Source organism: Hyperolius riggenbachi, chromosome 3 (assembly GCF_040937935.1).
Source record: "Hyperolius riggenbachi isolate aHypRig1 chromosome 3, aHypRig1.pri, whole genome shotgun sequence".
Lineage (NCBI taxonomy): Eukaryota > Metazoa > Chordata > Amphibia > Anura > Hyperoliidae > Hyperolius > Hyperolius riggenbachi.
This window is the reverse complement of record NC_090648.1, coordinates 383,395,774-383,467,862: the sequence shown is the minus strand read 5'-3', so window position 1 is coordinate 383,467,862 and position 72,089 is coordinate 383,395,774. Positions and strand designations below refer to the sequence as shown.

The 72,089-nt window shown below is 44.6% G+C and overlaps 1 protein-coding gene across 1 annotated transcript; it reads left to right on the top strand.

Annotated features, from left to right (window-relative positions):
• The first annotated feature begins 28,192 nt into the window (after positions 1 to 28,192).
• On the top strand, positions 28,193 to 52,629 carry RERGL (RERG like). The gene is made up of 5 exons (XM_068277372.1): positions 28,193 to 28,306; positions 47,324 to 47,380; positions 49,789 to 49,862; positions 49,988 to 50,124; positions 52,198 to 52,629. Exons 1-5 carry the CDS (start codon positions 28,255 to 28,257, stop codon positions 52,478 to 52,480), a joined length of 603 nt encoding a protein of 200 aa, XP_068133473.1. The 5' UTR covers positions 28,193 to 28,254; the 3' UTR covers positions 52,481 to 52,629.
• Positions 52,630 to 72,089: the final 19,460 nt, after the last annotated feature.

Sequence of the window (72,089 nt, the reverse complement as noted above, 5' to 3'; positions counted from 1 at the left end):
TGAATTGACTAATATGAAAAAGAGGTTCATTGAAAGAGGTTATCCTGAAACTGTCCTGTCTGAGGCAATTACTAGAGAAAGAGTAATACACTCAGGCACAAGGGTACGTGAGAATAAGACTAGCATTCCTTTTGTGCAAGATTTTAATCCAATGTCGGGATTGATCAAGAACTCTGTTGTGAAGAACTTGTCAATATTGCACTCCGACACAACTCTGAACCCACTTTTGAAGGAAAAAACCATTATTCTCCTCCTGGATGTCCGATAGGTTCCTGAAACTAAATCTAGACAAAACGGAATTTATGATCTTCCCACCCCGGCCATCCACGAACCTCCCAGATGTGCATGTCACTGTTAACCACACTACCATTCGCCCTACCTCTCAAGCCCGCTGTCTGGGTGTCACCCTGGACTCCGCACTCTCCTTCACTTCCCACATCCAAAACCTCACTAAGTCCTGCAACTTCCACCTTCGTAACATCTGTAAGATTCGCCCTTTCCTGACCTCTGCCACCACCAAACTCCTCATCCATGCCCTCATAATTTCCCGCCTTGACTACTGCAATGCCCTGCTGTCTGGTCTCCCTATGACCCGAACAGCCCCACTGCAGTCCATCATGAATGCGGCAGCCAGAATTATCCACTGCTCCCATCGCTCCACCACGGCGGATCCCCTCCTAGAATCCCTCCACTGGCTTCCTATCCAGTCCAGAATCAGATTCAAGATACTGTGTCTGACCTACAAATCTGTCCACAAAACCTGTCCAACCTACATTTCCGATCTTACTCAGAGGTACACACTTAGCCGCTCACTCCGCTCTTCCAATGAACTTCGCCTAACCGCCCCCCGAATCATCCAGTCCCATGCACGCCTCCAGGACTTCTTAAGAGCTGCTCCAACACCATGGAACTCCCTACCTCCACCCATTAGGGCAGCCCCCCTCCTTCAACATCTTCAAGAAAGCCCTCAAAACTCACCTTTTCACTCTGGCCTACCACCCCTCACAAGTGCTCTAAACCTACAGCTGAACTCTGGTCCCCTACCATTCGTGTCCTTACCTCTCCCTCTAGATTGTAAGCCTTTGGGCAGGGTCCTCCTTTTGTGTCCTACCTGATCTTGCACCTCCATTACTGTGCACCCATGCTATGCATCTGAGTGAACCTAACTTGCCTAATCTCCATGCTCCATCCAGTGACTGACTAAGCATTACCTGGTACTCATGCTATGGTGTGTGATCTGGTTTTCTTGTATTCCTGTATTGTCATATTGCTGTATGTCACCCCTAAATATTGTCTGTAACCTAAATTAATGTTCAGCGCTGCGTAATATGTTGGCGCTTTATAAATACAATAAATAATAATAATAATTATTCTCTAACAGATCTAACAGGTGTTTGAGAGACATTCTGGTTCAAGCCGTCTCACACGATATATATGGCAGCAAACCGTTTAAATTTTCTGACAATAAGTGCTGCTACCGATGCCATAATTGCAATGTGTGCAATTCTATAATTGTTGGTGAATATTTTGTGCATCCCAGAAGTGCCAAGAAATTTTTCATGCATGACTACTACAATTGTAACACTGACTATTGCACTTATATACTGAAGTGTCCATGTGGTCTGGGGTATGTCGGCAAGACTATAAGTTTATAAATTCAAGTTAGATTTCAACACCATAGGAGTGACATCAGAATAGCAATTGAAGCAAAATTAAAAATATTGGTGAGCTCAGAGGGTTGGTCATTGACCAAGGTTAAAAAACCAAGGATAGGTGGTGACCGCGATAAGCTGCTTTTGCAGAAGGAGGCGTACTGGATCTTTACACTTGGGATGCTACAACCAATGGGATTTAATCAAATAAACCCCCTTACTTGCTTTCTTGAAGATAGATAATGTCATTTACTAATTGTTACCAATTATTTATATCCCTCCATGCAGGTTAGGATTGACTAGTTATGATGATTAAGCTTGAGATGATGATGTTGCGCCATCAGTTGTGCTTTTTACAATTATGCCATTCTGCACTGTTGTTCTTTTATTTTAGGTTCACATAGCATTCTCCCATTTTCCCCCCCTTACCTCCAGTTTCCGGTCCCCCCCCCCCCCCCCTCCCCTCATCTCCCTTCCCCCTTCTTCTTCCCTGTTCTCCCTCCCTCTCCTTTTCATGCATTGAGGTGTTTGCTGATAACTGACGCTGTAACGTAGTACTTATGTTCATGTATTTTTATGCTTATGTATTCCACATTATGGCACCTTACTCATCCTTAGGTCTCAGCGTGTTTGCACATCTCCTACATGGAACTGCATGTATTAGCATGCAGCGTCATGTATAAATTATGAGGCATGGGAGGGTAACCATGGTTACCCCCGCTGTATCTGGCTGGCTGGATGAGGTCGAGTTCTCCACGCCCCCAGCCTATGGAGAGCCAATGCACCAATACAGGCGTGACTGCCAGTTACAGCCATGCCTCCCCGTTCAGCCTTTCCACGTAGGGCTGTCCTGTAATGCGGATACATAATGCGGAAGGAGGATGGCGTCATTGGAACCTCCTATCCTCGTTTCCAATTGGCAACACAACGTCGCGTGGTTGTTGCCATAGCAACACATCGCCGGGAACACGGAGCTTCCAGCCTAATGGCAGCGAAGCTCAGCAGGTGGCGGCTGGCACAAATTTTTAAGTGCAGACAGCTATTATGCAGTCTGTCACATCTATGTGCAACATAGCTGGACTTGTGGATGCGCTGAGGGACAAAGGACTGGATGTCATATCCAGCAGTAATGTAAAGGTCAGTTATAATGCAATTTTGAAGTACCATTTATGCAGATTGGTTGCATTTGATGAATCATGCATATTGATGAAAGGGACGTTTCTTCTATTGCCAGGTGGTTGATTACTATATACTGTATATGTCTATGCACTGCATTGTATCACTTGTATGTCTGCACTTTATCTGATGAAGGGGACCCTCCGTGGCCCCGAAACAATTGTCATTTTGTGTTGACACATTCAATAAGGAATAAACATCCTTGAATATAAATGATGTTGTGCTAGCCGACCTTGGACTTTTTATGCTGCACTAATGTGGCTTTGCGTCCAGGCTATGCACCCAACCTCAAACAGCAAAGTGTGCCTCTCCCAAACCTGTTACTGTACACTGAAGATGTGAGATGTACTAACATTGAAGGACTACTCTCTTGCTATGCATTGTGGCAAGCGGGGACATGCACTACCGCTGTAGGTGTTTTCAGTCTGTGACCCCCGGCCTTTGCATTGAGAACATGGCGATATTGGGTTTCTAAAAAATTAGGCAGTCTCTTTGTTAATTAAGAAATGGAAGCATTGAAACTGTAAAATTGGGTTCCCAGATTCTACTATAATTTTATTATAATATTCTACTATAACTATGGATATTCTGAATCAATCACGTAGGGCTGATAACAATATCTGTCTGCGCTAACAGTAATAATTTAATAGATTACACAAGTTGCATTCAAAACAGATGCAACAAATGGAGGACGTTAGCTTCCAATAAACAGTTTGTGCGCAGATTGTTCAGTACTAGACTCTTCCACCACATCTATACAGCTGATTAGGTCTCTTCTGTGGGGATCTCTCAATGTGGTGGAAGAGCCTAGTACTGAATAAAATGCAAGTTGTGTAGGCTCTTCACATCTATGCAGTTGGTCAATTCAGGTACAGCCTGCATTTGGAAGCGCTGCCATCTCATCCTGTTGTATAAAAACGTAAGTCTACTTATGGCTAGCTTCGCTCATGTGTATCAGTTTGCATTCAAATGTATCTAGTTTTAGGGTTTAGTACATAGTTTACATCTGTTTTGATTTCAAAGTGTGTATTTAAAGGGAACCAGAGAGGAACGAGGGGTGAAAAAAGGCAAAGATTTTATACATACCTGGGGCTTCTCCCAGCCCCATAAGCCTGAATCGATCCCACGCCGCCATCCTCAGCTTCCTGGATCCGCCGGTACCGGGCCCGTCACTTCCGGCGGACGCGGCCAATTGTCCGCATTACAGGGGCTCCCTCCATACATGTACGCATGCGGCTGCAAAGTAAGCAGCCACATGCGTATCTCTATGGGGAGAGCACCCTGTGATGCGGAGAATTGGCCGCGTCCGCCGGCCGACTTGCCGACTCGCGGCAATGACGGGACCCGGTGGTGGTGGATCCAGGCAGCGGAGGACGGCGGCGTGGGAGCAATCCGTGCGTATGGGGCTGGAGGAAGCCCCAGGTATGTATAGTTCATCCTCTCTGGTTCCCTTTAAGTCTGTGGGAGGCATTGCACACCACTGTTGGTAATCATTTCAGTTGCAGCCTGGATAGGAGTGCTGCCAATTCTTTTGCCATTCTTTAGAAAATGTGTAAACCATTTTATGGCTAGCTGCCCCAGGTTTAAACTATGTTTAATTGTTAGTTAGAGGTTAGGTCTTTTCCATGAGGACTCCTCAATGTGGTGGAAAAGTCTCCTACTGAACAATCGGATTGGAAGCTAACATCCTCCATTTGTTGTATCTGTTTTGAATGTAAGTTATCTAATCTGCCCGTGTGTGGGCTCTGCACATCTATGCAACTGGTCAATTCGGGTACAGACTGCATTTGGAAACGCTGCCATCCCCTCCTGTTGTTCAAAAATGTAAGTCTAGCTGCCATCTCCTCCTGGTGGTCTAGTTGTGCCCTCCCTTCCTCAAACAGCTTCCCTGGGGGTCTAGTGGTGCCGACTCCTTCCCAAGACAGATTCCCCAGTGGAAATGTGCCTACCTTCTCAAGTGTACCTGGTGGTCTAGTGGTGCCCACCCCTTCCCAAAACATATACCCTAGTGGTCTAGTGGTGCCCATCCATTCCCAAAACATATTCCCTGATAGTCTAGTGGTGCCCACCTCTTCCCAAAACATATTCCTTTGTGGTCTAGTGTTGCCCACCTCTTCCCTAAACATATTTTCTGGTAGTCTAATGGTGCCCACCCCTCCCTAAAATAGATTCCTTTGTGCTGGCATTTTATTCCTGGTGGTCTATTTGTGGAAAAAGGCACAGCAGTGGGTCAGAGTCTGCTGCTCCAACGTCTTCATCTATCCTCATCACCAGGCTTTCTGCCCGCTCGCAGTGGTGCTCGGATAATTTCCATGATCACGGAATAGCCGTGAATCACTAGCATTTTTCCACTATTCGACTGCCGAGTCCCAATTCGTGATTGATTCTGGATCACGGAAACCGGCCACGGAAATTCTGTGATTGCAAGTATTCAGAATTCAGTTAGGCCGTGATTGCGGTGGAAATCCGAGATTAGGTTGTGATTGGCGGAAATGGGCAGAATTGACATTCCTAGGCCAATCAGAGGCCCCCCAGCCAGGCCCTAGAAACCAATCATAGGAGGGGAGGCTCTGCCCTCCCCTCCTGTATATAAAGTGGGAGCCATTTCCAGAGCTCTGTCCTTGCTAGACTCTGTGGCACTGAGAGGATCATCTCCAGGCCATATTGTACATCAGCAAGAGCGTTTTCAGTCCTTACATTGCCCTTATACTGTATCTGATACTTGTATTCAGCTAGCTAGCCAGTGAGTGATTGCTTAAGTCAGCCCCACACTTGCTGTGACATCCACCCACGGACATCCACCTGCCAGGTGCTATGGGACTCACCTTCGCCTATGTGATTGCTTAAAGTGTATTTCCCTGTTTAAAACCACTTATTACCAATTAATAGCCACATTTAAAGTGTTGATTTAACTTTAAAATTAATTTTCTCAAAAACTAAAAGTTCTTTTTGGAATCTTGTTTAAATTGTAGCCCCTTATCACCTTTACAATCCATGCAATTTGGGAGATTGTAGCATTTATGGGGGCTTTAATAATAGCTTAAACGCTGTCAAATTCGTAACTCTGTTTCAAATCTGGAAATGCATGAATACATCGGAGCAGGCAAAACTCTGACCCACTGCTCCACCTTTCTCTGCAAATAGGACACAGGAGCGGGCATAGGAGAGAGAGGGAGAAAGCCAGGCTCCCTCCCCAACCTCCAATAATCAGGAGCCAATCTGCGGCACCCCAGGAAAGTACTTGTGGCGCACCAGCCCACTTTGAGAACCTCCGAGTAAAGGTGGGTACACACATCAGATAAAAGTCTTTGGAAAATGAAAGATCACAGACCAATTTTACCCCCTTTCATGTAGTATGAGAGCCATACCTACACAGTCTATTCTATTGAGCTGAACTCCCCATCAGATAAAAATCTTTGCAAGATGCTACACAAAGATGCTGTACACATTCAAAAGATCAGTATCTGCAAAAGATCAGTTCCTGCATACGATCAGTTCCTGCAAAATGCATTCATAATCTGTGATACAGTATCTGCAGATCTCATACACACATTGTTTAACAGACATTCATCTGCAAATCAGAAAATCATCCGCAAATCCAAAGATCCATCCTGGTGGATCTGATCTGCAGATGATTGTCCGTTAAACAAGGTGTGTATGAGATCTGCAGATATCATAGACTATGAATGCATTTTGCAGGAATGGATCTTTTGCAGATACTGATCTTTTGAATGTGTACAGCATCGTTGTGTGCAGCATCTTGCAAAGATGTTTATCTGATGGGGAGTTCAGCTCAATAGAATAGACTGTGTAGGTATGGCTCTCATACTACATGAAAGGGGGTAAATTTGGTCTGTGATCTTTCATTTTACAAAGACTTTTATCTAATGTGTGTACCCACCTTTAGACTACCGTGCATTCTTCAGCAGTAATGGTGAGATATGGAGACACAGGAGAAGAGACATCATGAAGAACCATTAGAACACCTTCCGTACTTTCTCTAGAAATGATCAGATATAGAGAGAAGGGAAGTAAAAGATGACTAGTAGCAGTGGAGGGAGAAAATGTTATGTTCAGTATTAGAAGTGTTACCACAAAGTGCTGAGGAGATGACTGACTATGACAAGCAAGACCTCCCAGATTCTCATGAAATCTCTTTATTACCATACAAATGTACACTCAACAGAGGAGAAAGTATGGAATATTTCATTGAGGAATATTTATAGAATATTCTGCAGTGTATCTGGACAAAATCATTGTCCCATCACTAGTCTCTCTTCAAATCACAGAATATTCCTTTTTGTGTATATCTTACTTTCTACTGTAATCCTGAAGGTCAGATTTCAAATGTTATCATAGTGTGACTAAAAATATTTCTGAACAGAACGTCACACACATTTTAGCGAAACAGGGGCCACTGAAGGGGTGGATTAATTCCCTTACCTACTGCAGTTGATTTCCTCTTAAACTAAATGTTTTCACATTGGAAATTCTGCCATCCGCGTTCTGTGTTTTTATGATTCTCAGAACAGGGCAATCTCACGCAGCCGTCAGACATGTCAGCTGACAGTGTATGTACAACATGGCGGCCACTGTGCCACAATGTCATAACACTGACTGACAATGGATTACAGAATAGAGTTTTAAAACTGAAACCTTTTTAAAGTTTTGCAGACCTTAGAGGAGTGATTACAAACGTTGCTTGGCTTTTACTTCTGCCTGTATTCTATTTCCTGTCTTCAGTCATATAAGACGTGAGGGAAATTTCTCTAGTGAGGACACAAATAGCAGTAAAGGTCAAGCAGAGGTTCTCAGACTTTTTCATAACTTTGCAAATGAAAAAAAAAATTGCCCAGAGCTGACATTTGATGAAGAGTTGTTTAATAATTTAACTAGATGATCTTAATGAGAAACTCCGACCAAGGGGGCGCTGTATGACTGATATTGTGGTGAAACCCCTCCCACAAGAAACTCTGAGGACTGTGGTACTCTTGGCAGTTTCCTGTCTGTTAACCTTGTTGCATTGTGGGAAATAGCTATTTAGAGCTGTTTCCAACTGCCAAAAAAGCATGCAGCAGCTACATCACCATGTAAATGTCAGAATGTAAATCAGGGATCTAAAAGATTTTACAATGGGCAAACACTGACTAAATCATTTATACATAATTATTGTAAAAATGAAGCACTTTTTTTATTTAACGCAATTGATTGCACATTCACCATTGAGGGCAGTAGTACCTTTCAGAGTTTCTCTATCAGCCAGATATTTTTTCATGGACATCTTCAACCAGAGTGAGGAAGTGCAGCAGATAATAAAAACAAAAAGACCTTGGTATTTAATTAAAGGGAACCTAAAGTTGAATAAAATAAAATAGTGGGCAGTTTAGCTCACCAGGGGCTTCTTCCTGTGTTGTTGGGGAAAGATGGAGGAGGGAAAAGCTTATTTTAGAAGGTAAGGCAGTGAAACAGTTATCATGGCTTGCAGTACCACCTGCCATCATAAGCAGAGACACCTGTGCTACTGCTGCTAGCAAACAAATCTGCCCCTGTCTGTTGTAGATACAACACTTCCATACAGTGACATCAATATGCATACAATCAAGTTGTCTGCCTTGTTCTTTGTCAGCAGCAAGCAGCCAATCACCATGTGGCACACGATAGTATGCATCAAGAGCTGCATGGTGATTGGCTGCATGGCGTGGCGATGAGTAAAACTAAAGAGGAGAGAAGAGGACCTGTCCTGCAGCCATGAGTAGGTAATGTATAATGCACCGCTGCTACTCTGTTTAAATGGGTAGGGAAGTATGGGGCCTACTTTAACTGTTTTTTTTCGGGAGGGGATTGGAAGCTACTGCCACATGGGTAGAGGTTGGTGGATTTTTGCTGGGGGTCCTGAAGGACTGTAGACAAGCCCCTGGAGGGTGAACAGGGGAGGAGTGAAAGATGGGGGGGGGGTAAAGATGTAAGGGAGTTATAGGAAAACAGAGGTGGGGATAGAGCACAAGATAGAAGGGGGGACAAGATGGAAGAGGGGGATATGAAAACAGAGGGGGGATAAAGGGCACAAGATGGTGGTGTAGTAAGGCAGTGGTGGCGTAGTAAGACAGCACGGTGGTGTAGTAAGGTAGCACGGTGGCGTAGTGGTTAGCGCTCTTACCTTGCAGCACTGGATTCCCGGTTTCCCCTTTTTCTGGTTGAACTCGATGGACGTATGTCTTTTTTCAACCCATATAACTATGTAACTATGTTTGAATCCCAGCCAGGGAAACGTCTGCAAGGAGTTTGTATGTTCTCCCTGTGTCTGCGTGGGTTTCCTGTGGGCCCTCTAGTTTCCTCCCACATCCCAAAAACATACAGCTAAGTTACAGCTTCCCTCTAAATTGGCCCTTGACTATGATATATTCACTACAGGATACATACATAGACATATGACTATGGCAGGATTAGATTGTGAGCCCCTCCAGTGGACAGTTAAAGGAACACTATTGATTAACATGTTTTTTTCAATTGTGATAGGAAATGTTTGGGAAGTGCTGCTAAGTACTGGTGTATACATTTGAATCTTTATCTCTTTGTTTACTGTTAACTAATTCCTTTCACACTGACTGGCAGTCTGCTGTAATCTAACACCAGAGTGATCCATGAGGGGAGGGGGGAATTCCCTCACAGTGCATTGTTAAGTTAACCCTGTAAGCAGAGAGCTCAGTCAGAGACAGGCAGAACTTTCTCTCACAGAATGTATCTTATGTGCAACATAAACATTTGTAATTGTGTGTGTGAAATCTGATACCCAGAGGCGTAGCAATAGGGAGTGCAGAGGTAGCAACCACATAGGGCCCTTGGGCTAGAGGGTCCCCGAGGGGCCCACCCCTCAAACACAGTATTACCTCTTTATTCGTCCTGTGCTGATAATAATCATGGCTATAGTTGATTTAAATAGTAGTGATCATTAACACATAGGTTCCCATCCCCTTCTTGCACCTCTGACACTGTGGTTGTCCTTGATTGTTTTTCGTGCGCCGTATCAATTGTTATGTATAGAGTGCTTAGGGGTCCCCAGTGCTAAACTTGCACCAGGGCCCACAGCTTCTTAGCTACACCACTACTGATACCAGAATCATTTCATATAACTCTGCTTTAATATTACACTGTTCTTAGCATGTGTGACTGCAGAGATTCATACCTCTGCAAATGAGACATTCCAAACGTAGCTAAAATCTACACACAATGAATGAAAGCTTTTGCCTCTGATATTTAACATGAAAAGTAGGAAAATGTTTACACAGCTACTTAGACATTATTTATATATTGTCAGTAGTGTTTCTTTAAGTAACAACACAATATACTTTGTACAGCACTGTGTAAGATGTTGGCACTATATAAATATGAAATAATAATAAAAGAGGGCAGAGGACAAACAAGGGATGACAGCTTTCCTACCAGCCTTCAAACACACACACAGGATTCACACAGAATCAGAACTGCTGTGTATTCACAACAGTCTGCCTGTGCATACTGCCTATCCCCCACGTTCATGCTTTTCTCCCTCTTTGCTGACCTTCCAGGGCCCTGTCTTTCTCTTGCTGCACTTCTCATGCACTCTCTCCCCTGCCAGGTGTCCAATATCACAGCAGGGGGAGAGAGAGCAGGACAGCGGTGATCAGACACACCAGCAGCAACAGCTGTCATGCGTGTCACATGGCAGGAGAAGCGCCCCTCCTTCATTGGCTGTCCGACCCCATGTGATGCAGTCCAAGCTGGAATGCATCCTCCCCCTGCATAATGCAGCCATAGAAACGACAGGAATGCGCCCCCCCCCCCCCCCCGCCAACATTCAGAGCACCAGGGGGCACTCCGGGCCTCCATATCCCAGGTACTCCCAACAAGATACGGGGTCAGTGCCCCGTATCTAAGCCCCTAGCGACACGCCTGTTTATAGGGGAACTGTTTCACCTTGCTTTTTCTTTCAGTAGAATCCTAAGTTTGTTCTGAGCATTACTCCAAGAGGCCTTATTCTGTTCAAATAACTGGTCAGTATACAGTGGTGTGAAAAACTATTTGCCCCCTTCCTGATTTCTTATTCTTTTGCATGTTTGTCACACTCAAATGTTTCTGCTCATCAAAAACCGTTAACTATAATTAATTGAACACAAAATGCAGTTTTAAATGATGTTTTTTATTATTTAGTGAGAAAAATACCTCAAAACCTACATGGCCCTGTGTGAAAAAGAAATTGCCCCCTGAACCTAATAACTGGTTGGGCCACCCTTAGCAGCAATAACTGCAATCAAGCATTTGCGATAACTTGCAATGTGTCTTTTACAGCGCTCTGGAGGAATTTTGGCCCACTCATCTTTGCAGAATTGTTGTAATTCAGCTTTATTTGAGGGGTTTCTAGCATGAACAGCCTTTTTAAGGTCATGCCACAACATCTCAATAGGATTCAGGTCAGGACTTTGACTAGGCCACTCCAAAGTCTTCATTTTGTTTTTCTTCAGCCATTCAGAGGTGAATTTGCTGGTGTGTTTTGGGTCATTGTCCTGCTGCAGCACCCAAGATCGCTTCAGCTTGAGTTGACGAACAGATGGCCGGACATTCTCCTTCAGGATTTTTTGGCAGACAGTAGAATTCATGGTTCCATCTATCACAGCATGCCTTCCAGGTCCTGAAGCAGCAAAACAACCCCAGACCTTCACACTACCACCACCATATTTTACTGTTGGTATGATGTTCTTTTGCTGAAATGCTGTGTTACTTCTACGCCAGATGTAACAGGACACGCACCTTCCAACAAGTTCAACTTTTGTCTCGTCGGTCCACAAGGTATTTTCCCAAAAGTCTTGGCAATCATTGAGATGTTTTTTTAGCAAAATTGAGATGAGCCTTAATGTTCTTTTTGCTTAAAAGTGGTTTGCGCCTTGGATATCTTCCATGCAGGCCGTTTTTGCCCAGTCTCTTACTTATGGTGGAGTCATGAACACTGACCTTAATTGAGGCAAGTGAGGCCTGCAGTTCTTTAGATGTTGTCCTGGGGTCTTTTGTGGCCTCTCGGATGAGATTTCTCTGCGCTCTTGGAGTAATTTTGGTCGGCCGGCCACTCCTGGGAAGGTTCATCACTGTTCCATGTGTTTGCCATTTGTGGATAATGGCTCTCACTGTGGTTTGCTGGAGTCCCAAAGCTTTAGAAATGGCTTTATAACCTTTACCAGACTGATAGATTTCAATTACAGTACTTTTGTTCTCATTTGTTCCTGAATTTCTTTGGATCTTGGCATGATGTCTAGCTTTTGAGGTGCTTTTGGTCTACTTCTCTGTGTCAGATAGCTCCTATTTAAGTGATTTCTTGATTGAAACAGGTGTGGCAGTAATCAGGCCTGGGGGTGACTACAGAAATTGAACTCAAGTGTAATAAACCACCTTTAAGTTATTTTTTAACAAGGGGGGGCAATCACTTTTTCACACAGGGCCATATAGATTTGGAGTTTTTTTTCTCACTAAATAATAAAAACCATCATTTAAAACTGCATTTTGTGTTCAATTAGGTTATCTTTGACTAATAGTTAACGATTTTTGATGTGCAGAAACATTTAAGTGTGACAAACATGCAAAAGAATAAGAAATTTAGGAAGGGGGCAAATAGTTTTTCACACCACTGTATGTTTACTCCAGAACTGGGATCTGAGTTTGAAGGTCTAGAATTTGGTTGTTTGCCTCCTTCTTTTAATGTGCAACAGCACAGGGGCATAACTTGAAACCAATGGGCCCCCCTGCAAAAAGTCTGGATGGGGCCCCCTCCCATCCAAACCTTCCCCCCCCCCGATGTCTAACACTAACCTCCCCACTCCCTGCACAAATTTCCTACCTGATACCTAACCCCCCTAAACACCCCTACCCCATTCTACCCTAACACCACCCCCCAAATCACTGCAAAAAAAACCCCCAAACTTCTCAGGGCCACCAAAGGCACCTGTTAATAAACAGCGGGCATCAATGGCACCCAAATTACCCATCAAAGCCGATATCAAACAGGCCCCTATGGTGGCACCCAAACTTCTGGTGCAACTGGGCACCCAAATTGCCTGCTTTTAGACCCGTCAAATTGCCAAACTCTTCCCTAAACCATCCCTTCCTCCCCCCCCCCCCCCCCCAAAATAAAGAAATCAGGCTGGGACCCCCCACTAACAAAATAGAAATCATGCACCCCCACCCACAAGACGGAAATCAGTCACCAACCGCCCCCTCCCTCCCTCAAAAATAAATCAGGCAGGAGTATATATATATATATATATATATATATATATATATATATATATATATATATATATATATATATATATATATATATATATATAATATATATATATATATATATATATATATATATATATACACACACTCACAACACTGAGGCTCAGGGTAAAGTTCCCCGCCCCCCACCGTGACCTCTCCTGTCCCTCAGCCCCGAGGGTCTCTAATACAGGTTCAGTCCCGACACACAATGTGCACTACACTGTACACAACACACAGCACCCTGACAGACACAGGCAGGCACACTCTCACATACACACAGCACCCAGACACACTCACATTAACACAGACACATTCATATACACACAGACCCACTAACATACACACAGACATACTAACATACACACTGTTATGATCACTTCTGCAGCATGTACTGCTGGCTGCAGTTGTACTGTAGCCAAGCAGTTTTTGATTTCTTTACATGCATTTGCTCGCATAGTTTTGCTTGCACTCACACTAAGTGTTGATTCCATCTGCAGTCGCTCTGCAGTTCATGGCAGTTTGGGATGCTCTTGTGAAGTCAAACAGCCTCAATTCACTAAGCTTATCTCCTGTCTTTAATAATGTTTCTAGAGTTGTTACCATGGTGATAAGGCATGTAATATTCAGGAAACATTTTACCTCAGGCAAACCTAAAGTTAACTCTTCTGTCTTTAAGTTAACTCTTTAATCCTTAAAATAACTCCGGAGTTAAAGACAGGCTGTTCATTAACTGCGTGTGAAAATAACTACAGAGGAGGTAACTTAACTACAGAGGAGGTAACTTAACTACAGAGGAGGTAACTTAACTACAGAGGAGGTAACATAAGGAATGAAGAGATAAGATAACTCTCTTACTGTGTGGAGGTAAGTTTTCTCTTGCCTTATTATCTCCAGCATGATCTTAGTGAATTGAGGCCATTTTACCTCAGGCAAACCTAAAGTTAACTCTTCTGTCTTTAAGTTAACTCTCCAATCCTTAAAATAACTCCAGAGTTAAAGACAGGCTGTTTATTAACTGCGTGTGAAAATAACTACAGAGGAGGTAAATTAACTACAGAGGAGGTAACTTAAGGAATGAAGAGATAAGATAACTCTCTCACTGTGTGGAGGTAAGTTTTCTCTTGCCTTATTATCTCCAGCATGATCTTAGTGAATTGAGGCCAATTGTCTGTTGCAGTGGAGCTGCAATCCCTTTCATGCAGGTTGCATAGTTTTGTCTGCCTTTTCCTGCTGCCAGCTTGTGACTGATTATCATTCACCTGTGTGGGAATCTGCATGTCTGCTCCCATTGGATGACCTCAGTATAAAGAGCTGCTTCCTACAGTGCTCAACGGGCTATCATAGTTTCAGTCTCAGCCTGTTACTCTGGGCCCCTGTTCCTGTTACCTTGCGTGGATTGCGCTCACTTCTGCGTAGAAGTAGCGAATCCTTCCTAGTCCTGTTCCTGTTACCTTGCGTGGATTGCGCTCACTTCTGCGTAAAAGTAGCGAATCCTTCCTAGTCCTGTTCCTGTTACCTTGTGTGTTCATTCTGTTTGTCTCAAGTCCTGGTTATGTTTAGTCAGATGCGTGGTACATTTGAACTGGCATGACCCCAGGGATTTTGTACAATAGTTAGTTCTGTTATACTGTTTAATACTACCTGTGATTATCTGTATTTGACCTATTGTCTGTTATCTTGCTCTGTCTGTCCTGCCTTGTGGATTGCGCTATTTCCTGCGTAGGAGTGGTGAATCCTCTAGTCCTGCTCTTGTGAGGTACGCCATCGCTGCGGTCACGATTGGCTACCTCGTTTCAGTCTGTCCTGTTTATGGGCGCTTGCTGTCACTGAGGCAGTGACTAGTTTAGCAAGCGTTCATTCTGTCTACCTGTCCTGATCTTTCTGCAGAACTCAGAAAGATATAATAAAACGCTCAGCGCTACTTTGCACTGAGCCACTATTATTAAAGTATTGTTTGTGGTTGCTCGGATCTACGCCTGCTCTGTGCGCCACATCTCCTACTGGAGTCAGTCCTCTCCTCCACTAGTGCGTTCGCACTATAACTGGGGATATCCTGGTTCCTTGTGCTTGCGTGTGTGTCTCCTTCACGTCAGGATATGCATTACATGCTGACTGTGGAGAATATACCACCAAGCGTGACACACACAGACACACTAACGTATACACAGATACACTCACATACACACAGAAACACTCACATACACACAGCACCCTGACACACACAGACACACTCACATACACACGGACACACTCGCATGCACACAGACACATTCACATGCACACAGACACATTCACATGCACACAGACACATACAGACACAGTCACATACACACAGACACAGGCACACTCATATACACACAGATAAACTCACATACACACAGACACATACAAACACACTCACATACACACAGACACAATCACATACACAATCACATACACACAGACACACTCACATACACACAGCACCCTGACACACACAGAAACACTCACATACACACAGACACATACAGACACACTCACATACACACAGGCAGAGACACACTCACATACACACAGACACACTCACATACACACAGACACACTCACATACACCCTGACACACTCACATACACATAGATACACTCACATACACACAGACACACTCACATACACACAGACACACTCACATGCACACAGCACCCTGACACACACAGACACACTCACATACACGCAGGCACACTCACATACACACAGACACACTCACATACACACAGACACACTCACATACACACAGACACACTCACATACACACAGGTACACTTACATACACACAGACACATACACAAGCTACAAACCAGTCATCTAAAGGGACCAAAGACGCATACATATGAACTTGCCGCCGGAAGACTTGTGCGCAGGATACAGCCAGTATATGGCTTATCCTGCTGCTGCACAAGTTCAAGTTCCCTGCGGCATTAATTACTATTCCCCCTTTAGGACCATGTGGATAGTGGGGAATGATGTAATTCAGATTCCAGCTATTGCTGGAAGCCGAATTACAGTGTTTGAAAAGCAACTTCAGCTCCGTCTTCTGATGGCGCCAAAGTTACTGACTGTGCGCCGCTATAGCCATAATTCATATTATGGTCTATGGTAGCGTCGGCTGCTCCCAAATCTCCTGCCCTGTTATTACAGCACTCGCCAAAGACAGCCAAAAGAGATTGAATTTCCATTGTGGTGGAATCCTACCATCTAATAGCTAGCTGTATTGGGGAGTGGTCTGAGGTTACTCTTGGAAGGTGCTGAACAGGGCTCAGTCAAAGGTAACAGTGTGTGGGATAGAAAAAAGAAGTGTAACCTCAAAAGAGTATTATGGCTAGCAGTGGCGTAGCTACAACCTAGGGGCCCCGATGAGGAATTTGGATTCCACCTACATAGGCTATCATTCATAAAGGAGCTGTCAGTAAGGGGAATCAATGCGGGAAAACACAGCTGCCGATATTTTAGACTTCTGGGTGGGCATTCATAAAAATGTATCCATGTGCGGTAGCAGTGCGGAGATTCCCCGAACTAGGCTGGCGGTAGGCAGGCGGTAGGCTTGCGGAGACACGGAAGCTGCCGAGTTGATACATTTCTCCGTGTTCCTCTCTGCTGCAGCTGCCTGGGAGGTCTGTGTGTCTCCATTCACTTACATTGGTATCGCCACATCAGAGGGAGCGGTACTTCCCGACCTCACACCGCTTGCGGTGATCTTTATGAATTAACATTTTGCTACATTTGTTCCGATAATCACCGCACTCTGCTCGGTAGTGTCCTTTTTTCATGTGGAAAGAGCCTTTATGAATGCTGACTTTGCTAAGTGGTCGGTAAAGGCAGCTGTTTTAAGCATTTCCGCATGCGGAAATGCTTTATGAATGATAGCCATAGTGGTATCTCCAGCTTCAAATGTTGGGGGAGGCACAAAGGGGGAACGATGGCTGGCGGGGCCCATTTGGGTGATCAAAATTGATTTTTGTATGGTGAGCTTTATATATTTTTTTGCCTTCCTCAGGTGTTAAATTAGGGCTAACTAGTTCATCAATGGTAGGAACCAAATGTAAACATAGCAAACAGAACTCAGAGGCTTTTAACCACCTGAGCGGTATGGACGAGCTCAGCTCGTCCATTACTGCCGCGGTGGATTTCTCAGGCCCTTGAGGGTCTTTTAGTACAACATTTTCGGAAGGGGTTGTAGCTAGCGCTTGGCTAGCTACATCACCCCTCCGATCGCCGCCGGCCTGCTCTAATCCCTCGATCTCACGGTTTTATACATACCCCCCCTCCCCCGGAGCCTGCACCGGCGCAGCCTCTCCATAGCCTACAGGGGTCGCAATGGCGGTGATCGGAACTGCGCAGACGTCATGCCTGATCGTCGCCATAGCAATGCCTAAAGCTATAGCGGAAGTTTCAGCCATCGCGGGATCGCGGCTAGGTAAATATCACCGGCGGCGAGTGGAGGGAGGGGGACAGTGCCGGGGGCCTTGAGGGAAAAGTGTAGCTAGCCTAGTGCTAGCTACACCAACGTAGGCACATTTTTTTTTTTTAAAAAAGCACCCATGGCCGCAATTAACCTATTTTGGTTCCTGGACGTAGTTTCTACGTCCAGGAACCATGCGCGCTACCGCGCACTCCCGCGGCCGATCGCGCGCGTGCACGCGCACTCCCAGCCGCGGATTCGGTAGCCACGGAATCATTGTATCGGGCTATGGTGCCCGATCACTGATTCCTCTCCCCCGCTGAAAAAGCGACAGCTTCGCTCGGAAGCTGTGCTTTTTCTGGCTGTTCCCTCCCCGATGCGTCACTCTAAGCGTGTGCTACGCTTAGAGTGACGTCATGTAAACAAACTCATGGCCGCCATCTTGTGACCAAAAATTAATACTACACCTGAAAGAAAAAAAAAATTAACACACATTTACATTATAAATCTATTGTTTACATCCCACCCTCCCAAAACTACCCAAATAAAATGTTTACTATAAAAAAACAAAACATTACAATAAAAAAAAAAAAACATGTAAATATTTACCTAAGGGTCTAAACTTTTTAAATATCAATGTAAAGATGAAATATTTCTATATATTTTTTTATTTTAAACTTGTAAATAGTGATAGATGCAAAATGGAAAAAATGCACCTTTATTTCCAAATAAAATATTGTCGCCATACATTGTGATAGGGACATAATTTTAACGGTGTAATAACCGGGACATATGGGCAAATACAATACGTGAGTTTTAATTATGGAGGCATGTATTATTTTAAAACTATAATGGCTGAAAACTGATAAATAATGAATTTTTCCATTTTTTTCTTATTCTTCCTGTTAAAGTGCATTTACAGTAAAGTGGCTCTTAGCAAAATGTACCCCCCAAAGAAAGCCTAATTGGTGGCGGAAAAAACAAGATATAGATCAGTGCATTGTGATAAGTAGTGATAAAGTTATAGGCTAATGAATGGGAGGTGAACATTTCTTACGTGAAAACGATGGAACGCGAATGGGTTAAACAAACGCCAGGGTGGTTAAGTAGAGCAGATTGTCCAAATGTTAAAATGACTGTTTGCTGCCACCAGTTACCATGCGTTAATCCTTACTTGCCCAGCAAGCAGCTCCTGCATGGTCAGATCACAGACAAATCATTCCAACCTCCAGCCTTTGTCTCACTACTAAAAGTAAGGGGAGGGGGGAGAAGCAGGAGGGAAAGAAACACTGTGTGTGTTATTTCATTTTCTTAGTAGCTTAGCATTGCTGCAGACTACAGGACATACAGGAAGTATTGCTGTCTGTAAATACAAGCTCTAATTTATTGACTAATGTAAAATAAAAAAGTAAGCCTTCCTCAGACTTCATTCCTGTTGGTTGACAATGTTAGAACATACAATCAGAAGGAGGTAGAGAGATTTGTTTCTGCAAATATACATGTCACCCAGACACATTAATTACAGTGTTTTACAATTGCTTAAAGGGAACCTGTACTGAGTAAAATTATTTAAAATAAACACATGAGGTAACTTCAAATGAACATTACATAGTTACCTTGCCATCAGTTCCTTTCAGAAGCGCACCATTTTCTTCTGGCAATGAACTCTTCCAGTTCTGACAACATTTTGTCAGAACTGAAATATATCAGTTGCTGTCAGTTATAGCTGAGAGGACAAATGATGTGCCAAGTAATGTCTATGTTTCCCTATGGCTCAAGTGGGCGATGTTACAGTTTAACAGTGTGCTGACCAGGAAGCTGTTATGGGGTAATGGCCATTTTAAAAATGGAGGACGGAGAATTCCCTTGATCACAGTGGACAAACAGGAAAGGAGAAAGAGATTGAGGAGTAGACTACACGGGGGGTAAGTATGACTTGTGTATGTTTATTTTGACTTTTACTTTTCAGTTCAGGTTTTCTTTAAAAGAGTCATCAGGGAAACATGGATAACATAAGTGCTACTTACCGGGGGCTTCCTCCAGCCCCAAGGTCCCAGCATGTCCCTCACCGCAGTTCTCCCCACAGCCGTTCGCCGCAGCTCGCTCCCGGTCCCGGCCTGTACTGCGCCTGGGCGAGCGGCGCTGTCAATCACCGCCATGTGGGCTGGAGCGGACTGCGCAGGCGCAGAACTACTGGAGGTCGGCCTGACGTCATCGCCGGGGATCGGGAGCGAGCCGCGGCGAACGGCTGCGGGGAGAGCTGCGGCGAGGGACATGCTGGGACCTTGGAGCTGGAGGAAGCCCCTGGTAAGTAGCACTTATTTTATCCATGTTTCCCTGATGACTCCTTTAAGCACATTTTTTTAAAAATGTTTTAATTGTTTTAAAACACTTCACACAATTTTCACAACACCACACGTAGCACAACTCCTCAGATTATGTGCAAAATAGACCACATTAGTCAAAACTGTACACTTTCTTGCCTAAACCCTATTTTCTTGTCAAACAGATAAACATGTCATCATATGAGCAGATTCTGTTTAAATCATTTAAACACTCCAGTTAGCATTTCCATAGAGAAAGTGTAAATATACATTGTTCAACACTACATGGTACAAGTTATTCAGACCAATGAAAATTTTTATAGCTTTTCATCTATTCAAGTCTGTTTGTGACAATTTAAAAAAAAAACATTTCTTTACAGTAAACAAAAAAACTTTTTACAGTTATCATACTGTATTTGCTGAATATACCTTTGTACCCTTAGGCTAACTATGAAAACATAAATAATTCAGTTCAGGGCTGAAAAAAATGTAAACTCAATTTATTCTGGATGAAGATAGAATATGAATATGAATATATATATATATATATATATATATATATATATATATATATATATATATATATATATATATATGTGAATTCTAAAGGTGGCCTTAGACCTGACAATTATCAACAGATTCCACATAGGCACAAATTTATCTCTAATTGAATCTGATTAGAGATAAATTTGTCTATTCATAGAAGCTGCCCAAACACAGGGCCGGATTTGTACTTTCCAGCGCCCTAGGCGGCTGTCACCAACCGCCCCCCCCCCCCCCCCCCCCACACACACACACATTCTGTCCAACTCTGACTAGTTTGAACGGGCCCCCTCTGTTTTGGTGCTTTGCCCAGTTCAACAAAGAAGCAGTGCATGCTCTGTCCACTCCATGTAATTTTGCGCTCCTGTCTGCATGCACAGCAGGCGATAGTGTTCTGGGCTTGCATACTTCAGAAATGATGCTCATGTATGAGCAGCACTTGTCAAGTACATATACCCATAACACTCCCTCGGCTCCTGTGCACATGCATACAGGAGCGCAAAATCACAAGGAGCCCCAGTGGACAGCGCTGCTTCTTTGTCCTCTGTGTTACTTGCTGCCATCAGAGCCACAAATAGGGGACAGTGCAGCACAATGCAGAGAAGCACATCCAAAACAGAGAACAGGTAAGTTGAAGGATCCGACACTACACACACTGGCATAGATGTAGTGTAATGCTAGGTACACATGATGCAATTTTCTGACATATTTACTGTCAGGTCGATTATTTCCATCATGTCTGATCTAATTTCAATTTTTCGATCAATTTGCTGTTCACTTCTATGAAAAATCATTCAGAAAATTGATTGGAAAGCAGATCGGACATGTTGGAAATAGTCGATCTGACAGTAAAGCAGTCAGAAAATTGCATTGTGTGTACCCAGCATAAGCTCAGGTGTACTTTACACAGTGACAATTTAGCACTTAAGACAGATTTTAAAATCAGTCAGCAGGAAGTTTTGTAACAGAATAACACTTTTTATTTATAACCAAAAGAAAAACAGTGAGCCTTTGGTTAATGAGCCGTCTTCAGACTTTGTTACTGTATACAAGATGTTAGGCACACAGCTATATATACAGTCAGCAGGAGATGCATTGATTGTTTTGTAAATATAAATAAATGTAACACAGTTGTCATTCTGTTTCAAAACATCCTGCTTTCACTGATGGCTAAGGCCTCGTTCACATCTGCTGCGCTGAAAAACGTGTTAAAGCGCATGGTAAAAAACGCATGCGCTTGTGCGCGCTTTAGTCCGCGTTTCTGTGCGTTGCGCTGCGCTTCTTTAAAGCACGTTTTGCTTACTGTAGCAGCAGCAGTTGTCAATAAAACTTTGTTTTTGTATGTAAATGTATTTTTTTCTCCAATTAGGGGTAAAAAACGCATGCGCTTCTATGCGCTTGTACGCGCTTCTATGCGCTAAAAAAGCGGACCCATTCACTTGCATTGCTGTGCGCTTTCCAGCTCAACGCACAGAAATGCCTGCAACACTACGTTTCTGTAACGCTGCTCAGCGCAGCGCATAGATGTGAACCAGCTACATTTAGTTACATGGAAAAATCAATACCTTGCTGAACGCACAGGGCAGTGCGCTGTGGAAAGCGCACAGAAACGGCCCTGATGTGAACGAGGCCTTACACAGTACTTTGCTGACAAAAAAAAGCCAGGAAAGAGTTAAACTGTAGCACAAAGAATGTTGTTGTCATTCTCTAGGAGGAAAAAAAAAAGCAATAAATTCAACAGATCTGAGGTCGTTAACAGCACTGACCTACTAGTAATAAACTAACATCAGTCAGGGAGGGGGAGAGCTGCTAATTTCTGCCCGTGAATGCGTGCTGCATGAGAAAAACTAATCGGAACTCAAGAGTTCTGCTACTTGAGACCATATATTTTTCTTCTCACAGCAGATTGTTTGTCCACTCTCATCATACAGGTGACAGCAGATGCTGACTGCCATAACACACGCTTTGCACAAGTAAGAGAGATGCAGGAATCTCTGGAATTCAGGCAGACCAGAGAAAAGCAGCAGTGGTGATTTACTTTGACATGTGACCTCTTATCTCTCCAAGTCCTGCGCCCTGCTAATTTTTATCGCCCTAGGCCATGGCCTCTGTGACCTTCCCAGAAATCCGGGCCTGCCCATACACTACAGGCCGATTCCGCGTCCGCACCACTGCTGCCCCAATGTATAAATGTAACCACCTTTTTCACACCCAGAATACTGTAGTTATAAATATGCCTTTTTCTTGTGAAGCAGAAAAAATGCATGCAAAAATGTATGCATTTTTATGTGCACATTTTACATCAGTTTGATATACCTTTATTGTAAAAATGCATGACCATAGACAGGCCCTTACTGTAATTTTTAAAATGTATTTTATTTCCTCTTTTCATAATTTTTTGCTGTAGATCCAAGTCTCTTTTGCAGATTGCCTCCCCCCCCCCCCCCCCCTTTCCTTTCTCCCTCTACTGCTGACCCAAACATGTATATTACAGTAGAGAGAATCCAGAGGACTAAAGCTAGATACACGCATCAGATACAAGTCTTTGGAAAAAGAGAGATAACAGACCAACCTTACCACCCTTCATGTAGCATGAGAGCATATCTACACAGTCTATTCTATTGAGCTGAACTCTCCATCAGATAAAAATCTTAGCAACATGCTGTACACAAAGATGCTGTACACATGCAAAAGATCAGTTCCTGCAAAAGATCAGTTCCTGCAAATTGCATTCATCATCATCTATGCAGTGGTGTAGCTATGGAGCTGTGGGCCCCGATGCAAGTTTTACATTTGGGCCCCCCAAGCACTCTATACATAACAATTGATACGGCGCACCAAAACCTGCCAATGGCAACCAGAGTGTCAGAGGTCCAAGAAGGGGATGAGGAACAGTTTGTTAGTGATTACCACTATACAAAGTATCTATAGAAGTGATTATTATGAGCGCAGGACCAATAGAGAGCTAAAACTGAAGTTGAGGGAGGGCCCCCCGGGGCCCCTCTGTCCCAAGGGCCCCGATGCGGTCGTGACCTCTGCAACCCCTATTGCTACGCCCCTGCATCTATGATATCTGCAGATCTCTTACACACCTTGTTTACTGTAACGGACATTCATCTGCAGATCAGATCCACCAGGATGGATTTTCAGATCTGCAGATGATTGTCTGATCTGCAGATGAATGTCTTTGTGTATGAGGATCTGCAGATATCATAGACTATGAATGCAATTTGCAGGAACTGATCTTTTGCAGGAACTGATCTTTTGCATGTGTACCACATCTTTGTGTACAGCATCTTGCACAGATGTTTATCTGATGGGGAGTTCAGCTCAATAGAATAGACTGTTAGATATGCTCTCATACTACATGGTAGGGGTAAAATTGGTCTGTGATCTTTAATTTCCCACAGACTTTTATTTTGATGTGTGTACCCACCTTTACAGTAAAGACCTGGGTGGCGATGGGTTTCTTCAAAATCTAAAAATCCAGTTGCAATTGGACAACCACTGAGTGTGAGTAGTATCGATTTATGTGAAGTATTCACAAAAGGTTCCTACACACACTACTACACTGCTGACAGAAGATAGGTTCCTCATCTGTTCTCTTGATGAAATGCGCGAACTACTGATGCCACTGTGTACCTGCTTAGGTTAGGCTGAACTCTTAACCCAGCCTCCCTCATTGTAAGTCCATGGTTTATTACATGGTCCACAAGCGTAGCAGGAATTTCATTCGAAAGATTTTGTTGCCTTCTTTGTCCACGTCTTATGCCTCCTCCGGGTCTTCCTCTCCTTCTTCCTCTTCCTCTGCCTCCACCTCCACCTTGTTCTGTCTGGATGCTTCCTCCCATCCGCAATCTCCCTGTTGCTCTGACACCATCCATTTTTGTTGAAAATAGGCATCTTGTTGCCTTTTTATAGTGTTTAAAAACCTGATTGGTGTGTGCATAATTATGCACTTGTGTGTGTGTGCACACCTGGTGACTGTGTTTAACCAATTGGCTCATGTGAGTGTTCATTTGAGAGCCTTTGCTTTTATATTGCAAGGAAGTGTCTATATGAATGATTTTTGAGTCAAATGTACACAAATTGTGTTTAGTGTTTTGAAAATCACTGTGTGTAGAGTTTTGCAAAAAGTGTGAAGCTGACAATGTGCTTATAGTTGTGCCTATTTGAGAATGTATTTTGCTCTTTGAGTGTTAGGTTCTGTAAACTGTGGAAAAGTTGTAATTTTACTGTGTACGCATTCGAAAAAAAAACTGTAAAAGGTGTCTTGCAAGGATTGGGAGGTATTTATGGCAAATCAATAAGATCCTTGGTTTACTTAAAGTGGACCTGAACTCAGAGCTCCTCTCTGCTCTAAAGGATACACAACAGCATAATAACTTTTTCACTAAAAACATTTCTTTGTTACAGCCAATACAAAGCCTAAAATAAATCTGCACAGTTTCTACTTCCTGATTCATGGAAGCAGCCATATTGTTTACAGCCTGTACTTTCAAATGGGCTTATCTGCTTATCTCCCATAGGCAGTCATGATTTTAGACACAAATGAGGGGGAATTACACAGGCTAAACTCTTTAAATACATACAGGGTGCATTTCTGTTATGTTTTCTTTGTGTCCTGTGCAAGAGTTCAGGTCCACTTTAACATCTACATAGACTCATGCTGAGTCAACAGTCTTCACGAGCATTTAAGGACTTCTATTTGGCAAATGCAGGAATACAGGATCATAACTAAGTCATCAGCAATTGCAATCTTAAGTCAATCCTATTGACTGGGTCAGGTTAAACTTCGTTACCCTACAAGACACTACAGAATAAATAGAAAGTGAAGTGAAGATGGAGGAAAGTGGAAGATGGAGTAACCTGGAAAATATGAATAGCTGCTATATACCAGCTTCCCACGGGTTACACCCTGACATCACCCTGTGGGTGTGGGCCAGCTGCACATCACATCCTGAGTGGTCTATTGGCAGCACAGGAGCATGTGATTTGTGATGTGCAGAGGGTGATGTGCACCGTGCAAGTGTGAATGTCCCCAGCCATATATGGCACTTCCTTCCTCAGTACCAGGAAGGGATTGTTTTCTGTTCCTGCTGGGATTGTTTACCTTCTTGCAGGACTGAAAAGCCTAGATGTGATAAAGGTGCCCCGAGCATAGGTAGCCAAATATAGGTGCCCTCTGTATAGGTTAGCCAGGTATACTGTAGGTGCCCTCAGTATAGGTAGTAAGATATAGGTGCCCCAGTATAGGTAGCCAGGTATAGGTAGCCAGGCGAGGGCACAGTGGTGGGCACACAAACAGCGGCTGCACTGGTAATCAGATACTTGCCGGGATCCAGCGCAGCATGTACTTACTCCCTCCTGGTTGTGAGTTCCATCTCATAGTAACAACAACAAATAACATTTGTAAATCACTTTTCTCCCATAGGACACAAAGCACATAAACATGGCTCAGACCAGTAATCGGTTGCTTGGTAAATTGGTTGGTTGTGGTACAGAGGCAGAATTCTATAAGTCTGCAAATGCTCGGCTAAACAGGTGGCTTTTCAGTCTGGATTTGAATAGCTCCAGAGATGGGGCTGAATTTACTGGGTGTGGTAGAGAATTCCAAAGGTTAGGGGCAGTATGACAGAAAGCTCTAGCTCCAAAGGTTAAAGGTGCACTCTGGAAGTGACCAAGTTTATGGATCCTGATGATCTGAGGTTGTGAGGGGTGTGGTGCAGATTTAGCAAGGCCTTCATGTATCCAGGGCCCAAATTGTGTAGTGATTATAATGACAAGAGTCCAGTCTTGAAGAGTACTGTATTTTTGGGCTATAAGACTTACGTTTTCTCCTCCAAAAGTGGGGAAAAAGTTACTGCGTCTTATAGTCCAAATGCAAGGAGTTCCTGGCTTGTGAACACCTGTCAATACGAACCTCCAACCTGCCGCAATGTTGGGAACTCCCTGTATGTGCCCATGCAAAGGAGGACACAGGGGGACACAAAGGGACATAGAGGAGAACACAAGGGGAACACAAAGGGCATAGAGGAGGACACAAGGAGGATAGAGGCGGACAAATGGGAGACACAGGAGGACACAAGGAGGGGCAGAGGAGGACACAGGGAGACACAAGAGGTACAAGGGGTATGAGGTACAAAGATGCCCCCTTCACCATGGATGCACCAGGTTTAATATATATTTTTTCCCATGGTTTTTTTCCTCTAAACCTAGGTGAGTCGTATGGTCAGGAGCGTTTTATAATCTGAAAAATACAGTATTCTCCATTTTACAGGTAACCAGTGTAGTAACAGCGCCCCATAGTAATAGCCCCCTAGGCTGTAAGTAGTACATGCAGCGCTGGATCCCAACAACTTGAGTGGCTGATTACCTGCTCAGCTGCTCTGTGTGTCTGCTGCTGCAGCTCCCCCACCCCCTGCAGCATGTGGGGAGGTCAAGCGGGGACTCTGCAACCGCAGCCCCTACGCCACTGATGGCTAGCAGAGACACATGTAAATTGAGTGGTAAAAGGATTAAAGTGACTCTAGGCATTGTATATCAGTAATTCAGACAGCAGGGCTGCAAAAGGGGTAGTCTAAAGGTGGCCATACACTGGTCGATTTGCCATCAGATTCGACCAACAGATAGATCCCTCTCTGATCAAATCTGATCAGAGAGGGATCGTATGGCTACCTTTACAGCAAACAGATTGTGAACCGATTTCAGCCTGAAACCGTTCACAATCTGTTGTGGTGGTGCTGCTGCTGCTGCCCCCGCCCGTCCGCATACATTACCTGCTCCGCCGGCGCGACTCCAGTCCCCCGGTCACCGCTGCTCTGTCTGCGCTCTGGTCTCCAGGTCCGGCATGCCTCACTTCTTCTAGCCCGGCAGGAAGTTTAAACAGTAGAGGGCGCTCTACTGTTTAAACTTCCTGCCGGGCTAGAAGAAGTGAGGCATGCCGGACCTGGAGACCAGAGCGCAGACAGAGCAGTGGTGACCGGGAGACTGGAGTCGCGCCGGCGGAGCAGGTAATGTATGCGGGCTCTATTGCGTCGGTCGTCGGGCACTCGAACACCGTTAGCGATGCGCTCTTTACCTGCGGGCGATCGACTGTTATTTTCCGCACGGCGCGATCGACGGGATCAGACGAAATGGATCGAAATTCGGCGTGTAGCGTGAACGATTGGCAGCAGATTCGATCCCAGTGATCGAATCTGCTGTCGAAACGGGCGCAAATCGGGCCAGTGTATGGCCAGCTTTATTGCTCGCAGCTGGAAACCAATCTAATGCTGGATTACATACAGCCCAGGATTGATTGAGGATAGTGCTGGATGGGAGAAACTCAGAGCTGCGTCCATTAGCTTCCAGCCACATCCCCGTCCTGCCATGCATGTTGAACATAAATAAATGACAAATAGCGAAATTAATTTTTTGAATCTGAACTTCACAAGTTCAATGTTAATACAAGTTCATCCCAAAACTGAATCTCATGATTAATACTAACCAAAGTAATATTATGAAAGTTACTGCCACAACTCTGTGGGTTCTAGGGATGGTGCAGAAATTATCCAAATCTAGCTCTGGGGATGCAGCAGAAAAGATCAGGGCCCAGTTCTAAGAATGGCAAAGAAATTCAGGAAGAAATAGTGTTTGGACATATCTTAATAAACTCTTAGGCAGCAGGCAGGGGAAAGTTTGGATATTGCGGCGATGCAGCAGCCAGTGACGTCACCTTCTCTATTTATAAAACTGGAGCTACAGGAAATTCCACACAATGGAGATGTGAAGCGAGAGAGAAGATGATTATCCAGCCTGTAGAGCGCTGAGTGATGGACCATGCAAGGAGAAGATGAATAACATCAAGCTGAGTGTCCTGGGCAGTCTGGGAGCTGGCAAATCTGGTAATCCTATAGAATATTACATATTGATATGTATAGAGGCTTCTATGTAGACGGAGGGGTCTTCTCTGCAGAGATAATTCTGTTGAACTTATTTCATTTCTGCTCCCCTACAGCACTTCATTTACCACGGGGTCATAAAAGTGAATTGTCTGAGTTACCTGAAGTGGCCAATGAGGTCAATGCAGTGTTTTGCACTCTATAGAGATTGGAGATATATGCAACTTGAAGTTGCAGATGACAAAGTTGCATGCATAACAAACTATGACACCGGAGGAGAAGAGGACCAGCACCAGCTCAGTTTAAAAGTGCTGTAAAGAGATATTGGAACATAGTATACAGTAGGTAGATGAAATGAAAGTGTGGGCAATTAGCAATGATTAAGAGAAGTTAGGCTCCTAATAGTTGTTTGAATAGTTGGATTTTGACAGTGTGTTTAAATGTGTTAAAAGTGGGTGGCAATAAGTCATTAGTAGGCCATTGTAGTAGAGAGGGTGGTCAGAGATGTATGCATGGTATATGATAGTAAATATAAGTGATACAGAAGCAGAAAAACATTTTATAGAGGAAATTACACTTTAAAAATTAAATGCCTTTGATTGGTTGTATTTATTGTCAAGACTGATAGCAATATATTTCAGCTTGATTAAATTGTTGGTGCTTACCGGTACATATTATACCAAATTTGATTGCCCCTGGTTTCAAAGATATTTACACCCCTTTGGAAATCGACACATTGTTGGAATCTTGGCTTTTATTTGCACTATACCTTGCGTCAGTGCGATGCACCATTTCTCAAGGGGTGTCCAAAGCACCTTTCTGCTGCAGATTTTGAGGCACTAAGCAGTCTGGCCAGCAGGGGGCATGTGACTCTTTGGTATTTGTGTGTACTCAAGACATCTGAGGGCCATGACGCACCAAATAGCATTTTGCAAGTCATTTTTGTTTTTTAAAAACGCCTCCATTGACTTACATTGAAATTGCTGTAAAATTACAGCAATTTTGCAGCGATTTTACCACGACTTTAATGTAAGTCAATGGAAGCGTTTGTTTTTTTTAAATGAAAACGATCCGCAAAACGCTATTTGGTGTGTCAGGGCCCTAAGACAGCATTAACCCATTAACGCTGTTAGAACAGAACTAACTCTGTGGTTTTGATAGCTGGTGCTATATATATATATATATATATATATATATATATATATATATATATACATACATATATACATATATATATATATATATATATATATATATATATATATATATATATAAAGACCACAGTACCCCTCCCCAAAATCTCATTTTCTTCTCTATCTTTTGTTTGCTTAAATTGTGTATGTCCATGGAGTACTCAAAAATGAGCATAGCAGATATGGAAAATTAAAGTCGGACGTAAGTTGAAAGCTGATTTATCCAGATGGGATGAATAGCAACTGCAGAGGCTGGATGTGCTCCCTGCGGCCAGTGCAACTCCACCTGTATTAAGTCCCGAGACTGGAAATCCTGGCCACATGGAGCTTGAATATCCCGCGGGCACTATTGCAACTGCTGCGAAAGGAGAACATCAGGATCTTGATGTCAGAGCTTCTCCAAGCATTCGCCTGGAACTGGCCAGTACTGGACTGTCCATTTGTGTTGATTCTGGAATGCAGAAAGCAATACAAAGGCTAATGGACACTGACTCAATTAAATAACTGGTGTACTTGAAGGAGCACGAGGAGCATCAAGCTGCAGAGCGTCGAGCTGAGAGAGAGACTGCAGAATGCCAAGCTGCCACTGCAGAATGTCAGGCTGAGCAGGAGGAGCAGGTGAGCCAGCGTCAGCATGAACTAGATATGGCTAAGGTGCAACAGTCCAGATAGAGTTCATTGCCAAGCTTCCCTGCTCAAAGAGCAGCATCATCTTTTGAAAAAGACCCGAATATTGATTTGTTTTTGCAAACTTTTGAAAAAGCATATTCACAAAAGGAAGCTTAGTAAACAAAATAAACAAAGTAAGATCCAGAATAACAGTTACTGTAGGTTATTCTGAATACTACCCAATAGGTAAGGGATATATATATAAATAGGGAAAATGGGAGTCCTTGTCCGAATAATGAGCATTACATACTAAAAAAGAAGAACAAGAAGTTCCCCTTTCCCAGTATAAGGAAATTATACTCTAGGACTACTGCATATTCAACAAAAGAAAAATCCCTGCGCTGCCTTTGTTGGATGGTGGAAGTGTGTGGATGGATGCTGCTCCGTGAACTGGATGGTACCAGCAATTCTAGCAAGAGACAAAAAGAAAAAACCAGAGCGCACCGCTGGTGCAATAACTTTTTTACTTCAATTAGACACGCTGTTAAAAGAACACTTACAGTGTATCAATGATGTATGCGCCTGTCAGGCCTGCCGTCTCTCCTCTCCTGTAACCCGCGCTTGGCCAGAGCGGCGGGATGCGATGGAACTGCCGTGGGAGTCGGAAGCGGTGGGCGGAGCCAGGACGCGGGGATGCCGTCTGACGTCACAACGTTTTGGCGTAGACCACGCCTTCATCAGCCTCAGGTTAGGGTGATGCGATTTTAACCATGTCACTGCCTGTGTGAATTAACATGGGTACCTATGCGAAATCGCACGCGAATTCGCGGCAAAAAACGCATGGGGAAAACGCATGTGATTTCCCTATTAAATACATTGCGTGCGATTCGCCTGCATTCCACACGCAGGCGAATTCTGAGGGCCATAGCGTGCAGATTTTTTCTGCACAGAAAAACGTTCAGGAAAAGTGGAAACAGTCCCATCCACTTGTACTGGCTATGCGAATTCGCATGCGGGCAACGCATGCGAATTCGTGATAGTGGAAACGGGCCCTTAATGTTTTTCTTGATGCATGCAGGGATACTACAGTAGTCTAAACCTGACACTCTGTATATGGTAAAGGAACAGCAATATGACAGCCAGATATGATATGTACATTGAATTATCCAGCCTGTCACACTGCAGCAGAGGAAAATTAGGGCTATTTGACTTGTGAGGCAAACAAAACTGTGAGGCCCAGAGGAAGGTAGATAGGGGGAGAAGGAAAGCTCTACTACAGCTTATTGGCAGCATAAACAAGTAAAGCAGTAGTAGACTCAGCACAATCTCCCCACAATCAATTTACTTTGTACAATTTTACAGTAAAAAAAAGCTGCCACCACCTCTTTTATTTCAGAAAGAGGAACCCTCTAATTTGAGCTAATAAAGAAAGGGTTAACCCACCCTAAAACTAAAATGGTTCCCTGGGTGATGTCTCTTCAGAGAACAGGTTTGCCTGTGGTATTCAATTTAGGTAAACAGATGAAAAATGACTTTTTGTTATTTAATGAACAAATGCAATAAAATTATTATTTACAAAAAAAAAAATCTTTTATCAGTATCAAATATGAAATCGAGTAGCTAACAGTTTTAGAATAAAAGGGAAAAAGAAGACAAAGGAATACTTTGAGAGATTGAAAATGTCTATCCTTTGTTTGTGGTAGTCTAAACGAAAATTCCATTTATGTAGAAGTCCCAGCTTAAAGAGAAACTCCGACCAAGAATTGAACTTTATCCCAATCAGTAGCTGATACCCACTTTTACATGAAAAATATAATGATTTTCACAAACAGACCATCAGGGGGCGCTGTATGACTGATTTTGTGCTGAAACCCCTCCCACAAGAGGCTCTGGTACCGTACGGTACTCTGGGCAAACTGCCACAATGTAACAATGACACACACAGGAAATGGCTGTTTATAGCTGTCTGTTAAAGCCAGAACAGCTACATAATCTGCCCACAGTAACAATGTCACCATGTAATACATGTCAGAATGTGAATCTGGGAGAGGAAAGATTTTACAATGAGCAAACTCTGACTAAATCATGTATACATAATTATTGTAAAAATTAAGCACCTTTTTATATTAAATTATTTTCACTGGAGTTCCTCTTTAACCTCTTCTCGGTTTTGGTATAGGGGTTGCCGCGATAGCATGCTACAAGCCCTCCCGCGTGCATTCTCGTCACTGCCAGTTAGTATACTGATCGGTGAATGGGAACACAGTTCCCATTCACTAAAACACAGTTCCCATTCACTGTTCAAAGTGCCGGTGATCAATGATCACGGCATAAATGAGATGCCGGTGGTCACTGACAAAATGAAAGTTAAACCATACACACATAACTTCCTGTGTAGTGTTCACAGTACACTGGAATAGACTGGGGGGCATCTAATGGTCAAGTAGTAAAATTACAGTATAATACATTAAATTACATAAAAATACATAAATCCCCCATTAAAATTAACCCCTTACCTCCAGCACTCTCCCATAGTTACTAAAAAAAATAAATACTAAAAAAAATACATAAATAGTTACATTAGGGGTTCAACTTTTTTAATACATATATGTCACATGGGTATATTACTGTTATATTTGAAAATAAGGGCTTGTAATTAGTGACGGACGCATAACTGAAAAAATACACCTTTATTTCCAAAAATTTCCAATAAAATGTTGTTGCCATACATTTTGCTAGGGACATAATTTATCCACTTGCCGACCGCCCACAGCCGATGGGCGGCGGCAAAGTGGCCCGCACAATGACCGCAATACGCTGAATGGCGGCGGGTCGTTCTGCGCTGTTCTGCCAGGAATCGCGCGCTCGTTGCATGCGCATCCTCCGGCAATAGGCTCCGCCCACCCGCGACATCAACCCGCCAGCCGTACGGAACGGCCGGAGGGTTGTTAACCCCCGATCTGCCGCAATACAAGCGTATATTGTATACAAAGCGTATTATACAGACTGCCTCCTGCCCTGGTGGTCCCAGTGATTGAGGGACCACCAGGGCAGGCTGCAGCCCTCCCTATGTGCACTCAAACACACTGATCTCCCCCCCTTCCTTCTGATGGTCCACAGCACTCCTCAGACCCCACCCCCCCTTCTCCCCTCTAATTACCCATCAATCACTCCCTGTCACTATCTGTCAACGCTATTTTTTAGGTTAGGTCCTAAACTGCCCCCTGGGGGCTCCTGATCACCCACCCCCCCCCCACACACACACCCTCCGATCCTCCGCAGACCCCCCCTCCTGTGTACTGTATACATCTATTTTTCCCTGTAATCACGCACTGATCACCTGTCAATCACCCGTCAATCACCTGTCAATCACCCATCAATCACCCCCTGTCACTGACACCCATCAGATAAGACCCTAACCTGCCCCTTGCGGGCACCTGATCACCTGCACGCACCCTCAGATCGCCCTCAGATCGCCTCCGAAGTGCATTGTTTACATCTGTTCTTCCCTCTAATCACCCACTGAACACCCATCAATCACCCATCAATCACCCCATCACTACCTGTCACTGCTACCCATCAGATCAGGCCCTAATCTGCCCCTTGCGGGCACCCAATCACCCGCCCACACCCTCAGAACGCCCTCAGACCCCAGCCCTGATCACCTAGCCAGTGCATTTCTTGCATCTATTCTCCCCTCTATTCACACCCTGATCACCTATCAATCACCCCATCACCCCCTGTCACCACCTGTCACTGCTACCCATCAGATCAGACTCTAAACTGCCCCTTGCAGGCACCCAAACACCCGCCCACACCCTCAGATCACCCTCAGACCCCACCTGAACACCTCTGCAGTGCATTATTTACATCTGTTCTCCCCTCTAATCACCCATCAATCACCCATCAATAACCCCCTGTCAATGCTACCCATCATACCCATCAGATTAGACCCTCATCTGCCCCTTTGCGGGCACCCAAACACCCGCCCACACCCTCGGATCAACCTCAGACACCCCCCCCCCCCCCCCGATCACCTCCCCAGTGCATTGCTTGCATCTATTCCCCCCTCTAATCACACCTTGAGACACCCATCAATCACCTCCTGTCACCCCCTAACACTCCTATCCATCAGATCAGGCCGTAATCTGCCCCCTGCGGGCTTCTGATCACCCGGCCAAACCCTCACCCGCCCCACCGCAGTGACAGAATTTTTTCTCTGATCACTGCTGGTCTCTACGACTTAATTGTCGCTGAGACCAACCGTTATGCCACACAATACGCAACCGCCAATCCAAGAAGCTACCATGCCCAGCATTTTCGGTGGAAACCACTCCACACATTTTTTGGGGCCTTCTGCTTAACATGGGTCTAGTCAAAAAGAATGTATTGCGGTCTTATTGGTCTCCACACCCAATACATCACATGCCCATGTTCTCTGCACTTCAGTGCCAATACAACCTGTCATCTAAGAGGCCACCCTGCTTATGACCGGTTCCACAAAATTCGTCCCCTCATAGACCACCTGTCATCAAAATTTGCAGATACTTATACCCCTGTACACATGTGGTATCGCCATACTCAGGAGAAGTAGTATAATGTGTTTTGGGGTGTATTTTTACACATACCCATGCTGGGTGGGAGAAATATCTCTGTAAATGGACAATTGTATGTAATAAAATCAAAAAATTGTCATTTACAGAGATATTTCTCCCACCCAGCATGGGTATGTGTAAAAATACACCCCCACTTTGTTTCACAAAGTGTCATTTTCCACTAACTTGTGACAAAAAATAAAATCTTCTATGAACTCACCATACTCCTAACAGAATACCTTGGGGTGTCTTCTTTCTAAAATGGGGTGATTTGTGGGGTTCCTATACTGCCCTGGCATTTTAGGGGCCCTAAAGCATGAGGAGAAGTCTAGAAACCAAATGCCTCAAAATGACCTGTGAAATCCTAAAGGTACTCATAGGACGTTGGGCCCCTTAGCGCACCTAGGCTACAAAAAAGTGTTACACATGTGGTATCGCCGCTCAGGAGAAGTAGTACAACGTGTTTTGGGGTGTATTTTTACACATGCCCATGCTGGGTGGAAGAAATCTCTCTGTAAATGGACAATTGTGTGTAAAAAAAAAAATCTCATTTACAGAGATATTTCTCCCACCCAGCATGGGTATGTGTAAAAATACACCCCAAAACACATTATACTATTTCTCTAGAGTACGGCGATACCACATGTGTGACCCCTTTTTGCAGCCTAGGTGCGCTACGGGGCCCAACGTCCTATGAGCACCTTTAGGCTTTACAGGGGCGCTTTCAATTTAGCACCCCCCAAAATGCCAGGACAGTAAACACACCCCACAGATGACCCCATTTTGGAAAGTAGACACCCCAAGGTATTCAGAGAGGGGCATGGTGAGTCCATGGCAGATTTTTTTTTTTTTTTTTTTTTTTGTCACAAGTTAGCAGAAATGGAAACTTTTTTTTGGTTTTATTTTTGTTTCAAAGTGTAATTTTCCGCTAACTTGTGACAAAAAATAAAATCTTCTTTGAACTCACCATGCCTCTTAGTGAATACTTTGGGATGTCTTCTTTCCAAAATGTGGTCATTTGGGGGGTATTTATACTGTCCTGGAATTTTAGCGCCTCATGAAACCTGACAGGTGTTCAGAAAAGTCAGAGATGCTTCAAAATGGGAAAATCTCACTTTTGGCACCATAGTTTGTAAACGCTATAACTTTTACCCAAACCAATAAAAATACACTTATTGGATTTTTTTTAATCAAAGACATGTAGCAGAATAGATTTGGAGAAAAAATGTATATAGAATTTTTACTTTATTTGAAAAATGTCAGCACAGAAAGTTAAAAAAAAATCATTTTTTTGACAAAATTCATGTCTTTTTTGATGAATATAATAAAAACTAAAAATCACAGCACCAATCAAATAGCACCAAAAGAAAGCTGTATTAGTGACAAGAAAAGGAGGGAAAATTCATTTAGATGGTAGGTTGTATGACCGAGCAATAAACCGTGAAAGCTGCAGTGGTCTGAATGGAAAAAAAGGCTCTGGTTTAAGGGGTAGAAAGACTGTGGTCCTCACGTGGTTAAACATTGTAATAACCAGGACAAATGGGCAAAGAAAATGTGTGGGTTTTAGCCACAGTAGCACGTTTTATTTTAAAACTCTAATGGCCGAGAAATATATTTTTTAAATTGTTTTTCGTATTATTCTCATTAATATGCAGTTAGAATAATATAATTCTTAGCAAAATGAAGCTCCCCAAAGAAAGCCTAATTGGTGGCGAAAAAAAGATAGATCAATGGGATAAGTAGTGATTCATTTATTGGTGAATGAAAGGGAGGAGCGCTGAAAGGTGAAAATTGCTCTGGTCCATAAAGAGAAAAACCTCTCAGTGGTGAGGTGGTTAACCTCCTCGGCGTTCAGTTTCTGCTGCATTTCTGTGCAAAAAGTGATTCAATTAATTTTCATAACCTTTTTTCCTGTAACTTAACAAAATGTGTCAAGCAGGGGTCTAGTTTACATTTTGAGTTCAATAAAAGCTTGAAACACAAAATCTAAACTAAATTTCCAAATTACTCCCCAAAATCTCTGATTATTTATACTTCCAAGCTGCAGCTGCTCAACCTGCACTAATACAAAAAGTAAAGGAGGCCATACATCTAGAGATGATGGGCAGATTCGACCAAGAGACAAATCTTTCTTTAATCAAATCTGATAAGAGAGAGATCAGTCGGCTGCCCATACTCCGCAGTCTGACTATTACTAACAGCGAGTGATATCGGGACAAGCGATGAACGTGACAAAACCTCCGCCGATGTCCTTCGGTGTAGTATACTTTACCTGTCCGTGTCTGTCGCTGGCTCCCTTTTTTGACTACTTTGACTTTGATTCACTGTTTCTGATTTTGGCCTGGATTTTGACTACTCTCTGCCTGCCGTTTGCACCGAACTCTGCCTGCCTGTCATTTGCTATGGTGTCAGCCTCCAGAAGGCATCTCACTGCAGAATCGCTAGTGGAGCTTGATACAGTGACAGGGGGAGATGGGGGGGGCTACACGCCGAAAAATGGGCGTGGCCATGGCATTCTATGAGCGGAGCTAACGTAATGATGTAACAGCAAGGCTTAAGAAAGCAGTGTTTACGCCATGATGTGGCCAGGCGAGGATTTGCATCATGGGTGTGCAGAAACTGTGTGATGCTATTTAATAGTATACCGTAACCCCAAAGCAGCAAACATAGCCAACTATGACCATTAAATAATAAATGCAGCAACAGTTACCCCAGACACCAGAAAATAAACGCAATGGGCAACATGTCAGCACAAAATAAACGCATTGCGGGCAACATTTCAGCACAAAATAAACACATTGCGGCCAACATGTCAGTACAAAATAAACGCATTGCGGGCAACATGTCAGCACAAAATAAATGCATTGCGGGCAACATTTCGGCACAAAATAAACGGATTGCGGGTATAACGGTGGTGTTAACAAGAGACTGATATCTGATTATTTGGTGATCTGCAGTATCACCAATAATACAGAATCTACTCCTGATTATGTGGTGATCTGCAGAATCACCAATAATGCAGGTACCGTAAAACAGGTAGATAGCTTTAATGTACAAGAAGTGCTTGGTGCAACAATAAGTACTGACAGATTTGGATATACCTCACCAGAGGAGCTGGTGGGCACCATCAGTACAGCGAGCACCTCACCAGTGACGAGGGCTCACTGGTGAGCAGAGTAGTCAGACTAATCGAGTTAACAACAGACAGAGAAAACGGTAAACAGGCAGAGTCGGCAGCAAGATTAGATGAGCAAAGGTACAGAATCACTGAGCGGAAGAGTAGTCAGAACGAGCCAGAGTCATACACAAATAATACAGTACAGTCATCACTAATAAAGTTAAGCTTTTAAAGGTCTGAGCGCTAACACGAAGTATTCGCAACAGCAGACAAGTTGCGAGTGAAGCCTCTGCGCTTAAGAGGCTGAGGAGACCCTGAGGCACGCCCCCCCCCCCCCCATCACCAGCTAATCAGGGCCGACGGACGCGACCTCTGACGTCAGCCGACCCGCAGGTCAGCTGATACGCCTCTTGCCCACATAAAGATTGCGACGGTGAGCGCGCGCACGCGCTAAAGCAACTTTGTGGGCAGCAGAGATGCCCGTCCTCGGAGCACGAGATGACCGAGGAGAGGGAACACAATCAGGCAGGGAGGCAGAGGCAGCCACGGTGGTGGCACTGTTCGCTACGGCTGTCCCATTACTATTTGTTACAGTACCCCCCCTTAAGGCATGGACTCCGGACACATTTTACATGTTTTTTCAGGATGCTGCTCATGAAATTTCTGTCTCAATTCCTCCGCATGCATACGATGACCTGGCACCCAAGATCTCTCCTCAGGCCCATATCCCCTCCAATGAACAAGGTACTGTACAGAGTTGCGCACCCGACGAGAATCCAAAATCTGTTCAATCTCGTACTCAGGCATCCGTGGTGGTGGCACTGTTCGCCACGGCTGTCCCATTACTATTTGTTACAGCGGGCAACATGTCGGCACAAAATAAACGCATTGCGGGCAACATGTCGGCACAAAATAAACGCATTGCGGGCAACATTTCAACACAAAATAAACGCATTGCGGGCAACATGTCAGCACAAAATAAACGCATTGCGGGCAACATTTCAGCACAAAAAAAAACGCATTGCGGGCAACATGTCAGCACAAAATAAACGCAATGGGGGCAAACATGTCAGTACAAAATAAACGCAATGGGGGCAAACATGTCAGCACAAAATAAACGCATTGCAGGCAGCATTTCAGCACAAAATAAACGCATTGTGGGCAACATGTCAGCACAAAATAAACGCATTGCGGGCAACATGTCAGCACACAATGAACGCATTGCGGTCAACATTTAATTCAGCACAAAATAAACACATTGCGGGCAACATATCAGCACAAAATAAACGCAATGGGGGCAAACATGTCAGCACAAAATAAACGCAATGTGGGCACATTTCACCTGGAAAAAAAAGCATTTACTCACCTGAAGTCCTCTCACGCAGCCAGCCTCTGGTGTGTGTGCAGCTCCCCCGGACGATCCTCCTTCAATCTCCCACTCTCACAGGCAGAGCAGGGCTACGGCAAGATGGCGTCCGGGGCGGAGCCCTGTACTGGAGACACAAATAGTCCCCAGTACAGGGCTCCGCCTCCGGACACCATCTTCCCGTAGCTCTGCTCTGCCTGTGCCTGCCGGAGGACAATGCAGGCTACTGGAGCTGGGCTGCGGGGAATTAACTAGCGCAGCATCTATGAGGCGCTGTGGCTAGTTCATGTACGGTGGCCAGAGTCCTGAGGCCGGGACGTCCCACTGCTAAAAGCGGGACGTTTCCAGGGACCTCATGCAGCCTGGGACAGCGCCCCCCGAAGGCGGGACGCGTCCCGGGTAAAGCGGGACGTATGGTCACCGTAAGGTTGAGGACAGCGATCTGCAGTCACTGGCGGACTCAAGTGACAGCGACGCACCCGGAGATCTGTCATCTGATCCAGGTAGCAACAGTGACTCCCATCACCACCAAGGTCAGTGATGTCTGCATTTGGTCCGTGAAGAGCCCCATACACCTTACTCAGGCTCCACCCCCACATTTCTCTTTTACTGGGGAGCCTGGCCTGAAGATAGAGTGCAAGCACAACCCCCTGGCCTATCTGCAGCTCTTCTTCACGGATGCGATTATTGAAAGAATTATGATGGAGACTAACCGCTATACCACCCAACAACTGGCTGCTTCACAAGGGCGCTTTTCCAGGAGCAGGACATGGGAGCCGGTCGCCAAATAGGGCATTTGACTGTTTTGGGGCCTAATTATTTTGCAAGGAGTGGTGGGGAAGCCCCTGCAGTAATTGTATTGGACCACCAATAAGATAATCGCAACCCCTTTCTTTGGAACGGTGATGTCCGAATATCGGTTTAGCCTGATAATGACGTTTTTGCATTTCGCCAACAATGACACCTTTGAAGAGTCCACCCACCCTGCTGCGCCAGAACTAAAAAAAAATCTGGAAAGTGTATCAGATGGTAGTTAAAAACTTCCTGACCAGGCTCCGGCCCATTCTTCAGAATAGAGTCAAGACATGACCTATAGAGTAAATGAGTTTAGCAGAAGATGGAAATACTGATAATCTTATTGTATCACAGCTACCCACTGTTGTATCCTGACTTAATTGTTGTGATCTGCAAGTCTTACTTGCACTGATCTATATAATGTTAAATGGAAAACTTTCAATAAAAATTTTGAAACAAAAACTTCCTGACCACTTATGTACCACAGAGGGAGATAAGCGTGGACGAGAGTCTGATGGCCTATAAGGGGAGGCTGAGTTGGGTCTAGTACATAGCATCCAAGCAGGCCCGCTTTGGCGTTAAGTCATACATGCTATGTATTCTATGCATGCAATGTAGTCGGCAACCGGTTACATTTGGAACCCTATATTGTACACCAGAAAAGGCACCTAGTTCAACCCTAGGGGCACTCTCTGCGCATGAGCGTGACGTCGTTCATGACGTCACGCACACGCGCAGAAAGTGCCCGGCAACAGGAGCGCGAGCTAGGACGCGCTCTGCCGGGCAGTGCAGGCGTACTACTCCGGGTCAGTGCGACCCAGAAGTAGTAAAAGCCCCAGGGATTTGGAGATGTTCGCCACATCTCTAATCAGCATTTGTCAAGCAGAAGCTGAAAACTGGAGACATATTTGCTTGGCAAAAGGGGAAAATGCTGGCTCTCCGCTGGCGTGACAAAAAAGATGTGTGTCTCCTCAGCACGACACCTCGACTGTCACCGCCAGAATGAGAGGAGGAAAAGACATTGAAAATCCTCAGGTTGTGGTGGACTACAACAGCATCATGGGTGGTGTGGACAGAGCCGCCCTGGTGGTGACTTTTTACCCTGCAGTAAGGAAGCAGCAAAAAAAGTATTATAAAAGATTTTCAGCCATCTCCTGGAGCAAAGCTTATGGAACACCTACATCCTCCACAAGCAGCAAAGTGAGAGGCCAGTAACACATGCTGACTTCATCTGGAAGATGTGTGAGTGCATCTGCCTGAAGGTGGCCACTAATGGTCCAATTTCTTGTGAAAAATCGTTTGAGCGATCAGAAATTCTGATCGGATTGGTTGTAAACAATCTCCAGGTAGCCACTAACGATCCAATTTCTAGCAAAAAATCGTTTGAGCGATCAGATAAGTCTAATTGCAAGAAAAATCGTTCACCACACCATCAATGAACCAATCTTTGCTTCCTATCTACCAAACCAACTAGAAAATCCAAATTTTGGTTTGACCAAAATAAATTGGACGACTTTTTTTTTAAAATCATTCGTAATCGATTGTGCTCATCAATGGAGATTATTTACAACCAATCTGATTAGAATTTCTGATCACTCTAATCATCACTCTAATGATTTTTCGCTAGAAATCGGACCGTTAGTGGCCACCTTCAGTTGATGGGCATAATCGATTATGAACGATTATAAAAATATCGTCTGATTGGATTTTTGTCAAACCAAAATTTTGATTTTCTTGTTGGATGTGATAGATAGGAAGCAAAGATTGCTTTGTTGATGCTGTAGTGAACGATTTTTGTTCGATCAGAATTTCTGATCGCTCAAACAATTTCCCGCTAGAAGTTGGACCATTAGTGGCTACCTTTAAATACCAGACTGCAGCAGATGCCAGAGTTTGGCACCATGCCTCCTATATCAGGAACCCAGAGTGACTCACTGGCCGCCACTTCATGGAATACATTCCACCAACTCCCCCCAAAAAATCACAATTCTACTGTCCCGATTGTGATGTCGCTCTGTGTGCTGTTCCCTGTTTTACGATATAGCACATGCGGGAGTTGTATTAGGGCTCTTTCACACTAGAGGCTGCAGTAGAAAAGGCTGAAGCCTTTTGCTTAACGCCAATGCATAGCGTTTTCAAAGCGTTTTCAAAGCGTTCTACAGCTTATATGAAAACATCCTTTTTTTCTTCTTCTATAAAAATAAGTGAACAAGTCAGCTGTAAAACGCTTTGAAAACGCTTTTAAAACGCTGAAGTTGGCGTTTTCCATTGACTATCATTGACAAGCAAACAGCCAACTTCGGCTGTAAACAGCCCTGAAAAAGCTCCTGGGAGCGTTGACACGCAACGCTCCAAAACGCCGAGTTAAATATGAAAGGTAAAATGAAAGTCTATGGACTTTCATTTTACCTTGAAAAACGCCAACTTCGGCTGTGGCGTTAAAACGCCGAAAAAGTCCTCTGGTGTGAAAGGGCCCTTACGGATACAGTATACTGTATTGTATGTACATACTATCTTATAATCTGGTGCCTTATTTGTACAGTTTTGCCATTTTTTCAGTTTATTGATCAATTTTATTATTTTGTGTTCCAGTCTTTTACTTATATGCAGAATGTCTACCAGGCCTTTATTGTGATATTAGTTGGTGAGTTATGACTTAAAGAAAACCTGTAACTAAAAAAAGTTCCACTGGGGGGTACTCACCTCGGGTGGGGGAAGCCTCCGGATCCTATCAAGGCTTCCCCTGTCCTCCTGTGTCCCACGACTGTCTCGCTGTGCCCCTCCGAACAGCGGGGATTTAAATATTTACCTTCCCAGCTCCAGCGCAGGCGCAGTATCGGCTCTCCGCTCGGAGATAGGCGGAAATAGCCGATCGCTGTCGGACCGATGTACTGCGCAGGCGCAAGTCTCCTGCGCCTGTGCAGTAGAGCGGACCTGACAGAGATCGGCTATTTCCGTGCTGAGAGCGGCAACAGCGCCACCGCTGGAGCCAGGGAAGGTAAATATATCAAGCCTTGTCAGGCTTGTCAAGCGAGGATTGCGGGACACTTTGAGGGAGCCAGCGTTGGATTGCCTGCAGCTACAGGGATGGGGGAAGGCTCATTGGGACCCTGAGGCGTCCCCCTCCTGAGGTAAGTATCCCCCAGGGGACTTTTTTTTTAGTACAGAGTCTCTTTAAGAATTGGAGGCCTGAAATTCTTGAAAAATGTACCGCTTTTAGACTCATAATTTCAGACAGAAACACTGCCAGGGAGGTTAAGTGCCTTGACTGTTGTAAGATTATTTGATAGCATTCCTCTTTGGGCATAATCTGGAGTTTGTGAATTTTCAGGTTATATTCTTTCCAAGAGAAGTTAGATCATGCTATTTATAAAGATGTGATGGGGATGTTGTTTGTGCTACTTCACACCTTTACCATAGCTGTATTTCTGAATGTTTCCACTGAAATACATGAGGGACAGTGGATCAATGGTCGTGCAGATCTACTAGAAGACTGCTTGTCTGAATACTAGCCGCAAATGTTTACATTTGAATGCAATTTTCATAAACTATCGATTGTAAGACAGAAAAACCCTAAACTGAAAATGTCAATGTTTTTAAAAAATGATCCTATTTAACCATTTATGCCATGTGGACGTGAGCTTCACGTCCACCGCGGCAGCTGCTACAGCTGCAGGGACGCGCTAGTCACGTCCCTGCAGTTTGGGGGGTCCCCTGTGCCAATCCGTGCATGTCTGCCAAGTATAAACACTGTTTTTGTTCAAAAACAGTGTTTATTCTTAAATAGAGCCACCGCGCTTCCTCCCGCCGACGATTTTCACGGTCAGATCGTTAGATTTATGAATGGGAACAAAGTTCCCATTCATTAATCTCCCCACAGCCCACCCGTGATGCAGGCTTCCATTGAAGCCTGCGTCACTTCCCTAGTTACAATGTAGCAACACATTGTTTCCTATGTAGCGTACTTGTATGCTACATAGGATTTTGCTGAGGGGGGAAATCTTGCTGCGAAATAGTGAAATTACATCTACTGACTTTTGGGAATAAAAAAAAAAAAATTTATGTCAAGATGGCAATATTATTATAAATTTATGGGCTAAAAATTAGCAATGGATGTAAAACTGAAAAAATGTACCTTTATTTCCAAATACAATATTGTCACCATACATTATACTAGGGATATATTTCTATATTGCAATAACCGGGACAAATGGGCAAATAAAATGTGTGGATTTTAATTATGGCAGCATGTGGTATTTTAAAACTATAATGGCTGAAAACTGAGAAATAAAGATTTTTTTCCATTTTTTCTTAATTGTTCCTGTTAACATGCATTTAGAATAAAATAATTCTTCACATGATGTACCACCCCAAGAAAGCCTAATCGGTGGCGGAAAAAACAAGGTATAGATCATTTCTTTGTGATACGTAGTGATAAAGTTATTGGGAAATGAAAGGGAGGAGAGCTGAAATGGGAAAATTCCTCTCGTCCACAAGGTGCAAAATACCCGCGGGCTGAAATGGTTAATGTTATTCACTTTTCCAGCTGTGTTATTTCATATTTTTATATATGCAATTATTTTATTGGATGCAATAAATCACAAACAGCAATTCCCACAAGAGATATACAGTCCAGGGTTAGATGTTTCTGAGGAAAAGGCACAGATATGGGGCTTGATTCACAAAACGGTGCTAACTGTTAGCACGGCTCTTCGCGTGTTTTAGAGCGAAAAATGGTTTTCGTGCGCAAATATTCGCGAAAGCGACTGTTAACGCACAGAAAATGCGCGTTAACGCACAAATGCAAATTTTTGTGCACAAAAATCGTTAACAAGCCCATGGGCTGTTACTATGTAAGCACAGAACATTTCAGAAATGTACACTCACTTTTATTGCTCATCCTGTGTTGTTATGTTTAAAGTGCCTGATAAATAAATATTCTTTTTCTCTTAAAAAGGAACTCAAAATGGCATATGCTAGAATTAAGTAATTTATTTAGGATACCTACTTTTATGTTAGTTATCCTGATTTCAGCATCAGAAACATTCCCAGTGATGAGTTTAGCCTAGTCTGTTTAGATATGTGGGCCAATTAACTTTTTCACCTGAGTTATCTCCTTGGAGATAATTTACATCTTCTCTTTAAAGAGGAGCTGTTAGGTATAAGGTCTCAGAGAAAAAAAACACATATATCAGTAGCTAAATATTGGCTGTACTTACATTACATATGCAGTTCACTGTCCACGTTTGGATTTCACAGAATTTTCATATAGTATTTGCAGAGAATGATGCTCCTGACAGCTCATGGCAGGTTCCATGTTTGTCTGTCTCCTATGAAGCTAATTGTGATGTCATATCCACCCTGCTTCCTGATGATTCGACTCACAAAAAAGATCCTAATGGACAACACTACTGTGCAGTGAATATTAATTAGCCATGTGGCTAGGAACAATAGCGGACTCATGCAGTATACTCTAGTGAGCTGGGCTGCGTTACAAGCTGCTGTAACTTTAGCCTGTAACTTCTCACTAGCAGCCTTAAGGTGGCCACTAATGATCCAATCTTTTTCATCCAATCTTACCATTTTTATGTAATATAAGGTAACTGCCTAAATTATCCATTAAGTATATTCGCTCAATTTACCCTTATACTACATAGATTTGGTAAGATTGGATGAAAAAGATTGGATCATTAGTGGCCACCATTAGGGCGTGATTGGGAAATGAAGGGGATGACCCAAGTTGGGGAGAAGCAGCCCCAGAATGCTTTGCAGTATGTTATGCGGCCTCTCGTCCTACTTAAGAGCTTGGGAATAACAGCCTTGCTGTTCAGCACACATCAAAAGTAAGAGAGATTTTTAACTTCAGTATTGCCTTTTTGGCTTCCTTCTAAACTGTTTAACACAGGAGAATAGAGGTTTAAATTAGCTTTTTCAGCCTGACAGTTACTCTTTAAACTAACTTTTTAGCATTTTAATATTGAAAAAGTACCCAAACGTTGGTGAAAAACTGCTATCAAATTTATTCTTAGTATTTTCTTGCTTGCTGGTGGCTTAAAGTGCATTTTATGACAAGTTCTTTAATTATCACTTAGGAGAAAACTCAGGTTTAAAAGTGAATTGCATATGGGCCGTGGAATTCTTCTCCCAGAGCAGTATGGGAGACCAGGGCCCATATGCAATTCTATTTTTCTCCTGAGTTGTCTCCCAGTTGATATTTTCAAAATTGTCAATAAAGTGCCAAAATTGTCAATAAAGCAAGCAAGAAAATACTCAAAATAATTTTGCTAGTACTTTTTCACTTAATTTCTGATACTTTTTTAATTGTAGAGTGCTAAAAAGTTATTTTAAATAGAAGTTGAAAAATGATCTCCTGGTAGAAAACTCAGGCGAAAAGGATAATTGCATATGGGCCCAAGTGTTATTTCTGCTGACTTCAGAACACATATTAACCACTTCAGTACCAACGGTCTCTGGCCCCTTAAGGACCAGAGACCATTGGTACTAAAAAACGGGGCTCACCGACGTCGGCTCACCGACGTTACGCCGCACGGCATCGTCGCTCGCTCACCCGTCACCCCAGCCCACTGGGATTGGCTCACAGTGATCACAGGGTCAGGTGCTAATGAAATCGGCTCCCAAGTGGCTCGCAGAGCTCCACCGTTATACGGAGGGTAGGGCGAGTGGGCTGCGGCGAGGGAGAAAGCGGAGTGATTGGCGGTAGTGGCGAAAGCGGGTGGCAGGGTTGAGTGAAATCTATGTCCTGGCAGGGATAACAGGTCCCAAACAGGGCGTAGATTTCAATTAGCCTTGTCTGATAGAGGTTAACCTTCCTGGCGGTATGGAGCTCAGCTCGTCCATAGCCGCCGAGTCTCATATCTCTGACCATGCTGGGCCAATTCACTTCAAACAAACTGCGCCACACGCAGCTAGCACTTTGCCAACTGCGTGTGGCCTTCGATCGCCGCCGTTCAGCGGCGATTGCCCGCACGCAGCGGCGGAAGAGGGCCCCCCCCCGCCAGAGCCCTGCGCTGCCCGGACTAAACACTTTCGGGAAGCGCAAAGGGCTGGATCTAAGGCGTCTGACGTCAGGACGTCGGCTGACGTCCATGATGTCAGCCCGATCATCGCCATGGCAACGGGGTAAGCCTAACAAGAAATCCCGCTCTCCGCGGGATTTCTTGTTACTTGTGATCTGTGATAAATTTCAGAAAGCAAATCAGGGTGAGGAAAGATTTTACAATGGGCAAACACTGACTAAAATGTATAAGGTTATATTGTAAAATAATAATAATCAATTTTATTAACTATGTTATATTCAGTAAAATTTCTCTTTAATATTTTCAGCGCTTATTGTTCGATTCCTTACTGGGCGATATATCGGGGAATATGCCTCTAATTCTGGTAAGAAAGACACCAGACTGCTGCACTAGTCACATGATCTTTGATAGAGAATAAGTGTTAGGGATGATCTGTGGGGTTTCAATTAGGATTAGGGTTAAAGGCTGGATTTGGGCGAGTACGGACATTAGGATTAGTAGCAGGGTAAAGGTTTACCTACATACCAGTTACGTTTGAAATATTAATATGGGACAGGGTTGGGGTAACAATAAATACTAGGGTTAGGATTAGTATTAGGTTGAACTGTGATCAGTATGCCTGCGTTGCTAGGATTAGCGTTAGGCCTCGTTCACACTATATGCGCTGCCGTGCACATTTCAGCAGCGCATATGGAGTGCGACATGCAAGAACATCAGAAGTGCATAGTTCAGACTGTATGCGCTGGGCAGCAGTGCAATGAGCTATCACACTGCTGCAGGCATTTTCGGCAAAGTGTAGCGCTGATCCCATTCACTGTAATGAATGGGATCAGCAGCGCATGGCCATGCAGATGGCAGTGCGAATGGGCGCATTGCTTTCCGATCACATGGACATCTTTGTTGCCTAATATGAATGAGGCCTTAAAGTTAAATGTATGTGAATATTGCTTGTGGATTGAAGTTAGGATGTGAATCAGGTCCAAAGTAAAATTTAGAGTAAGTGCTCGTTTCCACTTTACATAGTTATTTGGGTTGAAAAAAGGCATACCTCCATCAATTTCAACCACTAAGTTTGTGCTTTTCCTAATGCATTTTTTTGTGTGTTTATAGGTGAAAAAGTGCACTTTTTCCAAAGCACCACAATGTAGTAAACTTTGTTTTTTCCTATGTTATATTTTTAAACTTGTCAATAAAATGCTCGATTGAAAAGACACATCGTGCCGTGTAGACCCGGCTTTAAAGTTATGCCTTATCTTGCAAAGAGAGTGCTTATAAACCAAGGGAACAGCTTGAAACAAATGATCCAGCACTCCAGTCAAATTTAACAAGTCAAGTTTATTGTGAATTAAAAAGGGGATTACAAGATCATTCAGAACAACATAACAAAGGTTGAAAATTTACAATAATGATCCCAAAACATCATATATAACAATATAAAGTGGCAACACTAAATATAGCACTTACAAAAATAATAGCCTTTGGCCCACACATAGGATGAGACTGGTAAGCGCTGGGTCTCCAGTCAAATTTAAAACAATTTATTGCACAAGGTCATCCAAGATTCCAGTAGTCACTCCTTTCTCAAGGAATATCATAATCTCATAAACTGAAGTAGTCAGGGCGGCTCACGCACTCATGCATAGACGATATCTACTATATGTGCGGTAGCTGTCAAAAATTGATTTGTATCCAGAAAAAACATAGAAAACTGCATCTACTGAAAATGAGCTCAAAGAGTGAACAGTGACGGATGTGTGACAGGCTCAAGGTTTCGGTTGGGATGTGGATCGCAATCAGATTTTGGATGAGGATGATAGTGCAGACATTGACATTTGGCAGGTGCCTAGGACTGCATTGTGGATTGAGGCAATGTTAGGATAGATGTTAGAGTTAGGAGAGTGATGTTGCACAGTGACTGACCTGTGAGGGTCCCTCCCGGTTGAGATATGGATCAGGATCATCAGAGCAGGAGTAAAGGCCAGTACCCACGATGCGATTTTCCAGACAATTTTTTCGATGACCGGTGATACTTTGAGCAATGAGCAATTGTTGTTGAGCAAATGATCTCACAAGAGGGTAGAGGCGCGTGATCATGAGAACGTCGATCGCTTGACTTCCCATTCGTGCCCATTGTGTGCCCGTCGTGTGATGTCACGCATACCTGCCAGCCAGAAGATGTTTCGTGGGACCCTCGTTTTAAGGGGGGTGTCGCTGGATCCGTTTTCGAAAATCGATGTGACTTTCCAGACCATTTTTCTGATGACTGGTGATACTTTGAGCAATGAGCAATTGTTGTTGAGCAAATGATCTCGCAAGAGGGTAGAGGCGTGTGATCATGAGAACGTTGATTGCTTGACTTCCCATTCGTGCCCATTGTGTGCCTGTCGTGTGACGTCGCGCATACCTGCCAGCCGGAAGATGGTTCGTGGGACCCTTGTTTTAAGGGGGGGGGGGGGAGGGGGGGCTGGAATCATCTTCCTCCGTTGGGTGGTAAGTATTCAGCTTAAGGATGACAGTAGAAGTTGACAATGACTGATTTGTGAGAGTCGCTCCAAGATAAAGTTGAGATGTGGATTGAAGTCAGATGTTGTATGAGAGTGTAGGTGAACAGTAATTATTGTATGAGGGTTGTTCTTTGTCGGGGTGTCAAGTAGAATCTGGATTAAGACTAGGATAGGGTTTTATTGTCCATTGTGAGAATTTATCAGGGCTGGGGCAGAGAGCCATCATTTCAGTAAACTCTTGGACTATGATAATGTTGTTTTATTGCAGATTGTACATACAACAAGCAGATGACTGTGGATGGGCGAGTGACAAACCTGGAGATTATGGATGCCTGCTCAGAGGTAATATGGAGATGGCTGGAGATAATTTGCAACCTGTAGAAGATGATCTGGAGTCTTAGGGAATTTGTGTTTATATAGATTTCAGGGTTGTGAATTATTTTTGTATCTCATTTTATACTAATAAGAAATTGCCTCCGAGTGAAGAGCTGAGCCGGGTGGATGGGGTCCTCGTGGTGTATGACATCAGCCACAGAGCATCCTTTGTATGTGCTAAAACTCTGATCTGCAGCCTGCGTGAGACCAACGCCAAAGCAAATAAGAGGTGATTAAAACCCACAATGACCCAGATCTACATGTTTACCAAAAAAGTTGGACCAGTGTAAAAGCATATAATGTTAACATGACGATACAGTGAATATACTTATTAAAGACTACCTGTCATATTAATCTGTAATGCTTCTGGGGTACTACAGCATTCTGCAAAGAGTAAACCATGTTGTATAATGACCAGAGGTCTCATATATCTGGAGGGTGTAGGGTAATGCATCCTGTAAATTGTGAGGCAAGGGACCACTGGCGTAGCTAAGGAGCACTGGGCCCCAGTGCAAGTTTTAAATGGGGCCCCTCCAAGCATTCTCTGCATAACAATTAATCAGGCCCAAAAATCTGCCAAAGACAACAACAGTGTCAGAGGTACAAGAAGGCGATGGGGAGCAGTGTTTTCATGATTACTACCATTCAAAGCATCTATAGAAGTGACTATTATAAGCACTGGACCAACAAAGAGCTAAAACTGCAGTTATGGAGTGGTCTTACGGGGCCCCTCTGACCCAAGGGCCCCGATGCGGTCGCAACCTCTGCAACCCCTACTGCTACACCACTGCAAGGGACATTGTATTAAAGGGACTCCGAGCAGTGCAAAAACTATGGAAAGATGCATATCATTTTAAAGCTCTCTTTCTCCTCTTTCCAATGATGTATAAACCGCCGCCCTACACCATTTAGTTTTCGCTATTTTCGCGATTTAAATTGCCGCGGCCGCGATTTCGATCACAAAAATAGAGAAAACTAAAAGGAGTAGGGCGACGATTTAGGTGTCGTCAAAAAGAGGAGAAAGAGAGCTTTAAAATGATATCCATCTTTCCATAGTTACATTGTATTACACAGGGCGACTTTTTCTGCAGAATGGAGCTGCTGACTTTAGGAAAAAGTCGCCCTGTAATACAATGTAACTATGGAAAGATGGATATCATTTTAAAGCTCTCTTTCTCCTCTTTTTGACGACACCTAAATCGCCGCCCTACGCCTTTTATTTCTTATTAAAAGGCGTAGGGCGGCGGTTAATATATCATTGGAAAGAGGAGAAAGAGAGCTTTAAAATGATATGCATCTTTTCATAGTTTCTGCACTGCTCGGAGTCCCTTTAAGTATACTTCAGAAGTATCCCTGCTGCAAATCTCATCCACTATGAACATTAACCCCCCTGGCGGTATGAAAAATTCCGCCAGGGGGCAGCGCAGCAGTTTTTTTTTTTTTTTTTTTTAAATCATGTAGCGAGCCCAGGGCTCGCTACATGATAGCCGCTGCTCAGCGGCATCCCCCCGCCCGCTTCGATCGCCTTCGGCGATCTCCGATCAGGAAATCCCGTTCAAAGAACGGGATTTCCTGGAGGGCTTCCCCCGTCGCCATGGCGACGGGGCGGGATGACGTCACAGACGTCAGCGACATCGGGAAGTCATTGGGAGTCCCGAACCACCCCTCGGCGCTGCCTGGCACTGATTGGCCAGGCAGCGCACGGGGTCTGGGGGGGGGCGCGCACCGCATCAGATAGCGGCGATCGGGCGGGGGCCGGCGGCGATCAGAGTGCTGGCGCAGCTAGCAAAGTGCTAGCTGCGTCCAACAAAAAAAAATTATGAAAATCGGCCCAGCAGGGCCTGAGCGGCACCCTCCGGCGGCTTACCCCGTGTCCAGCACGGGGTTACCGCTAAGGAGGTTAACTATGGCATGAGGTAATTACAGAAAACTAAACGGATCCCACGCACCCTGTGGAATATTTGTTTTAGGTGATCTCTGAAGACAGCCCTGCATTTTTTAAAGTTATCTCCAAGAATGACCCTCTAGTGGTTCCTACCACCCTCCAGCTATTACCAGTGCCTGAATTATACCATTGATATATGCTGGTGCCCAAATACATAGTGAGTGCGCTGTAACCGTAATTCACACTACAGCCTATGGCAGCGCCCAAATCACCAGGCACAACACGGTGCCCAAATTATCTGTTTCTTGTAGCAGATACTTTAGATTGTGTTTTCTCTGGCTGATTTTGGTGTCAGGAAAGTCTATCTGTAATGTCTGGGGTCCAGGCTTTCCTGACTTGAATGTGTTTGCATTGCAGAGATACGGAGGTGGCAATCTTCCTCATTGGTAATAAGCAGGATCTCTGCCATATGCGGGAGGTGACGTTGGAGGAGGGACAGATGGCAGCGCTGGAACATCGGTGTCAATTCTATGAACTCTCTGCAGCTGATCAGGGCCAGGAAGTTGTCATCATGTTTACTGCGATCGTCAGAAATATTGTACAACACAGCAAGATGAAAGATAAGAGGAGACCCAGTGGTTCCAAATCTATGGCCAGACTCATCAACAATGTCTTTGGCAAGAGACGGAAGTCTGTGTGACCAGAAGTCTAACATTTTCAAATAACACTTATTCTATCCCAACTTCCTGCTCTGCCCTGACAAGTCACTAGACAGGACAGTGTAGAGCCAACATTTTCAACCACAAATGGAAATGATGAGTGAAGTAAATCTGAAACCACAAGATACTGCAGATCTTTGTAAATAATCTGCATATAATATTCAGAACATACTCTATTTGCATTTAAGTCTCACTTTAATCAGTCATCCAGGGAAGGCTTTATGGTTTCTAGAGCTTTCCTTCTGCTTGGATATGTATCAAACCTGAAGTGAGTTTCCTTACTTCAGGTTTGGTATAAGAGAAAGATTATAACTGCATAAACGGAAAATACACTTATGGGATTGATTCACAAAACGTATCTTATGAGTTTGGTAACAAATGATCCTTATCTTATCAGGTGCTTAACCCTCTGGGAGATACAATTACATCGCCCAGGAGGGGCCGCAGCACTTTTTTTAAAAAACATTTTTTTTTAAAATCATGTAGCTAGCCTACCGCTAGCTACATGATAGCTGCTGAGCAGCGGCATCCCCCCACCCCCTCCGATCGCCTCCGGCGATCAGCACAAGCAGGAGATTCCGTTCAGAACAGGATCTCCTGCTTGGATTCCCCCATCATCATGGCAACGTTCGTGATGACGTCACCGACGTCATCGACGTTGTGACGTCAGAGGGAGTCCCGATCCACCCCTCAGCGCTGCCTGGCACTGATTTGCCAGGCTGCGCAAGGGGTCTAGGGGGGGGGGGGGGGCTGCGCGGCATAGCGGGTAGCGGCGGCAATCGGAAGTTACACGCAGCTAGCAAAGTGCTAGCTGCGTGTAACAACAAAAAATCATGCAAATCGGCCCACCAGGGCCCGAGAAATCCTCCTGCGCGACATACCCTGAGCTCGGCTCGGGATTATCGCCCAGGAGGTTAACAGTCTTAGAACCGCTGTAGTTAAAATCTGCACCGCATCTACGGCACTCTAACTCTGGTGTGGCGTCGATTCTATGCCGTGGCTTTTCGCCATCCCGAGCCGATCCCTGCTCGCTGCTGCATATTCCATGCAAATTCATGTGGCAGCCGAGCTTCCTCCTATTGGTAAGGAGCAAGTTTCATAGGCTCCTTACCACGTGGTCAGTGTGAGCCAATCACAGTGATCACAGATGACAAACTGAAAAAAAAAAGACTCTGGCCCTTAAAGGGGCCAGAGCCTGCTGTCCTATGTGGGTTAAAAGATTTCATATACAGAAAGATACATGTAGCAGAAAATGCCTACCTTCATACACCCTTCCCACGCAAATAAAAGCACTTTTTTGTGTTGTGGTGGTGGTATCTAATTATACAGATCTGTACATGAGGCAAAAACAAATGCCATTAAAGGGGCACTATTGCTAAATTTATCTATTTTAGACCCTTTAGCATACATATGTGTTGTTGGCGGATTGTTTTATCACATTATGCACTCTTTTGCAAATGTTTTTTTTTTCCTGTCAATAAACATTTAGAGACATGCATTGACGTCAGTTGTTTTACCTTTCCGACGCCAATGCAGCCTATACCATTCTGAAAGAGGCTAACACGGTACAACACTTTACTGCTTCTACCATTCTGAAAGAGGGAGGCATCTTGTCCTGTATAGTGAGTGGCCATTATTTTCCACCCCTCTGGCCATCTCATGTATTTTTGCCCATCTTGTAACTGCTCTATCGAGCAGTTACTTAGCTTACAGCAGCCGCCGTAAAGAGATGTATGCAGCCTCCTCCGTGCTGCGTACTATGTTGTGAGTGGCTGTGTGTACGCTGCCCAGCCGCCAAGGACCCCCTTTTCCTATGCAGGCAATGAAACGGACACATATTGTTGTTCGTTTCCATGGTAACCTGACCATCTTTTTGCTCTGCGCAGGCTTGCGGTGGCGGCATCAAAGAGCTCACACAAGCCCTGTAGCTGTGTGTTGCTCTTGTTTGCAGAAATGAAATAAATGAATACGCATCAATTTGCAAACAAGAGCAACACACAGCTACAGGGCTTGTGTGAGCTCTTTGATGCCGCCACCGCAAGCCTGTGCAGAGCAAAAAGATGGTCAGGTTACCATGGAAACGGACAACAATAGGTGTCCGTTTCATTGCCTGCATAGGAAAAGGTGGTCCTTGGCGGCCGGGCAGCGTACACACAGCCACTCACAACATAGTACGCAGCACGGAGGAGGCTGCATCCATCTCTTTACGGCGGCTGCTGTAAGCTAAGTAACTGCTCGATAGAGCAGTTACAAGATGGGCAAAAATACATGAGATGGCCAGAGGGGTGGAAAATAACGGCCACTCACTATACAGGACAAGATGCCACCCTCTTTCAGAATGGTATAGGCTGCATTGGCGTCGGAAAGGTAAAACAACTGACGTCAATGCATGTCTCTAAATGTTTATTGACAGGAAAAAAAAACATTTGCAAAAGAGTGCATAATGTGATAAAACAATCCTCCAACAACACATATGTATGCTAAAGGGTCTAAAATAGATAAATTTAGCAATAGTGCCCCTTTAAAGGAAGTTAAAGGGATGGGAATTTGCTTTAAATAAATGGACTCCTCTTCCCAAAAACTTTTAGTTGTGAGCTATGAATGAGCACTTTTTAAAATTCCTAACAGCAGCCCTGGGACCGCTTAATGCCAATTGGTGTCAAGTCCTGGGGCGGGGTTTTGCAGGAGATCGCGATCGCCGCTAGGAGACTGTTAGATGGTGAAACCACCATCTATTTACATGGTACAGCGCTGCAATCTACGGCAGCGCTGTACTGGGGACAATCGTGTGACACGGCTGTCCCCCTGGGAGGCACAGAAGCGATCAGCTGTCTTAGGCTGGTGTGGGGGAGGGAGGGGCTGAAATAAAATAATTAAAAAATGGTCAAATTTATTTTTTTTAAAAATCACTTGTGTGTTGAGATGTATGGCCTTGCAGCGAGGCCTTAAAGCTGCAGTGGCCTAAATTGTAAAAAAAATAGCCTGATCACTGGTGACCTAACCCTTTTTATTACTGCACAACAGAATTATGCTTTGTGATATTCAGCATTATCCCAAAAGAACACTGCAGTAGACAGCACTGATAATTCTTTCCTTATTCTCTTATTAATTACTCAGGCAGGGTTTACACTTGTCAAATCCGCATTCATTTTCCTGGCTGGAAATTTGCATAAGAACTTACAATGTAAGTTATTGTGCTGTAATTTGTATTTTCACATTCACGTATAAAAAAAGCATGATTTCACACACCGTTTAAGTTTTCTTATTGGCAATTATGAGCTACTGTAAAAAAAACATGTTTGCCTGAAAAATTGCATGTGAATAAACGCATGTTTTCCACACAGACAAATGTGTTACCTTTCTTAGGCACCGTTTGCACTGTAAATATCCTGGCCTTCGCACCAGTGCGGCAGCCCTGCCCCCACTACAACTAGAGCGTGCAGCCACTGCCGCAGAAGGGGGTGGTGTCCTGGAAGCCTGCCTGAATGGTGTCAGAAGAGGCCTTCGCTGGTGAGTATAATAGGTAGATAAAATCAGGATACCTCTTTTATCCTTGTATTACAAAGTTAGGAGCTGCAGTGACTGTATGACTCCTCCTTTTGAAGTGGCTTATTAAGGAGTTGTTGTGGCAGGTCTCTTCAATGTGGTCGTACAGCCTGCACGCTAAGCAGTAAATAAAATGTAAATAGTGGGATACTTGAATAATAATTGTCAAAATATAAGTGGTACCTCTGGTGTAGCAAAGGGGTTAAACAAATCAAGCACAATTTTTTTGCTTGCACTCATGTAAAGGGGCCCATACACCTAACGATTTTCCCGCCGATATACAGTCGCTTCGATCACAGTGATCGAAACGGCTGTGAAAACCGCTGACAGAACGATCGATTTCCGTCCGAAATCGATCGTTCCCGTCGACCCATCCGTGTGGAAGATTTTTCTTGGTCGCCGGCAGTTCGGGAGTGCGTCGTTAGTGGCGTTCGAATGCCCGACGACCGACGCAATACAGCGGGTATACATTACCTGCTCCGGCCGGCGTGAGTCCCCTGGTCTTCTTCTCCGCTTCGGGTTCCAGACCATTTCTTCTCCGCTTCGGGCTCCAGAGCTACACAGAACTTCCTATCCCGGCAGAAAGTTTAAACAGTAGAGCGCCCTCTACTGTTTAAACTTTCCCTGGACAGGAAGTTCAGTAGCCGGCAGCTCCACAGATTGTGATTGGTTTCAGGCTGAAATCTATTCACAATCTGTTTGCAGTAAAGGTGGCCATACGATCCCTCTCTGATCAGATTCGATCAGAGAGGGATCTATCTGTTGGTCGAATCTGATGGCAAATCGACCAGTGTATGGCCACCTTAAGGTGGGCAACTGGCAGGTTGGAGAAGGGTGTATTTCCCTTCATACACTTTAAATTAAAGTATATAGCCAGTCCCGCTCTCACATAATTGATACAATTTCACCACATATCTGGCTAGTAACTAGGAGACTAGGGACTCATCAGCCGCGATTTGAGGATCTGGGATGTAATCCTTTTGGAATTTGGTATTAAAGTGATTCATTAACAGCCTTTTTTTTATAATAATACCAGTATTTGTATAGCTGCGCCTTTTTCCTGTCAGACTCAAAGTGCTTGCAAAGCAGCCACTACAGCACATTCAGTAGGCAGTAGCAGCATTAGGGAGACTTGCCCAACAAACTCCTTACTGAATAGGTGCAGCTTACTGAACAGGCAGATCCAAGATTTGAACCTAGGTCTTTTATATCAGAAGCAGTACACTATTCAGCCACTCAGACATGATTATGGGCTGGGTGCTTGTGAAGTTCATATTCTGCATTGTTGATAACATGCAGGCACCTTAGCAGCATTTCATAACACATTCTGGTCATTGCTGTGGAATACATTGGTGCAATGTGAATGGGATCTAATAGCCAGTAATGGAATAGCTGTGTTTTTTTATTGAGACCCATCTAGAACATAAGGTCCAAAATACTTTTAATTCAGAGGGATTTGTGGTGGAGCACCTTGCAGCAAAAGGTGAAGTGTGACTGGCTGCTATAGATTGTTGGGCATATACGTTTGTCTGTTTACAAATGTACTCAATTAAGGATTCTCTCATGAACAGTGGAAAAAAACAAGCAACTTAAAATTATGAATATTAACTAATATGCCATTTCTGACCATAAAAGCAGGGATGCTGGGGCCTCCATATCTAAGGGTGACCACTAGGGATGACCAATTTCTTGTGGCACCTCATGTCTTTGGGCCAGCCTGCCAACCCACTGACCTCTGGCTATCGCTGGCAGTAGCCACACTGCCTGCTATCCTTCCATCAGGGTGAGGTGTCAGAAATGTGGAAAGGAAAGTTTGGTCAATAGGGACCTAGAAGTAGGGCATCCCTAGAGAGCCTGGTTTAAAAATGAGGCCAAGAGGTCTTGCTCTCTCTCCCAGGGATAACCACCCAGAGCAGAGAAAGTGTGTGAGCACGAGCATCGAAAAGTGAAACATAAAGAAAAGAATCATGGGTACTGTCTGAACCAGAGGAAGGGATCTGCAGATCAAGCCTTTTCAGGGGGGCTGTTAGAATTTAAGTATTATATGAATTCGTAGGCCTCAGTTACTTTAACTGAGTTTAGTTAAAATTCTTGATTTGCAGAGTATACCTTTAAGGAGCATTTCTAGAAGCACTGAAGAACAGTGTGATTCGGATGATACAAGGCTAGGATGTACAGACAAGGAGGCAGTCTTGTTCTGTAAACATCGAGTGTTTTCATATTTCCTAAAGGAAAACAATGTTCTTTTTAGATTAAGAGTCAGGTCCCTGGAACATGGAATTTTTCAGGCCATGCGCAGTAAAGACTGTGCTTGTCATGATATCACGGAGTCTTATCAGCCAATAGCAGGCCATGAGGTATTGATCCGTCCCTGCTCAGATGATGCCACATTTAACTCTTTCGAGTTAGTATAAGAAGAGCTAACGAGCTCCCGGGGGGCTACTGCTGCTTCTGACTTCTGGCTGATGACTTCCACTTTCTACTCTTTTTATAATGTCTTGTCATCTTATCTAACTGTATGCTGTATATAGGCCTAAGTGCGACATAGTATAGATGTAACATAAGAGAAAGCCTGGTTGCCATTCAAGAGGAATGGACCAAGAGCCTGTAACGCAAAGAGGACTTACTACAGACTAATTGCTTTGCTGAGGTGTAACGAACATGTAGAGCAGGGGAGCCTCTAGGCATAGGCAGTACAGGCCATTGCCTGGAGTGCCATTGCTCCTGGGGGCGCCATGTTGCTGGATTAAGCCATGCCCCCTTGATGAAGCCACACAACCTGGCTAAGCCCCCGCCCCCAAGGGTGTTTTATTACTTGCTTCTGCTGCATCTGCTTAGCGTACGTTGCAGGCAGCTGCCATTGTGTCCCTCTGTGCCTTGTACATCCTCCCCCCCCCCTTTGTACCTCCTTCTGTCCCTTTTGTGTCTCCTTGTCCTTCAGTCCCTTGTGCCATGTCTGACCCCCTGTTTGTCCTTCTGTCTCCCTTTGTGCCCCCTTCTGTTTCCATGTGCCTCCTTCAGTCCCCCTGTGCCACCTCTGGCTCCTTCTGTCCCTCTGTGCCTCCATATGTCCCCTTGTGCCTTTCTTTGCCCCCCCCCCCGTGCTGCCTCTGCCCCCCTGTTTCTCCTTCAGCCCTACTCTGCCTCCTTCTGTCCTCATGTGCCTCCTTCTGTCTCCCTTTGTGCCTCATTGTGTCTCCATGTACCTCTTCAGTCCCTATGTGCCTCCTTATGTGCCCCTTTGTGCCTTCTTCTGTATCCCTGTGGCTCTGTCTCTTCCCCTCTGCCTCCTTCTGTCTCCCTGTGCCTCCTTACACCCCCCTCTGCCTTCTTCTGTCAAACTTTTGTGACTCCTTCTGTCTCCGTTTGTGCATCCTTCTGTTCTCTTTTGTGCCTCTTTCTGACCCCTTTGTGTTTTTTTCTGTCCCCCATCAATCCTTCTACTGCCCCCTTTGTGTCTCCTGCTGTCCTCTGTGTGCCTCCTTCAGTCCCCTTGTTCCACCTTCTTTCCTCCTGTGCCTCCTTTTGTCCCCCTTTGTGCCTCAATCTGTCCCCATTGTGCCTGCTTTTGTCTCCCTTTGTGCCTCAATCTATTCCCATTGTGCCTCCTTCTGCCCCCCTTTGTGCCTTCTTCTGTCCCCCTGTGTACCTCCTTCATGTCCCCTGTGCCTCCTTCTGTCCTTTTTTGTGCCTCATTCTGGCCCTCATGCCTTTTTCTGTCCCCCTGTACCACCCACTGCCCCTCTGTGTACCTCCTTCTGTCCTCCTGCGCCTCCTTCTGTCCTCCTTTGTGTCTCATTCTGTCCCCCATTGTGCCTCCTTTTGTCGCCCATTGTGCCTCCTTCTGTCCCCCAGTGTGCCTCCTTCTGTTCCCTTGTGCCTCCTTCTGTCCTTCTTTGTGACTTCTTCTGACCCTCATGCCTCCTTCTGCCCCCCTGTGCCTCCCTATGTCACCCTGTGTACCTTATTCAGTACCCCTGTGCCTCCTTTATTTTCTGGTGAAACGTTGGCGCATTACAATTATTTTTTTGATGAAATACTGCTGCATTCCTATTATTTTTTACATGGGGGGCACCACGGGGGGTGTGGGGAGGGACGTAGTTGCCGCCACATGGGGGGGAGGCGCCACAGGCTTTCTTGCCTGAAGTGACAAAATGGCTAGAGGCGCCCCTGATGTAGAGATAAGCATCTGTATATCTGTTTACTAAATAAACTCCTGAAACTTTGATGACGTCTAAGAAGTTCTATCTCCTATGCTGTTGCTGTGATGAGAGTCGAGTTATCACACTTCCTGTGATATGGTGCCGAACTAAGGTGTAGTGTTGTTGCCCATAGCAACCAACAAAGAATTATTACAGAATTCACCTACTGAAACAGCAACAGTGCCCATAGCATGCACCTCTCTTCTCTATTTTGTTATGGGGAAGGGGGAGGAAAAGGCTAGGGTGAAAAAAACATATGTGTAAAATGTATGTAAATGCTACAGATGACGTAAAGAAAAAACCTGATAAATGGGTGAAAATCTAATAAAAGTCGGAAGAGAGGGGTTAATGCAGTGTTCCCCAACCCTGTTCAGGCCCACCAACAGTGCATGATTTGCAGGAAGCCACACACATTTACAAATAGGTGTCACTTATTAGGTGGGGCTGGAGTAGCCGGTATTTACTCTATCTTAAAAAAGCAGGGGAGATCCCATTTGTAATGCATGGCTGAATAAACCACTGAAGTCACACATTATTTCTAAGTTTTACCAATTTCAGTTTAAAAATAAAAACCGCTACTGTAGATAAAAAAACAAATTTAGTTTGTCTATTTCTACCATTTATCACAAAAGTTAGATTATGTTCCTGTCACAATTTATGGTGAAGATATTTGGTTCTGAAATAATGCTACAGTGTGTATTTTTCACTATGAACTAAGAAATAAAAGTATTTGTAATGGTAAAAATCAATCTTATTTGCTCAGGGAACATATATTCCTTTTCACCAATTAGTGCTGCATCAGATAGTACTGGAGGTGTGCACAGGATCAAGCCCAATCGTGCACAGCTGTGCTTCATCTACAAGATGTATACCTATGTCCTTGTGGCTTAGATGAAGTCACAGAGGATGAAGATATACTGTAGTGGTGGATAAAGTGGTTAAGAGATATTTAAGTTTCTAGTGCCTGAGAGGGAAAAAGTGTATCTTGCGAGGCGGAATTACATAAGTAAAAAGTGGAGACAATAAAGTAAATAACTTTATAAAATCGTCAGTAAACCCATCAGGATCCAGGCATGTCCCGTTAGGGGCAGATCTGTAGACAGAGAAAACCTCTTGATCCATAAATTGTTCAGCTAATTCTGTATTGCCTTTGAAAGCTGAGTACAAAGTACAGTCTCTTGAATGTGAGTTCTAATATCCCAAAGAGCATTGAAAACATGAGGGAAATGATACTGTAAAGACGCTCATAGTAGTTTTAAAAACTTCTGTTATATCCCACAGACTATGGGTCAGGTGAGGTCAGTTTCTAGGCTAAATTGTTTACAGGACGAGGGTGTAAAATTTTTGCCCAATGCCCCCCCCCCCATCTCCGGTTACAGAATATGGTATTTGTCAGCCCCCAGTATGAGGTAGCCAGATGTAGGAGCCAGTGAAACTAGTAGGTGATAGTCCTGCTCTCCTGCCATCCTGCACCATGGACAGTCTTGCACCCCACCTGCACCTCTAATGTACCTGGTGGGCTCAAAAGATTACTGGACCACATTAGTGATTATGACAACCGAATACAAACAACGGGATAGGTGCGATCCCACATCCGATTATAAACTGTTAGCAGCTGTTACGCTTTTGCCAGAGAGCAAGATACCTTGTACAAAGAGTCACATGGATCATAGTGTTTGAATTCTCTGGGCTGTGACTGGGCCCATATGTAGCTATGCACACAATTTCTACCTGGACTGCAATTGAGCCTGGGATGTGTACAATATTTGATTATGCTTTTGCTGGACCTGGCAATAGAGGATTGGACTTTGACCACAGCTTTTATGTTGAATCAGCAGCATGATGCTGTTTTTGCAGGAGCTTTTGAACGCTCTATTCAAACACCAGGATTTTCATGTTTGTGAGTACTGGCTGGAGCAGATGGAATAGCGCCACGGGGGATGACAAGTGAGCGCTTTAACATTTGACCACTGAGGGTTTTTTTCCCCTTCTGGACCAGAGCAATTTTCACCTTTCAGCGCTCCTCCATTCCATTTGCCAATAACTTAACCACTAGTAATCACAACAAAATGATCTACAGGTAGTCTCCGGTTAACGAACAAGATAGGGACTGTAGGTTTGTTCTTAACCTGAATCTATTCTTAATTCGGAATTGTGACGGACGAGCCGTCAGTGCGCAGAAAACGCATCCGCAATCGATTTCCCGCCTCGATTGTCGTTGCGCTGCCAAATCAGAATCTCATGTCGGTGGACCCAGGCAGTCCAGCCTGGGGGGTCTCAGCTGTCTTCAGGGGAGTTAGTTAGCAGAGTCTTTTCATGAAGCCTGTGCCCTGTTAGCCAGAGGTGTAAACTCAAAGTTTGTCTAAGCTGATCTCACATTCAGATGTTAATTAAAGGAACCAAAAGGGCCCTTTCATAGAGGGAGATCCGAGAAAGCTAGTCACAGCTGGACACCAGACACCCTAGCTGCAGCCTTACCAGGAAGAAATGAATGTACTATATAATCTTTTGCCTATTTACAGAATACAATAAATAGGGTAGTTATGAGAGCGGTATCATTGGATTCGTAGGGTCATGCTGAATCTCTTGATACCAGTCGAGAGGGGCCCGGGGCCCCTACAACCCAGGTATGAATCTTCTCAGAAACCTGATCCGCTGCACTAGCCATGTCTGATATCATATTAATCGGTAGGTTCTGGGGATCGATAATATGTAATTATTATTTGTGTGCCGGCCGCGTAGGTCGGCCTAGAGAACATGTCAGGATTATGGGGCTGTTGAAAGCCCCTGCCCAGATGTGATTACCATAATCTGGCCTGGGGGCCGACTCTGGAAGCCCGCCTCTGAACTCAGCTCCATTAAAAGTGAATGAGCTGCCCGGGCAATTCAGTCCTCCAAATTACACCTTCCTGAGAGCACATTGCCAGCCAGAGGACACATGGTTGGCGGCCATCTTGTCTAAGCTGAAACAAAGGACACATGGCTAGCGGCCATCTTGATTGGCCATCTTCTGTAACCTGGAACAAAGAACTCTGCTGAACTTGAAACCAAGGACTTGATGATTTTCCCACAAAAGGACATATTTCCACAAACCCTAAGTATTTTCTCCCTTTTATTTTTCATACTGGCTATTACTGTTTTAATAATTGTTGATTTTAATAATTGTCTGTATATATTAATTATTTATTTTGCCTGTGAATAAAAGACTTTATCAAAGTCATTCACTTTTCCGCTACCCTGCTTTTCAGCACGCACAGAACTGAGCTCAGATCTCTGAAGAGACGCTACTATTGGTTGTTGTTGGCTAGACAGAATAGAGTGTGTTTAACCGTTTTTATTCGCAGGACTAGTCAGTCAGCGGGCTCCTCGGGCCCATGGTAACCGAGGTGGTGGCAGTTATACCCTGAATCGTGTGTAAGTTGTAATTAACCGTACCTCACAGGCTCCCTTCTGGTTTGTCTGCGGCAAATTGCCGCGGTTCCTGCGCATTGACTGCGACCAGAGTTTGCACGATCCGTGCACTGGCACCGTTTGGAAGGCCATTTGCGGTCTGACCACTAGGGCTCGTGTGACAGGAATACTGTGCCATCTCTGTCCCCTGTACCTCCTCTGTGCCCCCCTGTGCCTCCAGTGTCCCCCTCTGTGTCACTGCTGCCCCCTGTACCTGCTTATACAAGTTTAAAAGCCATTTTTTCTTTGAATTTTTTAAAATCTTTTTTTCTCAAAAACTGCAAGTCCATCTTTAGCTATGGAACCCCTATCAATTGCTATTCAAAATAACCCAGATATAAAAGGCTACTCTCATGAAAACTCAGAATACAAGGCAATTTTCTATGCAAATGATGCCCTATTATTACTTACACAGCCCATTACTTCAATGCCCACTCTTTTACAACATTTAGAACATTTTGGCAAACTCTATGGTCTTGGGGCTAATGTACATAAATCACAGGCAATGGCAATTAACCTTCCACACAAGGTAATCAAACTCTATCAAGCCAATTTTGAATTCAAATGTATGAGTTCTGAACTATCCTATCTAGGTATTAAACTTACCAGTAGTTATGATAGCTTAATCAAAGCCAACTATCTACCATTGCTTAGATCTATGCAGAATACCCTCAAAGACTGGAGTATTTACAAAATCTCCTGGTTAGGCAAAATTGTTGCCATTAAAATAGTGATTTTGCCTCGTCTTCTATATTTAATGAGAGCTTTACCCCTGAATCCTGGGCGCTTCATTATTGATAAATTTCAAAGATTGATCAATACATTTATATGGGCTGGTAAACCTGCCCATTTCAAAAATATATATTTGTATCGTAAGACAACAGATGTAGGTGCTGGAGCACCACATTTATGGTTTTATTTTTTGGCCATTAGATTCACCCAGATCCTTCCTTGGTTTAATGATCAATCGACAACTTTATGGGTTAATTTTGAAAAAAAAAAAATCAGTATTACCATATACAGTGGTTTCCAAAAGTATTAGGCCCCTTGAAGTTTTCCACATTTTGTCATATGACTGCCACAAACATAAATCAATTTTATTGGAATTCCATGTGAAAGACCAATACAAAGTGGTGTACATGTGAGAAGTGGAACGAAAATCATAAATGATTCCACATTTTTTACAAATAAATAACTGCAAAGTGGGGTGTGCGTAATTATTCAGCCCCCTTTGGTCTGAGTGCAATGAATTGCCCATAGACATTGCCTGATGAGTGCTAATGACTAAATAGAGTGCACCTGTGTAATCTAATGTCAGTACAAATACAGCTGCTCTGTGACGGCTTCAGAGGTTTTCTAAGAAAATATTGGGAGCAACAACACCATGAAGTCCAAAGAACACACCAGACAGGTCAGGGATAAAGTTATTGAGAAATTTAAAGCAGACTCAGGCTACAAAAAGATTTCCAAAGCCTTGAACATCCCACAGAGCACTGTTCAAGTGATCATTCAGAAATGGAAGGAGTATGGCTGGATAGTGTAGCAGTGGCTGGATAGTGTAATGGTTAAGGGCTCTGCCTCTGACACAGGAGACCTGGGTTTGAATCTCGGCTCTGCCTGTTCAGTAAGCCAGCACCTATTCAGTAGGAGACTTTAGGCAAGTCTCCCTAACACTGCTACTGCCTATAGAGCGCGTCCCAGTGGCTGCAGCTCTGGCGCTTTGAGTCCGCCAGGAGAAAAGCGATATATAAGTGTTTGTCTTTGTCTTTGTATGGCACAACTGTAAACCTACCAAGACAAGGCCGTCCACCTAAACTCACAGGCCGAACAAGGAGAGCGCTGATCAGAAATGCAGTCAAGAGGCCCATGGTGACTCTGGACGAGCTGCAGAGATCTACAGCTCAGGTGGGGGAATCTGTTCATAGGACAACTATTTGTCGTGCACTGCACAAAGTTGGCCTTTTTGGAAGAGTGGCAAGAAAAAAGACATTGCTAACAGAAAAGCATAAGAAGTCCCGTTTACAGTTTGCCACAAGCCATATGGGGGACACAGCAAACATGTGGAAGAAGGTGCTCTGGTCAGATGAGACCAAAATGGAACTTCTTGGCCAAAATGCAAAACGCTATGTGTGGCGGAAAACTAACACTGCACATCACTCTGAACACACCATCCCCACGGTCAAATATGGTGGTGGCAGTATCATGCTCTGGGGGTGCTTCTCTTCAGCAGGGACAGGAAAGCTGGTCAGAGTTGTTGGGAAGATGGATGGAGCCAAATACAGGGCAATCTTCGAAGAAAACCTCTTGGAGTCTGCAAAAGACTTGAGACTGGGGCGGAGGTTCACCTTCCAGCAGGATAACGACCCTAAACATAAAGCCAGGGCAAGAATGGAATGGTTTAAAACAAAACATATCCATGTGTTAGAATGGCGCAGTCAAAGTCCAGATTTAAATCCAATTAAGAATCTGTGGCAAGATCTGAAAACTGCTATTCACAAACGCTGTCCATCTAATCTGACTGAGCTGGAGCTGTTTTGCAAAGAATGGGTAAGGATTTTAGTCTCTAGATGTGCACAGCTGATAGAGACATACAGGCTCGTACTGAGCCGCCGAAGTGCCGATGGTCCCATCGGTGGGCCCCGGCCACCCCGCCTCCTGGGGGCCCCAATGCTGAAAAGGAGGGGCTAAGCGCAGGAAGGGGGGAAATTGTGCACAGAGTGGCGGGGAGGGGGGGAAGCCTCTCTCACCTAGGGGCCCCCCTTCCGCGCTCCCCCTCCCTCCAAAATTGCAGCAGCAGCGGGGAATAGCTTACCGACCGAGAGTCAAATCCATAGCTCTGCGTGCCGCTGGCTGGTCTGGGCTTCTGCACTGACGGTCCAATCACGCTCTCACAGTACTTCCTGTGAGAGCGTGATTGGACAGTGCAGTGCAGGAGGCCAGACCAGCCAGCAGCACGCAGAGCTATGGATCTGACTCTCGGATGGTAAGTGATTCCTGCGCTCGCTGGCGCTGCTATTTTGGACAGGGTGGAGAACGGAAGGGCGGGCCCCTAGGTGAGGGAGGGGGGGAGGCTTCCCCCCCTTCCCGCCACTCTGTGCCCGCTGCCCCAGCTTCCAGCATGGGGGGCTGAGACCTGTGGCTGTCTACCTAACTGGGGGGGGGGCCTAGGTGAGGGGGGGAGGCTTCCCCGCCGATCTTTGCCCGCTGCCCCCCTTCCAAGCTGGGGGGAACTTGCATTTTGTGGGGGTATCTGCCACCAACCTGATTGCATTTTGTGGGGGTATCTGCCACCAACCTGATTGCATTTTGTGGGGGTATCTGCCACCAACCTGATTGCATTTTGTGGGGGTATCTGCCGCCAACCTGATTGCATTTTGTGGGGGTATCTGTCACCAACCTGATTGCATTTTGTGGGGGTATCTGCCACCAACCTGATTACATTTTGTGGGGTATCTGCCACCAACCTGATTGCATTTTGGGGGGTATCTGCTGCCAACCTGATTGCATTTTGTGGCGGTATCTGCCGCCAACCTGATTGCATTTTGTGGGGGTATCTGCCGCCAACCTGATTGAATTTTGTGAGGGCATCTGCTGCCAATCTTATTGCATTTTGTGGGGAAATCTGCCGCCAATCTTATTGCATTTTGTGGGGGATATCTGCCGCCAATTTGTCCGAAAATCTGCTGCCATTTGACTACTTGATGAATTATCATGAGGCATGTAACTACTTGAATATTTTATCTAAAATGTATCTGGTCGGACCTAATCTCTGTGAATAACACTGCTACTTATTTTGTGTTTTTTTTTTTCTTTTTAAGTCTACCCATGACTCATCATGACCACGCCGATGCGCGCGCTGCATGTGGACATATTCCTATTGGAGATTGTCCTCAGAAGTGCTCACAATCTATTCCCTACCATAAAGTCATGCAAAATTTGTAGAGTACATGTGTATGTGAGCCCAAAATGGGGGGGGGGGGGGAGGAGGAGGAGAGGGGGTGGGCCCCAGGCTGAAACTTCCTTGGTGGGCCCTTAGTGTCCCAGTCCGAACCTGGAGACATACCCTAAAAGACTGGCAGCTGTAATTGCAGCAAAAGGTAGTTCTACAAAGTATTGACTCAGGGGGCTGAATAATTACACACACCCCACTTTGCAGTTATTTTTGTTTTTAAAATGTTTGGAATCATGTATGATTTGTGATGCCGGGCGACGCCCAGTCGGCCAAAACGCAATTGTGGTCGGTTTGCGACTCAAATCGTTAAACCAAGATGTGATGTGTAGTCTCCCTCTGACTAGGAACAGCTGGGGGATTTGTCTTAGCTGAGAGAATCCCTGTACAAGCCTGGGGGGAGGTGTTAATTAGCTTGGACATATTCTCTGTGGAAGGCAGAATAACATGAAGGCATTAATTCCCTTTTCTGTTCTGGGAACCAGGTGACACCTAGCTGATCTCACGTTTAGATGTTAATTAGCCAGAGGTGTAAAAGACAGGAAAAGACAGAATGAGCTCACAGCAGGAGATCAGACTACCCAGCCAAACCGTCTCCATGGTTTAAAATGGTGACGCATGTGATTTATGATTTCTGCTTATTAAAGGAAAACCGAGTATCACCTAGAGGTGGGAGGAGTGTATTCGGATTCGTTGAAATTGGACCAACGTCTCGGTATACAAATCATGATCATACCTCGTTCGGTTAAGGAGTTATGGACCTCTCAGTAACCATACGCCCTAACACCCGCATCCAAGGTATCATATTAATCGGTAGGTTCTGGGGATCGAGAATATGTGATTATTATTTGTGTGCCGGCCGCGTAGGTCGGTCTAGAGAAATGTCAGGGTTATGGGGGCCTGCCCAGATGTGATTACCATAGTCCGGCCCGGGGGCCGACTCTGGAAGCCCGCCTCTGAAAGCAGCTCCATTAAAAGTACAGGAGCTGCCCGGGCTAGTCAGTCCTCCACATTCTATCTATATGAGAACGGTCTGCTGCCAGCCAGAGGACATATGGTTGGCGGCCATCTTGCTGAACTTTGATCTGAAACAAAGGATTTTAGCAAGGACTTTATGATTTTTCCCACAAAAGGACACCTCTCCACAGGGACGGATCTAGACCAAGTTGCGCCTGGGGCAAGGTCAGGTTTTGGCGTCTAAAGGTCAGGTTTTGGCGCCTAAACTGCCATTCTCCATCCAGTTTTGAAGCCTAAAGGTCCGGTTTTGGCACCTAAACTGCCATTCCCCATCCAGTGTTAGCGCCTAAAGGTCAGGTTTTGGTGCCTAAACTGCCATTCCCCATCCAAATTTTGCCGCCTTTTTCAGAATTCAACAAACTGCGTCTAGGGCAAGAGACCTGTCTGCCCCCCCCCCCCCCCCCCCTAGATCTGTCCCTGCCTCTCCATGAACTCTAAGTATCCATTTTTTCTCCCCTTTATTTTCATACTGTGTTATCTCATGTCTCAATAATTATTGATTTTAATAATTGTCTGTATATATTAATTATTTATATTGCCCGTGAATAAAAGACTTTACCAAAGTCATTCACTGTTCCGCTACCCTATTATTCAGCATACACAGGAACTGAACTCAGACTTCTGAAGAGACGCTACTATTGTTGATATCTAGACAGAATAGAGTGTGTTTAACCGTTTTTATTCGCAGGACCAGTCAGTCAGGTCCACTGGCCCATACCAGTGGTGGTGGCAGATACCCTGAAATAGTGTGTAAAGTTGTAATTACCGTACCTCACAGGCTCCCTTCTGGTCGGCCTGCTGCCCAAATTTCTGTCTGTTTCTGCGCAAAGATCGCGACCAAAGCTTGCATGGTCTATGTGCTGAAACCGATTGGAAGGCAATTTGCGGTCTGACCACTAGGGCTCCTGTGACAATTTTCATTCCACTTCTCACGTGTACACCACTTTGTATTGGTCTTTCATGTGGAATTCCAATAAAATTGATTCATGTTTGTGGCAATAATATGACAAAATGTGAAAAACTTCAAGGGGGCCGAATACTTTTGCAAACCACTGTAACATATCCTCAATTCCTTACCTTGAAACCTCTCATTTGAAGGAAATTAAAAGAAATCTTGTGGTATACGGTAGTCTTGCTGTAACGATCGGTGTAACACAGAGAGGATCTGATTATCGGTGATCTGCAGTATCACCGAAAATACAGATATATACCCGATCATTGATGATCTGCAGTATCACCGATAATCAGATATATTTCTAACGTCTGGACACCTGAGTAATATGAGTGTTTGGTGCAACAGTAATACTTTGAGGAGAGCACCCGTATAGAGGGTGCCAGGAAGTATGAGATACTACTCAGAGAACAGGTTCCTTCCAATGGTCTGATGCTCCCCAAGGGGCGGAGCCAGGCTGAGAGAGGGAAGGACCAGAGAGTGAGTGACACCAATGGTGAAGTGTCACTGACAGGTCTGTGAACTATCTCCAAACAAGGAAGATAGTTCTCGAGGTCGGACAGGCCAGGTCGGTAACAGACGGACAGATCGGATACAGAGACAGGAGACAGATTCGGAATCTTTAAGACAAGCAGGGTTCAGCAACAGAGTATCAGATAGAGCAAAGTACCAAATCAGAGTTTAAGAGAGTGGTCAGGAAAGCAGAACGTCATAACAGATAATAACAATGCCTAGTCTTAGGTGTGAGCTCCGTGATCATCAACACCCTGGAACTAGTCTGATATATAACGGAATGATAATACAGTTCCCTAGTCTTGGGTGTGAGTTCCTTGATCATCAACACCCTGGAACTAGCCTGAAGTAATAACACAGAAAATATCACAGATACTGACAAGGTCTGAGTGCTACCACATAGTGATCGCAACGCCAGACACCAGAGAAATGACCAGCACCCAGTATATATACACAAGCGCTCTCCGGCGCCTCCCCTAAGTGCTGGACCAATGAAACCTGATAGAATTTTCAGCTGATTGGCTGGATCAGCTGACACCCTTCTGACTGTTATAAAGGCTCTGCCTCTCAGCGCGCGCGCACGTCCTTCTGAACCTGTGTGGACTATCAGTCCCAGCCACACCAGCCATGTGTTGTAATGTATCTGCTTGTTTGAACGCGGGGCCGGCCGCACCGCTGTCAGAGCATGCGGCGGTTTCCCCGCGTTCAGCCATACTGCTAGTGGTAGGCCCATGCACGCAAACCGCCGCGTCGGACGCAGAATCCGCCGCCTTGTTCACTGGGCATGCGGCGGTTTCTCCGCGCTTCGTCAGGCTAGTGGATGCAGGCCCATGCGCGCAGGCTGCCATGTTGGACGCGGAATTAGCCGCCTTACTCTGAGTGCTCGCGGCGGCTTTTCCGCGTTTTCTCACAGTACCCCCCCTGAGGAGTGGACTCCGGACAGCTTCTACCCGGTTTCTCAGGATATAAAGCGTGGAACTCCCTCCTTAATTTATCCGCATGCATGCGACACTCAGGTACCCATGTTCTCTCCTCAATACCATACCCTTTCCAGTGAACTAGATACTGCACTGAGTTCTGTACAACACGTCAGTCTAAAATCTTTTCTACTTCGTACTCAGGTTGGTCATCTACCATCACAGGAGGAGGAGGAGTGGAACCTACATGAACTGCTGGCTTAAGCAGGGACACATGAAAGGATCTTACACCACGCATGCTGGCAGGGAGATCAATGGCATAAGCAACATTGTTGATCTTCCTGGTCACTGGAAAAGGGCCCACAAATCTGGGTCCTAACTTGGGCGAGGGCTGTTTCAGGGTCAAATGACGCGTGGACACCCAGACCAAGTCTCCTGGCCGGAACTTCCACTCTATGGAACGTTTCTTGTCAGCTTGACCTTTCTGACTTTGAAAAGCCTTCTCCAAATTATTTTTCACGATCCCCCAAATGTTCTTAAATGACTTTTGCCAAGCCTCCAAAGCTGGAAACGGAGTGGAAGCTACTGGCAGTGGAGAGAACTTAGGCAACTTTCCAGTTACCACCTGAAACGGAGAAAATCCAGAGGAAGAGCTTTTCAAATTATTGTGCGCAAATTCTGCAAACGGCAAGAACTTTTGCGCATCCGCAACATAACACCTTAGAAACTGCTCCAATGACTGATTAACTCTCTCAGTCTGACCATTGGTCTGCGGGTGGTAGCCCGACAAAAATTACACTTCCATGCCCATTTGATGACAAAATGCCCTACAAAATTTTGAAACAAATTGGACTTCCCTATCTGACACAATGTTTTCCGGAATGCCATGTACTCGGAAAATGTGGATGATGAAAAGATCGGCCAACTCCTGGGCCGAGGGGAGTCCTTTCAGGGGCACAAAATAGGCCATTTTACTGAAACGGTCGACTACCACCCAAATGACCGACATGCCCTCAGACCTCGGAAGCTCACCCACAAAATCCA

What these genes read in the sequence shown, in the direction of transcription:
- RERGL (XM_068277372.1), top strand. Translation starts at nt 28,255, where the DNA reads ATGAATAACATCAAGCTGAGTGTCCTGGGCAGTCTGGGAGCTGGCAAA. An exon ending in TCTGGGAGCTGGCAAATCTG is followed by an intron (nt 28,307 to 47,323) that starts GTAATCCTATAG and finishes TAATATTTTCAG; the next exon opens with CGCTTATTGTTCGATTCCTT. An exon ending in AACGCCAAAGCAAATAAGAG is followed by an intron (nt 50,125 to 52,197) that starts GTGATTAAAACC and finishes TTTGCATTGCAG; the next exon opens with AGATACGGAGGTGGCAATCT.